At 40.5% G+C, this 68,040-nt stretch overlaps 2 protein-coding genes across 3 annotated transcripts; both read left to right on the forward strand.

Annotated features, from left to right (window-relative positions):
• Nucleotides 1-14,842: 14,842 nt before the first annotated feature.
• Nucleotides 14,843-22,603, forward strand: SRP9 (signal recognition particle 9). Its single transcript, XM_060754185.2, has 3 exons — nucleotides 14,843-15,010; nucleotides 17,609-17,677; nucleotides 21,971-22,603. Exons 1-3 carry the CDS (start codon nucleotides 14,939-14,941, stop codon nucleotides 22,088-22,090), a joined length of 261 nt encoding a protein of 86 aa, XP_060610168.1. The 5' UTR covers nucleotides 14,843-14,938; the 3' UTR covers nucleotides 22,091-22,603.
• A 4,901-nt stretch (nucleotides 22,604-27,504) lies between these two features.
• EPHX1 (epoxide hydrolase 1) lies at nucleotides 27,505-60,164 on the forward strand. Of its 2 annotated transcripts, none has more exons than XM_060754183.2 (10): nucleotides 27,505-27,688; nucleotides 40,715-40,805; nucleotides 41,996-42,186; nucleotides 44,937-45,117; nucleotides 45,754-45,981; nucleotides 47,549-47,678; nucleotides 47,857-48,071; nucleotides 51,453-51,561; nucleotides 56,431-56,556; nucleotides 58,189-60,164. In XM_060754183.2, the coding sequence occupies exons 3-10, from the start codon at nucleotides 42,001-42,003 to the stop codon at nucleotides 58,400-58,402; spliced, it is 1,389 nt and encodes a 462-aa protein (XP_060610166.2). In that variant the 5' UTR covers nucleotides 27,505-27,688; nucleotides 40,715-40,805; nucleotides 41,996-42,000; the 3' UTR covers nucleotides 58,403-60,164. The 2 variants fall into 2 exon arrangements, with proteins under 2 accessions (XP_060610166.2, XP_060610167.2); XM_060754184.2 differs by lacking the exon at nucleotides 27,505-27,688 and adding an exon at nucleotides 30,531-30,547.
• The last annotated feature ends 7,876 nt before the right edge of the window (nucleotides 60,165-68,040 follow it).

Here is a 68,040-nt window from a genome sequence, read left to right on the forward strand (position 1 = left end):
GTTCCTCTGCCTTTTCTAAACCCAGCTTGAACATCTGGCAACTCTCGCTCCATGTATTGCTGGAGTCTTCCTTGCAGGATCTTGAGCATTACCTTACTGGCATGAGAAATAAGGGCCACTGTACGGAAGTTTGAGCAGTCTTTCGCATTTCCCTTTTTTGGTATGGGGATATAAGTTGATTTTTTCCAGTCTGATGGCCATTCTTGTGTTTTTCATATTTGCTGGCAAATGGCATGCATCACCTTGACACCATCATCTTTTAAGATTTTAAACAGTTCAGCTGGGATCCCATCATCTCCTGCTGCCTTGTTGTTAGCAATGCTTCTTAAGGCCCATTCAACCTCACTCCTCAGGATGTCTGGTTCTAATTCATTCACCACACCGTCAAAGCTATCCTCGATATTGTTATCCTTCCTATACAGATCTTCTGTATAGTCTCGCCACCTTCTCTTGATCTCTTCAGCTTCTGTTAGGTCCCTGCCATCTTTGTTTCTTATCATACCAATTTTTGCCTGAAATTTACCTCCAATGTTTCTAATTTTCTGGAAGAGGTCTCTTGTCCTTCCTATTCTGTTGTCTTCTTCCACTTCCATGCATTGCTTATTTAAAAATAGTTCCTTATCTCTTCTGGCTAACCTCTGGAATTGCGCATTTAACTGGGCATATCTCCCCTTTTCACTGTTTCCTTTTGCTTTCCTCCTTTCTTGGGCTACTTCCAGTGTCTCAGCAGACAACCATTTTGCCTTCTTGGTTTTCTTTTTCTTTGGAACGTACTTTGTTGCCGCCTCCTGAACAATGTCGCGGACTTCTGTCCATAGTTCTTCTGGGACTCTGTTTACTAAATCTAGTCCTTCAAATCTGTTCTTCACTTCCACTGTATATTCGCTAGGAATGTTAGTGAGATCATATCTAACTGGTCTGTGTATTTTCCCTGATCTCTTTAGTTTTATTCTAAATTGGGCAATAAGAAGTTCGTGATCTGAGCTACAGTCAGCCCCAGGTCTTGTTTTCACCGACTGGATGGATGTCCGCCACCTTTGGCTGCAAAGGATGTAGTCAATTTGATTTCGGTGCTGACCATCTGGTGAGGTCCATGTATAAAGCCGTCTTTTAGGTTGTTGGAAGAGAGTATTCGTTATACACAGCGAGTTTTCCTGGCAGAATTCTATCAGCCTGCGTCCCGCTTCATTTTGTTCTCCCAGACCATGCTTGCCTGTGATCCCCGTTGTCATTTGACTTCCCACCTTGGCATTCCAGTCTCCTGTAATGAAAATAATGTCTCTTTTTGGTGTATTATCCAGTAGGTCCTGCAGATCCTCATAGAACTGATCTACTTCTGCTTCTTCAGCAGCTGTGGTTGGGGCGTATATTTGGATCACTGTGATGTTGAAAGGCTTTCCTTGCACTCGAATTGAGATCATTCTGTCATTTTTTGGGTTGTATCCAAGCACCGCTTTAGCGAATTTCTTATTAATTATGAAGGCTACTCCATTTCTTCGATGTTCCTCTTGCCCGCAGTAGTAGATCTGGTGGTCATCTGATGTGAAGTGGCCCATTCCAGTCCATTTCAGTTCGCTGACCCCCAGAATGTCTATCTTTAGTCTTGACATCTCACCAATAACAACATCCAATTTGCCCTGGCTCATAGATCTTACATTCCAGGTTCCTATGGTGTGTTGATCTTTAGAGCATCGGATTCGTCGTTCGCCTCCAGTACCGTCGGCCGCTAGCCTTCCTTTCGGCTTTGAGCTAGCTGCGTCATCACATCTGGGGCTAGTTGAACTTATCCTCTGCTCCTCCCCAGTAGCATTTTGGCCATCTTCCGACCTGGGAGTCCCATCTTCCAATGGCATACCGACATATCTCTGGTTGTACTGGTCCATTTAGTTTTCTTGGCAAGGATACTGGAGTGGTTTGCCATTGCCTTCCCCAGGGATCACGCTTGGTCTGACCTCTCTGCCACAACCGTCCCGTCTTGGGTGGCCCTTCACGGTTTCGCTCATGACATCATTGAGGTGCTCAAGCTCCAGCGCCCCGACAAGGCGGTGATCCTTTGCTGGAGAGACACAGATTAACTAACATGAAACAAAGAAACTTCAGTCTTCTACAATGAAATGAGGAGGAGAAATGCCTCTTCCACCTGATAACCAAAATGCTTTTGCATGATGGGCAATAATATCACACTGAGGGTTAGCTATAATCAGCAAATATATATTTATTTTATCAACCAATATAATAATAATAATAACAACTTTATTTTTTATCCCGCCTACATCCCCCTGAAGTGACTCGGGGTAGCTTACCTGGGACCAAACCTAATCAACAAAGTTAAAAACATAACATATTTAAAATACATAAATATGTATGATGTATTCATCCATCCTACATGTATTATTTAAGATTTATTCATTTGTGAAGACCTAAAGATTGAAGTGCATGCATTGGACTTTAAATTGGGCTACTTCTGTACCAAATTTGGAAACTCCAATTAGTTCAAAACACGGCAGCCAGACTAGTTACAGGAACATCCAGGAGTGTGTCTATTACACCCAAATTCACTCCACTTTTGCCAATTAGTTTCTGGGCAAAGTACAAAGCGTTGGGTTTAACCTTTAAAGCTTTACAGAGTTTGAGCCCAGGTTACCTACAGGATTGCTTTCTCCCGTACACCCCACCCTTTAGGACTCACAGGTTTCCTGGGGGACATCTATTCCAACCTGCCATAATCCCACTGGCAACCAGTGGGATTATGGCAGGGACCTTTTCATCAGCAGCCCCAAGAAGATTGTGAAATGACCTGCCAGAAGACAGCTCAACAAGCTGTCAGAATTCAAGACACATCTCTTCTGGCAGGCTACCCAGTCAATTTCAGCTTGTGAATTTTAACTTGCATTTTAAACTCTGAGTATTTATTTATTTATTTATTTATTTATTTCTTGCATTTATTGACCGCCCCTCTCAGCCCGAGGGCGACTCGGGGCGGTGAACAGCAACAAAGAAAGACAGTGTACAGTGAATCACAACAAAACAAACCAGACAAATACAACATAACATATACTTATACTAAAAATCCGCTTCGTCAAGTCCTGGGGTCATAGCCGAAATTCGTAGTCTTAAAAATATGGAACGCTTCACGAATTTGCGTGTCATTGTTATATGCATTTTAATAGAGTTTTATCTCTTTGTTTTAACTATGTTTGTTCTTATATACCTTTCTTTTCCTCCAGAGAACACAAAATAGTGTATTTCACAATCTTTCCCCCTATTTTATTCTCAAAAAGCTCTGATAGGTGAAACTGAAAGAGTATGACTGATCCAAGGTCTTCCTCAGATGAAGAGGTCAGAGACAGAGGAAGTTGGCAGCTGTGCCTTGGAGTCATGGGAGACTGGAAGCCCTACCTTGGGAACAGAGTTTAGGCCACCATACATTGTTCTTGGACCGCAAGAAGAATATATGCCATAGGCCTTCACACTGCAGTACTAATGTACCAGAGCTGGTACATGTGGTTGCTTCTGGGAACCATGATGTAAATTTGAATTAATAAAATGTGGCTAAAGATGCAATCCTAATAAGATCCACTACTGAGCTTAATTTTGAAGCAACGTGAGGAGGATTCACTTAGACCAGAGTTGGAAGTCCAGTTGTTTTGGACTTCAACTCTCAGAAATCCTAGCCAGCTTACAAGCTGTTAGGAATTGTGAGAGCTGAAGTCCAAAACACCTGAAGGACCAAAAGTTAGGGACCACTGACTTAGACTGAGTAGGTAGGAATGTGTTGTTAAAAAATAAAGGTGTCTACTGCTGCTTTCCCAAGCCACTTGCCCTCCAGGTATGTTTGTCTACAGTACCCAAGTGTATTGAGCACAGGTGGAATTTGTAGTCATGAGAGTTATCATTAGGTGAGGCACCAGCGTTCCTTGGCAAAGAAGGCTAAAGACAATCCCCACGTTACATAGCCTTGAGCTATGACAATTAAAGTGTTGTCAAAAGGCATTAATTCTACAGTGTAGGTACACCCAAATGCATCTTGAAGGCAAATTACATCACATATTCTCCAGGAATTTCAGTAATTGAAAGATAACCTTAAAAAGAGATCCAAACCTATTTTCATATTTCCATTTTACTGGTCCTTAAAAGATGTAATGGAAAGACTTAAACATGAAACAAAGCAATCTACATATGGATACCAGATGTAAAAATGTGGTGGCTATGGAACAGAAGCTACAATGACAGTGTATATATAAAGGCCAGTCAAATGGAGGATCATTATTCATACTCTCTGGCTAGTGGACAAAGGCTTGAGAGAAAACCACAAGACAGTCCAGCACCTCTCTCACTGGGAGCTTATACTATTCACTCAGGAAGTCTGGTGCCAAAGCAAAAAAAAAAAAAAAACCTAAAAGGGTGAGACAATTATTTTGGGGTTGCAGTGCAGAAATAAATGTAACTCTGGACACTTGGGGAAAGGGGCTGGCAAAAAAGGAAAGCTGAATGATGGGTCTGTTAAAACCATACTCATGGAGGGGAAATAACTGAGTTCCCACAATAGAAATATGTGAAATGAAGCCTTGGAAAGAACAGCTAGCATAATTACCAGCGTCATGTTATTTTTAGAGACTAACAAACCTCTTGGGTGGTGATGAACCCACCTTTCGAAAGAAACAATGGAAATGAATAGTCTGGGATTTGTTACTTCACTCTTCACGTAGCAGACAACAGCAGTGGGTTTTTAAAACATTTTAGAGGCATTTTGCTAGGAACTGGTTATTCAGGTTTTACGTCACTGTCTTATCAATCCTAAATATTGTTTAAGACTACAAAGAGAGGCCAAACAGCAACAAAGAAAACAACAAGTTAATGTTTAAATATTGTTAGTGGGAACAGATTACTTTTGAAACATTGAATAAAGGAGATAATAACTTTCAAAAAAGTAGCTCTTCAAACTCTGTCCAAACACTCCATTTTATGAGAAAACAAAATGAAGCATAAAGAATCTGAATCAAATGTCCAATAAGCACAATATCAAAATGAAAAATCCAGTCTTAAATGAACATGGAATTCAATCAGTTCGTATGCGTCTTTCTTGCAGATGGAGCCCTCTATCTCCATTGGCTTTGGAGCCATACTTACCGTATATACTCGAGTATAAGCAGAGTTTTTCAGCCCTTTTTTAAGACTGAAAAAGCCCCCCTCAGCTTATACTCGAGTTAAGGTTATTTATTATTTTACTCTGTTATTATTATATTATTATTATTACATTTATTATTTTACTCTATTTATTATTATTATTATTACATTTATTATTTTACTCTATTATTACTGTTATTGTTCCATTTCCATTATTTTACTTTATTATTATTTATATTTTATTGCCTCAATTAATGTGATTTTATTGGTATCTATTTTTATTTTAAAATTTACCAGTAGCTGCTGCATTTCCCACCCTTGGCTTAAACTCAATACATTTTCCCAGTTTTTTGTGGTAAAATTAGGTGCCTCACCTTATATTCGGGTTGGCTTATACTCAAGTATATACAGTATATGACATATTTTCCTCAAGAATCACATTAAAGTGTAGATGAGGCTCTTCTCCCAAACTTGAATCTCCAAACAACCCTCCCAGGGAGGACAGGCGGAAAGATGGCTTGCTTGTGGCTCTTATGAATTAGTGGGATTTGAACAAGAGTCTTTCCTAGAAGTGATGGAAAGAATATTCAAAAATATTTGGAAAAGGGAAGAAAAATATGTCAAGTGTTGAGAAACCCTAATGAGAAGAATCCTTGAATTATGAGGCTTTACACAGTTCAGGCTTTTGTGCCAATTTCATATATAATTGTTAGTGTAGAAGCGGAAAATGCTACTTTGTGTGCAAAACATGTGGTAATTAGGGATCTATTTTACACAAAATTTGCACTTGGTTAATTTACAAAGAAATAATCATTTTCTTTGAAGAAATTGATATTTCTACATTGAAATATCATTTTCCATAAAGAAAATAATGTTTTCTGCACAAAACAAGCACGTTTGTGTAGAACAATTCTTAATATTCCTCATTAGACATCATGACAAGAGCTGATGGGAGTTGTGATACAGTAACATCTGGAAGGCTGCAGTTTGTTCTGTGGGGTGTGAATTTAGATACAAGCCTTGCAGATAGGATGTCTGACCTTAAAATGTCCTTTAACCTTTCTCAACCTCAGAGCCGCAAGTTCTGCTGAACTGCAATTTCCATGATCCCCAATCTGCATGGTGGATAATCAAAAATGATGGGAATTGTCGCTCAATAACATCTGGGGATCCAAATTTGGTAAAAACTAAAGAACACTTGTTGTTGTTGTTTATTCGTTCAGTTGCTTCCGACTCTTCGTGACCTCATGGACCAGCCCACGCCAGAGCTCCCTGTTGGCTGTCATCACCCCCTGCTCCTTCTGGGTCAAGCCAGTCACTTCAAGGATACTATGCATCCATCTTACCTTTGGTTGGCCCTTCTTCCTTTTTCCTTCCATTTTCCCCAGTATCAATCTCCAAGCCTTCCTGTCTTCTCATGATGTGGCCAAAGTACTTCATCTTGGCCTCTACTATCCCTCCCTCCAAGGAGCAGTCAGGTTTTATTTCCTAAGTATGGACTGGTTGGATCTTCTTGCAGTCCAAGGCACTCTCAGAATTTTCTTCCAGAACCACAGTTCAAAAGCATCTATCTTCCTTCGCTCAGTCTTCCTTATGGTCCAGCTCCCACATTCATTGATTACTACAGGGAATACCATTGCTTTAACTATGCAGATCTTTGTTGCCAGTGTGATGTCTCTACTCTTCACTATTTTATCGAGATTGATCATTGCTCTCCTCCCAAGAAGTAAACGTCTTCTGAACACTTACCACTATATAAAAATATGGTTGACATTTTATATCCACAGATTCTCTATCCATGAATTAATATGGCCTTTTGAAAGCAAACATAAGACTAGTGTGGCCTAGGATGAAAATAAGTTTGACACCCCTGCTATACATTATCCCACACTGACTTGAAAGGTTTCAATGAGCTTCTGAACAATTCCCTCTAACATTTTCATGCTGACAACATTTTCAGCATGAAAATGTTTGTTTGATGTCTCCCTCAGGGGCTGTGTCTGCCAGTGCTTCCCTTCATACCCTGCTGCTCTTCGACATACAAAAAATCAACAATCCTTTTCTTGAGTTGCTGTGAGTTTTCCAGGCTGTGTGGCCATGTTCCAGAAGCATTCTCTCCTGATGTTTCACCCACATCTGTGTCAGGCATCCTCAGAGTTTATGAGGTCTGTTGGAAATGAGGCAAGTGAGGTTTATATATCTGTGGAAAGTCCAGGATTAGAGAAAGAACTCTATCTGTTTAATGTTGCCATTGGCCAGCTTGATTAGAACTGAATAACCTTGTAGCTTCAAAGCTTGGCTGCTTCCATATGGCCTCCACCACCATGGTCACCCCCTTTTGCAAAGCTCAGGATGTGGCCACTTCAGGTGTGACCACATTAAATGCCCTCCTCAACAATGCACGAACCATGTTGACTCTTCCTCTTGTGTTCTTTCCATCCCTCGGGTGGTGGACCCATGGCTCTAATATCTGCAAAGGCATGCCATTTCGCCAGCAGCCACCTCTCACACAGTAATTACTGATGCCTCCCAGTTGGGGTGTGGAGCGCATATAGGTGACCTGGCAATCCAGGGATGCCTGTTGCTGGAAGAGAGTCAGTGCCATCAATTACCTGGAGCTCCTTGCAATCCAGAAAGCACTCCAAGCATTCGAGGCCTCTCTAACGGGGCATGTCATCCAGGTGCTGATGGATAACACAACAGCCATTTTTAATATCAACAAGCAATGAGGCGCTCTCTCCCTCAGTTTACTGGATTTAGAAAAGTACTTTTTAAAGTATATCAAAAAGAAAGGGAGCAAAACCAAATCAGAAAGCTTGAGACGCTTGAGGAAGCATCCTAAACAGGGCATGGTTGGAGGACTGTAAAAGTGAAGAGACGTACTCCATGCTACAATACTTTGTTGCAGACACAATTTCTAACTCACTCCTTGCTTAAAATAATGGAAATTCAAGCTGTTACAGGTTTTCTTCTTTGCCATTCTCCAGTCATTTGCAGAAGTCTTATAAATATTTAAGAAAGGAAGATAGTGAAGAATTGATATTCAAGTGCATTCCCTCTTCCCACACTTGCTGTCTCAAGAAAGCCTCTCCCCTTACTTTCCTTTTCAATCATGCAATTAAGGTATATTCTTTTTTTAAAAAAAAAACTCTCTTGTAAAGGCGTGCAGACCCATTCTAGGCCATGAAGAGCATAAACAAGTAGGGAGAAGTTAAGTCTTCCACCACAAGTGGTTTTCATCTAAACGTTCAGGAGACCATGTGGGGGTCTGTGTACAAAAGGGGAGATTTTTTAAAAAGCAAAAAGAGTTGGGGAAAATATTTGACCCAACCTTCAACCACAGACAACGGTGGTAATTTGGACCACAAACTGTGGGTCTGATACCAAATGGAGTACTTTTAGCTCAATGCTGGGATCATGGAAAAATTGGAAACAGTTAAAGGTTTCAGAATGCCACCTAGCAACAATGTGCATTGTTTACACTGGACTCTGCAGAACATGCTTCAGCTGTACTTCATAAAAACAACAACAGCATGTTCATCAAACCTTGGAAATGCTGGTTTATTTCCAGTGAATCTATTTTATATACCTATATACCTGGGGTCATGTGAAAATTTCTCAGCTCAAAAGGGATTCCAAGTGAAAAACGTTTAAGATCCCTGATCTAATTGGTTCTTCCCTCTGACTAACATCATTGGAAAATATTGTGATATTTGGTAAAGTGGAAAGCCATAGGAAAAGAGGGAAAACCATACTATAGATGGCTTTACTCAATCAAAGAAGCCAGAAACCAGAGTTTGCAAGACCTGAGTGGCAGCAGATGTCTGAGGTCTTTCATTCATAGAGTCACCAGAAAATGACCTTGATAGTCAGTATTAGCAACAAACTGATTTGAAAGGTGATTGAAAAAACTTTAATGGTCTGATACATAGTTAATCTGGCCCTCCTACACTACACAATTATAGCACTATAATTCCACTACAACTATCCTGATTGAATTCCATAGAATATGGAGTTTGTAGTTTGGCGAAGCATTCAAGCTCTCCTTAAATTACACACCTCTCTTTATATTGCCAATCACACAATACCACAGAATGGAACAGTGGCAGTTACTTCACTGGGACCGGGCTGTGGCACAGTTGGCTAGGAGTCAGCTGCATTAAATCACCACTGACTGAAAGGTCATGAGTTTGAAGCCAGCCCAGGTCAGAGTAAGCTCCCGACCATTTATCTAGCTTGCTGTCGACCTTTGCAGCCCGAAAGACAGTTGCATCTGTCAAGTAGGAAAATTAGGTACCACTTATGTGGGGAGGCTAATTTAACTAATTTATAAAACTATAAAAAATCTTTAGCAGCGGGTGAAAGAATGAGGAAGTACTCCATCAAGAATTCGACAATACAAATATTATAATAATATCACAGTAAATAATGAACAATTGCTTTCCGTTCTGGGACAACCAAGGAAGCTCTAAAGGCTGGATCATTCTGCACAGTGGTGGGGCCAGTTTGGTCCCACAATTCCCTCTCCTTTAATCCACTTCCCTGACCTTTTGTGGCTGACAAAGCCATGGCTTGCACTTTCTTATTTGGCTGCTAGCAAGGGCCCGGAGCTGCTGCTCTGCATAATTCAAGTTCTCATTTGCTGAGCTGTTCTGTGGGTCGCTGTGCTGCTTGTTTACTTGGCCATACACCACCAAGCCTTGTTCATTTCAGCCAATGGAAAACAGCAGCTTCTATTGTGATTCAGATCAAGAACTTGTGGGTTTTAAGTGCATTCCCCTAAGGCTGATAATAGAAGGCTACTATTTTTGCTTGCTACATGATGGCAATTATATAAAGTTATCCTAATGGGCAGAAATAAAGATGGCTACATTGGTAATTATGGGACAACATCTCTCATGCATCAACATATCTACATTTTGGTTCAGTCTGAAAAAGTTAAATATGTTCCCCTGCTGTTTCTCCAAGTGAATTTTAACCAGCTTTAACTGATTTTGGGAAATGCAGGATCTCTATAATTGTTTGACCTCCAGCCTCTTGCTGAAACAAGCAGCTTTCATTTAAGCTTTAGACTAAGCCACAGTGTCTCCTCAGAGTCAAGCCTTTGAAATAGCTGTGGCTGTATTTGGAACATCTCTGAGTAGCAGGGGGGAAATATCTGCGGTTGTTAAAAAATGTAGGTTTTTTAAAAAGGAAAAAAGTACTGCTTCTCTGCAGAGTGTCATGTTCTCGCTTAATAAGAGGTTTTTCAAACTTTGAAATCGTGAAGCACACTGAATAGAAAATTATTTCTTTTTCAAAAACCAACATTATTATTATTATTATTATTATTGTGTTTGCTAGTTTTAGTAAGCTGAATTAAAATAAAGTACCTTCCCATCAGAAGGTGAATATTTTTCGGCTTCTTTTAACTTGACTGTGGCAGAGTTATTTTTTGGATCACAATTCCCAAAATCATGCAGCCAGCATGATTACTGTTAAGGGAGTATGGGCTTTGTAGCCACCAAAGTAAGCTTTGCAAATTGTGTCTCTGCCTGTGGTCAGGTTTTCCTCTCTTTGATGTGCATCTTGGAAGTTAACCACTTCTTTAAATCTAAATTCACCTGCCAATTCTCTGTCTTGTCAGTGTATAAATGACAGGCATTGAATGTTTGTCGTATATGTGTGTTCTGTGATCTGCCCTTAGTCTCCTCCGGGGTGAGAAGGGCGGAATATAAATACTGTAAATAAATAAATAAAGTTTGATATCTTGCTAGCCAATACAGGGACTTCTCAATGACTTAATAATTCTGCTATAGTTCTTTAAACCGCCCCCCTTCTACTTGTAATTCCTTTTCAAAAACTGAAACATTATATCGAGCTACCTTAGGCAAGCTTTGCTTGAAAAGGTTTTATAAATGAATTTACATACATGCATATGTGCGTGCATAATAGAATTGCATTTCCAATTTAAAATATATATATTTTAGGGCTTTTGTGTTGATTTAATTACAGAATTTTGAGCTGAAAGACACCTCATGGGCCATGCAGTCCAACCCCCTGCACTGCAGGAATATGAATATGTGAAGGTCCTAAACAAGATACTGAAAAGTCAAGACAAAACATTGAATTCTAATGTTCATGCCTTTGCATTTATTTATTTATGGTATTTCTAGCCCGCCTTTCTCAGCACTAAGGCAACTCAAGGAGGGTTACAAATTGGTAATAATTCAATGCCACACATTCATAAAATATACAATTAAAAACATTCAGCATAACATTATAAAAACCATATAAAAGCCATTAAAAACATATAATCATCAGAGTTGCCCTGTTAAACTCATTATCCAGTAGCATCGTCTAGCCATTCCATGTTCATTCTTCATAGTTTCATGTTTATCTATTATGCTGCATTTCCAAAAGCTTGTTCAAATAGCCAAGTTTTTACTTTTCTTCGGAAAGTCAGCAGAGAGGGGGTCGATCTAATATTCCTAGGGAGGGAGTTCCACAGCTGAGGGGCCAACACTGAAAAGGCCCTGTTTCTCGTTCCCGCCAGACACATCTGTGAGGAAGGCGGGATCGAGAGCAGGGCCTCCCCAGATCAGGTCTGTAGCCAGGATTTCGATTTGGGGGGGGGGGTCTGAGTTTTTTTTCGGGGGGGGGGGTTCAGGGGCTGAGTTTCGAGGGGGGGGCTGAGTCTGAGTGAAAGAGGGTCTACCCTAGCAAACCTTTTGTATCATTACCCCAATACCCCCATGCATATGGGATATATTGAGTATGGTGATCAGATCATGATATGAATAAACATAACAGTTTAAATAATGCACCAGTAAGGCCTTTTCGCGAACCACCATGAGATTTTCGGGGGGGCGGGGTTGAAACCCCTCAAGCCCCCCCCCCCCCCAGCTACATGCTTGCCCCAGATGATCTTAAGTTCCTAGAAGATTCATAAGGAGAGATACATTTGGACAAGTAAGCTGGTCAAGAACCATTTAGGGCTTTATAGACTAAAGCCAGCATTTCTATGTATGATTGTGGAAGGCAGATAGTGAAGAAAGCTGATAAGAAGAAAATAAATTCATTTTAAGTGTGGTGCTGAAAAAGAGTTCTGTAGGTACAACGGACTAATCTAATTCAGTACTGAACTACCTAGAATTTAAGGTCAGCCCTGGAAACTGCTTGTGGGACCCCAACATGTGTGTCAGGGGTTTTTGGTTGTTTATATATATATAGTTACATGTCATTTATGGAAATAGCAAGTGGGAATATGAACTGGGGGGCTGACTTGCTTCAGTTACATAGATAGATCATAAACTTTAACTGGCTGGATTGGTGTGAACTATGTCAGATGATTAAGATGAAGAAGCATTTCTATGCACACTGGAAGACATCTCAAGCATGAGATTGAGAAACTGAGCAAGCAGCTGCTTCTGCATGTAGATGGGCTGGGCTTTAGCACAGCAGGTTGATCACCAAGCTGCAATTAATCTTGCCAACCAAAAGGCTGATAGTTCGAAACCTGGGTCAGGGTGAGCACCTGACCTTTAGCCCAGCTTCTGCCTTCCTAGCAGTTTGAAGATAGATATGAGTAGATAAATAGGAACCGCATTAAGCAGAGAGGTATTTTAGGAATGGCATTTTGATCAGAAAAAAGGAGGAAGTTTATGAACAAAGAAAGCTCTTCAGCAAGGAGATGGAGCGACAGCACCCCCCTGTGGCCAGAACCGAACACAGCCTCCAAAGATGCCAAAAGATGGCAAAACCTATATAAATACATTTCTATCTGTTGTCTGTCCTGTCATTGCATAATTTACATTGAATGTTTGCCATATATGTGTTCAGTGATCCTCCCAGAGTCCCCTTCGGGGTGAGAAGGGCAAAATAAAAACACAGTAAATAAATAAAAAAAAATAAAACAATGAGTACAAACTATGCCTATATAGGCCCCAACTACATTTTAATATGTGTATTTATATAACTTTTGCAGTATTTGTGTATTTTGACTGTGACACATCTTGAACTATGAGGAAAGATGGGAAAGAAATAAAATTATTGTTGTTGTTATTGTTATTATCTACACTGCCATATGGCACAGTTGAATTGCATTATATGGCATTATATTGAGTTAAACTGCATTCTGGAACTGTATTATATAGTAATGAAGATGGGGCCTACATAGGTGGGTAGGAGATGGGATTCCAGGCAAGATAAACTAATGATAGACGAAACCAAACAACACTTTTCTATGTTTTTCAGTCACTTGATACCAAGTACGCCAGTAATGTTAATAACAAGCAATTTTGAACCGCAGTATCTGCAAAGTCATGAATAACCAGTTAGTAGAAAGTAAAATTCCAAGCTGTTTAAAAATCTGTTTGTATACCTTTGAGATCGATAAGCAAGTCTTTGGTGCTTGCAAAGCCTTCTGCCTGGGGTGATAGTATGATAGCTGGGTCCGGAAGCTCCGAGCTTCCGCACATTCCGCAACGGCAATTGTGAATAAGGGAAGGGGAGAGTGGCACACTGAGGAGGGCAGGAATATACTTAAATTTGGTGGAAGAATAGAAAGGAGGGGAGGGTTGGAATAAAGTTTAGGGTAAGGTTTAGGGTTTGGGGTAGGGTAAGGGTTAGGATTAGGGTTAGAATTAGGATTATGGGTAAGGTTTAGGGTTTGGGTTAGGATTAGGGTTTGGGTTAGGATTAGGGTTAAGGGTTAGGCTTAGGGTAAGGCTAACCCTTAGGGTTTTACCATTAAAGAATTCTTACATTCTTTCTATAATATCTGTGTTCCGTTCTGCATTACGCAAACAGTGCTCCTGAAGGAGCGAAGCAGAAACACGTAATGCTCAGAGCATCCGGGCCCAGCTTTCATACTATTACTTCTTCTGGTGCCTCACCAAACTACAACTCCTATTATTCCCTAGCATTGAGCCCTGTCAGGCTGCATTCATAGAATCATAGAGTTGGAAGAGACCTTGTGTGCCATCCAGTCAAACCCCCTGCCAAGAAGCAGGAAAATCATATTCAAAGCACCCCTGACAGATGACCATCCAGCCTATGTTTAAAAGCCTCCAAAGAAGAAGCCTCCACCACACTCCAGGGCAGAGAGTTCCACTGCTGAACACCTCTCACAGTCAGGAAGTTCTTCCTAATGTTCAGATGGAATCTCCTTTCTTGTAGTTTGAAGCCATTGTTCCACATCCTAGTCTCTAGGGCAGGAGAAAGCAAGCTTGTCCCTTCCTCTCCATTACTTCCTCTCACATATTTATAATGGGCATGTTTAGTCTTCTATTTTGTAGGCTAAACATGCCCAACTCTTTAAGCCGCTCCTCATAGGGCTTATTCTCCAGACCCTTGATCATTTTAGTCACCCTCCTCTGGACACATTCCAGCTTGTCAACATCTCCCTTCAATTGTGGTGCCCAGAATTGGACACAGTATTCCAGATGTGGTCTAACCAAGGCAGAATAGAGGGGTAGCATGACTTCCCTGGATCTAGAATTCATTCTAAAATCTTCTTTTTCTTCTACTGCCCTTTCCACTTTGGGTTCCTTCTAAACCATGGCGCCAATGCAGTTCCTCTTGGCCATTAGGGGGCGCTGTGTGTTTCCCTCCACTCTCCTCCTGGGCCCCGGAAGCCGGAAGAGAAGAGGCGGGGTTAGGGATAGGCGGAGCGGCTCGAGAAGAGCGCGCGTCGGGATTGGTCGGAATCTTTTCTCTTATCCAATGGCAGGGCTCGCTGACCACGCCGTGCCCCGCCTCCGCCCGCCATCTTGGTTCTGCCGGGGAGGAAGAGCGCTGAGGTGTCCTTTTCCAGGCAAGCGAGGCAGCCATGCCGCACTTTCAGAACTGGGATGAGTTCAGCCGCGCCGCCGAGAAGCTCTACATGTCGGACCCCCTGAAGGTAGAGTTTATGAGGATCGGGAGGGAAGAGAAGCAGAGCCCGCGAAGAGCCGGCCAAGCTTTGCTTCAGGGCCTTCAGGAGGAGGAGGGGAGAAATGGCATTCACTCCCCCTGTCTAAGGGTTTTTATCCACAGCAAGGATGCGTCTGCACTGTAGAATTAATGCAGTTTGGTTTCACTTTAACTCTCTAGCTCAGGCATGGGCCAATTTGGGCCTTCCCTCCAGGTGTTTTGGACTCCCACCATTCCTAACAGCCTCAGGCCCCTTCCTTTTCCCCCTCAGCCGCTTAAGCGGCTGAGGGGGAAAAGGAAGGGACCTGAGACTGTTAGGAATGGTGGAAGTCCAAAACACCTGGAGGGAAGGCCCAAATTGGCTCATGCCTGGTGTAGCTCAATGCTATGGGATTATGGGGATTTCATAAGGCATTTATCCTTCAATGTCAAAGAGTGCTGCTGCCTCAGCAAACTACAAATCCCTTGATTCCATGGCGTTGTGTCTCAGGGCCCGTAAAGTGGTGTCAAACTGCATTAATTCTGCAGTGTAGATGCATCCTGGCAGAACCAATTTGTAGCACAAGCCTTTATAGGCTCTAAATTTCCTTCCCTGGGTTCTTGAAATGGGCTCCCTTGTTGTGGATGAAATGGATGAAAAGGCAGGCAGTACAAGACTTAAATGGCTACACAGAGAAATAATAATAATAACTTAATAATAAAACTTTATTTATACCCCGCCACCATCTCCCCAAGGGACTCGGAGCGGCTTACAAGAAAGGAGATTCCATCTGAACATGAGGAAGAACTTCCTGACTGTGAGAGCCGTTCAGCAGTGGAACTCTCTGCCCCGGAGTGTGGTGGAGGCTCCTTCTTTGGAAGCTTTTAAACAGAGGCTGGATGGCCATCTGTCAGGGGTGATTTGAATGCAATATTCCTGCTTCTTGGCAGGGGGTTGGACTGGATGGCCCATGAGGTCTCTTCCAACTCTTTGATTCTATGATTCTACATGAGGCCAAGTCCAACAACACATCGATAAAACAACAAAAAATAGTAAAAACAATAAGCAAAATACAATTAGTATAACTCAGACATGGACAATAACAATTTTTATACCCCGCCAGCCGTCTCCCCTAGGGGACTTGGAGCGGCTTACAAGGGACAAGCCCAAAAATTACAATTAAAGCACACAAGTAAAACACTTTAATCAATTAAAACCATCAGATAAAAACAATGCAACACAATTATAAACAACATAAGAACAATATGGCTGAGAAAAAGTACATAGCTGAGGGACAGATTCAATGAGTGCTATACATTTTACAGGAGTGGAAGAAAAGTGCAATAATCCAGTAGAAATAGAGTCCATTTGTTTTATTTACTTACCATATTTGTACCCCTCCCTTCTCAACCCCGAGGGGGACTCAGAACAGCCTCACATATCATCAACAATTCAATGACATAAACATTTACATTGATAAACATTTACATGAAAAAACAGAATTAAAACATCTAAAACAATTTTATTTATTTCATACATTTCTACCCCCGTCCTTCTCAGGGCGGCTTCACAACAAGCACTCGTTATGTAATTAAAATCACATAATCCAAAATGATAATCCAGAGCCATTCCAATTGTCATTGCACAGATTCTACATTCATTTGTTGCACTGCAGGTTATTCTCCAAAATCTTGGTCCTATAGCCATGTTTCTATATCTGATGATAAAACAGAATCTGGCCAAATTACATGTTGCTCAGTTTGGTTTTCATTAAAACCAGTGGTCTTGTGTGTGGCGTGATTCCTTTAGAGGTTATGTGTGACTCATCAGTTGAAAAAATAATAAAAGTGAAAATACTCCATCTACATGGGTTTCATCCTGAAGCAAGCTTTGTGAAAGCCTTCTTCTTTTGTAGCAATAGTGATAGGATAAATAACCCAATGGGGGATTATATCTAATTATGCGTCTTGCAAAGTGTGCCACCTCTTTTATCTATTATAGGGTTTAAGGCCAGTTATATAGCATTTCCCATGCTATATACATTACAATTTTTTCATTAATGCCATTGAATAAGACTACTCTCACTTATTTAAGTAAAAGGAAGTCCTGCATGCTGCTTTCTTTTAATTGAGTTCAGAAAGACTTGTCGATAGTTCTTTGCCTAAATGCATGTAGCAGATACCAGCCAGTGAAGTATTACTATATTCTTTTATTGTGTAGCTGACCAAGGGTGCAGCTACACTGTAGAATTAATATACTTTTATCTGCCATGTTTCAAGGCTATGGAATCATAGGAGTTGTAGTTCAGTGAGGTACTTGCACTCTTTGGCAAAGAAGCCTAAACATTCTGTTAAATTACACCTCCTAGGATACCATAGCATTGACCAATGGCAGTTGAAGGAGTCAAGCTTTATTAATTCTGTTGTGTAGATGTATTCTAAGTTATGCATGCTAGGGCAAGTTGGTTATTAAAAAGGAGGAAGCGGGATGTTAAGTACTGTAGAACTATTTCCAAGGGTGGATTACAGAATTCACTTGTCCCTTTTTGTAGTATTTGGTTGGAAACAGTAATTGCAAATTTGTAAAACGATGCTTATGTTATTTCAGGTACGTGTGGTACTCAAATATCGGCACTGTGATGGAAATCTGTGCATCAAAGTAACAGATGATGTTGTTGTAAGTAAAATGTTTGTGGGGAGATTTTAGCAACATGATCCTTTGAATCCCATTTGCCAATTGTCTTTTGAAAATATTTGATTTTAGCTATAAAGTAACACTTAAGTTGATTCCCACAGTGAAATGGCACATGTGTGCACCTAACAGGGTCCCCTCTTTTTCTGTTCTCAAACGCACACCATGTGCCAGCTTTCTTTTCCACTTTTAGAGGAAGATGTCAGGAGCTTCACAAGTTTACTGTGTATGTGAGGGGGAAGTAAAGATTGCTTATGAAGACTGGCATTTTGTTGGTTAGTCCCAACTAGAGTACACCTCACATTGTAGTCATGACTTAACAACAGAATTTAGGTCAAAGTGTGGTTAAGTGAGGCAATACAGTCATCCCTCCACATTTGTGGTTATGCCTTTTTCAGATTTGGTTATCCACTGATTTGATTACAATATTATTTCTAGGAATCTCTTAAGTTTTCTGTGTCAGTTTACTCTGGTCATGCTGGATGACTTAGATATTTCTAGAGAGAACACCTCTCTAGAAATCTTTAGCTCCTCCAGTACAATACTTTGGACAGCTTCCAGTGGAATTCAAACATAGAGTCATGCTGGAAGACTTAACACAGTGGTTCTCAACCTGGGGTCCCCAGATGTTTTTAGCCTACAACTCCCAGAAATCCCAACTAGTTTACCAGCTGTTAGGATTTCTGGGAGTTGAAGGCCAAAAACATCTGGGGACCCCAGGTTGAGAACCACTGACTTAGAATTTCTTAGAGAGGTGTTCTCTCGGGTAAAAATGTTTACAGCAATGTCTTTATTTGTGGTTTTTCACTTTCACGGGGATCCTGTTCTAATGTGGAGGGCTGACTATAGGAGTGAAAAAGCAGATCAACCAATCTGCTTGCCCCTTCAGTCTTTACTGGTTTTGTACTGAAACTGGAAGCTGCCTTGCACTACTGTGCTATATTCCCAGTGTAGATACGTTTTCCATGTTTAGTTTGAAATAGCCATGTATGCAGAACCTGCTGATACCATCAAATGGCTTTCCTTGGATTCTTCCATGCTGTAACAGGAAGAGAAGATACTGTAACAGGAAGAGAAGAAAGGCTTCAGAAATCGTTCTATGCCTTGAAATTTAGAGTGCAAAACAGAGTTAACTTGTAAATTCTGAGAATACTTAGGTTCAACACAAAGTTTGAAATAATGTCATCATCTGAAGCAGGTAGAATTCTTAGGTATTTCATATATACACTTGTTTGTATAAACTCTTAAAATGTTTTAAGAGTTCATATGATTGCTATGTCTATTTACAGATTAGCATGTAAAAACAGCTCCTCTATGTACGGGGTGTAATTCTTTTTAGTCCAGATTTAATTTCCAATAGTGGCCAGTCAGATGTATTTGGAAACTTGCAAAATAGGGCATGAAGTGTGTGATTATATTACTCATTTAATATATGGAGGCAATTACCCCCAAACATGGTGCGTCTCTTGTTGTAGAATGGCTAATGCTCTTACCTGTAAAATTATTTATTATTTCCTATTGTCACTTGCAAGAAACAAGATGTTAGACAATCTAAATGAAATAGGGAAACTACTTTGGTTTAGCATTTTTTAATTGAATGATTAGATTAACTGTAATTTGAGAAAACATTCTCTGATTTTTTTTTCTTGTAGCAGTTCAGAATCAAGTTCTACAATATGATTGTAGAAGAAAGGAAAATGTTATTTCGTCTGTTATCCTTGAAAAGAAAACAATGTGTAGGAAACCTCATATAAAATTCCTTCTTCTATAGACATCTCATTCTTTCATTTTTAAAAACAAAAATAAACTTTCTACTAGTGTACTTTCTGGTTGTACTGGTCCATTTAGTTTTCTGGGGTGAAAATTGCTGGAAGAAACATTAACAACCTCAGATATGCAGATGACACCACTCTGATGGCCGAAAGCGAGGAGGAGCTGAGGAGCCTTCTAATCAAGGTGAAAGAAGAAAGCGCAAAAGCCGGGTTGCAGCTAAACGTCAAAAAACCAAGATTATGGCAACAAGAATGATTGACAACTGGAAAATAGAGGGAGAAACCGTGGAGGCCGTGACAGACTTTGTATTTCTAGGTGCAAAGATTACTGCAGATGCAGACTGTGGCCAGGAAATCAGAAGACGCTTACTTCTTGGGAGGAGAGCAATGTCCAGTCTCGATAAAATAGTGAAGAGTAGAGACATCAGACTGGCAACAAAGATCTGCCTAGTCAAAGCCATGGTATTCCCTGTAGTAACCTACGGATGTGAGAGCTGGACCTTAGGGAAGGCTGAGCGAAGCAAGATCGATGCTTTTGAGATGTGGTGTTGGAGGAAAGTGCTGAGAGTGCCTTGGACTGCGAGAAGATCCAACCAGTCCATCCTCCAGGAAATAAAGCCCGACTGCTCACTGGAGGGAAAGATACTAGAGACAAAGTTGAAGTACTTTGGCCACATCATGAGGAGACAGGAAAGCCTAGAGAAGACAATTATGCTGGGGAAAGTGGAAGGCAAAAGGAAGAGGGGCCGACCAAGGGCAAGATGGATGGATGGCATCCTTGAAGTGACTGGACTGACCTTGAGGGAGCTGGGGGTGGTAACGGCCGACAGGGAGCTCTGGCGTAGGCTGGTCCATGAGGTCACGAAGAGTCGGAGACGACTGAACGAATGAACAACAACAACAACAGTGTACTTTCTAAAATTTTGGAAAGCTGCTTTCCCCAATAATATTTGTATCTTTTGATCTTCAGTTCTAAATATACTTATTAGGAAAGTCCAATGAACACAGTAAGGCTCTTAAATAAAAATAAAGAGGATAATCTCCTTGCTTTGAAGCCACCAGTTATCATTTTGTGACTGCAGTGTGCTAAACCAGTTGAGTCACACTTTTAGAACAAGGATAGGAGATGCATTTTGCCACAGTGGCCAGTTTCCAATTTTGAAAGGATCTCAGGTGCAGTGAACAGAGGTAAGGCTATAAGGTGGGGGCTAAAGGTGGGCCTAAGCAAAGTGCTCATGGTCAAGTGTAAATTTTACTTGTTTGCTCCAGTGCAACAATTTTATTACATGTAAAGGCTCCACAGTCTTCAAATTAGAGTTTCAATACTGGAGTCACAGCCTTCTGAAATTTAGAATGTGGTCTTTTGTGGGAATGTCTTGATTGAGGAAGAAATTGCAAGATATTCTTCTGCCAATAGTTTGTATCTCTTGTTCTTAGGAATATCTCTTAAATATGTTCTTGCTTGAACAGAACCAATTTGGTCTTAGTCCGGGAAGACTTGTAAAAAAGAAAATTAGACTGTGGCACTGTATGCAGCTGTGAGTTTAATCCACTGAATTCAGTAGGGGATTTTTGAATGTAGACTTGTATTGGATTGCACTGCTGAAGGGATTTTCATTAATGAGATGAATCTACACGTTTTTTCTCACTTAAAGGAACTAAGCATGTTTGAGGTTGACAACATCATACAGAAATCATGATGGCTAAGACATATTAAAATTTTCTTTCCCGGAAAGCACTGCAAGGGGGAAGAAGTTTGCAGTTAGCTAATAATTATCCTCTGAAGGTCAACAACATGAGTTCATAACACATTATAGAAGCCATTTTGATGGAGTTTTTTAGGTGTCCTCTCCTTAATCCATTATTTTAATAATTAAGACTGTCCTGAGTTCCAGTTTTGAGTAAAAGGTACATTATACATAAAGGTGATGATAATCAGCTATGTGAGCAAACTGATGAAATTTCTGGATAAATATATATTTTGTTAGATTTTTCTTATGTGTTTCCCAATACTGGAATTACTATTTGATTGTTTTGCTAGAACAGAGATTAAGAATATCTAGCCCTTCAAATGCTTTTGGACTACAACTGCCATTACCCCTAATCAGTATCGCTGATTATATTATTGAAGCTGCAGTTCAGCGATGTCTGCAAGGTTCCAGGTTGCCCATCCTAGTCCTGAAAAATAGGTTTATCCTTGAAAGCATGAGTGCACAGTCTTTGAGAGAAAATAAGATGTAACCTGCCTTGTAACCCCAGATAGGATGGCAGAAAAAAACTGTTTCCTTTATTTATTTATGACATTTATATGCTGCCCTTCTCACCCCGAAGGGGACTTTAAAATAGAAGAGCAGAAAATAAATGGCATCCTGTAAACACAGCACTGTATCTTGTTTCTAGAGCAATATTCTCAATGCTGTATCTTGGTGTATTTCATGTAAATTAATATTTGTTTCAGAAAATTGAAATAAAACCCGGATAAATCTAAACCTTCTCTTTCTTCCAGTGCCTACTGTATAGGACAGATCAGGCTCAAGACGTAAAGAAGATTGAGAAATTCCACAGTCAACTAATGCGACTCATGGTAGCCAAAGAATCCCGGAGTGTTGTCATGGAAACAGACTGAATATCCTGGAAGAATATGAGTGTTCTAGTTACGTTTCACAAGCGGAAAGTATTGCTTGGATTTGGGTAGATTTTGGAACCGAAGTACAGTGGCATCAAGTGGATTATTAAAATCTAAAGTGGGTTTCTAAGAACTTTCAGGCTCCACTTCAAAGCGGCTTCGGTGACTGTATGCTTTCGTTTGAAAGCCTCTATTTATTTCTTTTTTAAATTTCAGCAAGCAGGGATGCATGGCCTTTGCTGGGTATACTAAAGGTTAAAATGTAATTGCCCAGATTTTTACACTTTTGTCAATCACCAATTCTGTGCCCAAAAAAAGAGGAAGCAAGCATTTTCCTCTGAGAAGTGTCAGCATGCTATTGTATAGCGGGGTTTCTTTTCTTGTTGAATTCTATGTTGTTGTATTTGTTAAAATAAAATGGAAAATTAGCTTAATAACTGGATGTAATAAACCTTTAAATATGTATATATACCATTGAAATGACCAATATATGACAAAAAGTTTAACTGGCAACATAGCTACCCTGTGTGTAATTTTTGTGACTCTGTCCTGCTTTGTTCAAAACAGATTTTGGCCTCAATATTAACATTCTTTTGAACATTCAACAGTCATAAAACCGGATAAAGAATAAAGCAATATCGGAAATAGTCAAATATTCATACCATTACAATACATATTTTAATTGAGCTTACTGTTGAATCAGTGGACTTTGGGCCATAAGATAGAGCTAAGACATAAGACTTCATGCATAACTTCTTGCTCAGCGTGTCCCCAGTGTTATTTGATGTAATTAAGTCATCTGCACAACGTATCTATGTGGCTAAAACTAAGGTTAACCTCAGATTGCCCTCCACCATTAGCTATATAGCCATCATCTTTTAAGCTATTCTTCATTATGAAACTATGGAGCGCCCCCCCCCCCCCCGGGGGGGCGCAGTGGGTTAAACTCTTGTGCTGACAGGACCGAAGACTGACCGGTTGGAGGTTCAAATCTTAGGAGAGTGGGCTGAGCTCCCTGTGTCAGCTCCAGCTCCCCATGCAGGGACATGAGAGAAGCCTCCCACAAGGATGATAAAACATCAGGGTGTCCCCTGGGCCATGTCCTTACAGACATCCAATTCTCTCACACCAGACGCAACTTGCAGTTTCTCAAGTTGCTCCTGACACGGAAAAAAAAATATGAAACTCATAAATCTGAGTGGAACTGTGTACTATTAAATACAACAGTTTAAAAACAAAATTCCAGATACAGCCATTTTCCCCATACACAGTTGATGTAATATAAAATCCTGTGAAATTTTCCAGCAGAGTAACATTCTGGACATTTTAAACATTTTCTGTCCTTGTGCATCACAGACCCTTGATCATTGTAGTTGCCCTCCTCTGGACACATTCCAGCTTGTCAACATCTCCCTTAAATTGTGGTGCCTAGAATTGGACACTATTTCCCTGGATCTAGATACGATACTCCTATTTATGCAAGCCAAAATCCCATTGGCTTTTTTAGCTGCTGCATCATATTGTTGGCTTATGTTTAATTTGTTGGCCACAAGGACTCCAAAGTCTATTTCGCACGTACTGCTGTTGAGCCAGGCGTCATCCCCTATTCTGTATCTGCATTTAATTTTTTCTGCCTAAGTGAAGTATCTTGCATTTGTCCCTGTTGAACTTCATTTTGTTAGTTTTGGCCCATCTCTCTGATCTATTAAGATAATTTTTAATTCTGCTCCTGTCTTCCGGAGTATTAGCTATTAGAATACTGTTTTTGCTTTATGCTAGCATAGCTGAGTGTTACGCTGAGATGTTGTGTAAGGAGGCAGAAGTGATTTGCTTTGGAATGAAATGGCTGCTGGATGGCACCATTCTAACTGAAAGAACCACTGAGCAGATGTGAAGGTCTGCCAGGAAGGTTTCTGTGCAACTGCTGGTGGACCGACTACCCGTGTCTTCCCTTCCTGGCAGCCTTGGTGGCAGAACTTTACCATCTGTTTTATACAGGATCACAGCCTAGATATATTATTTGATGTAAAATTGTGTGGCCCACCATTCATTTATCACATACATGACCTGATTACAGTACAGGATGTGTACAGGATTTATGTAATTAGATGGAACTAAATTGCAAAGAGTCCAAACCTCATTATCATAACAGCAATCATGAAGAGCACAGTAGCTTGGTAGTAACATTTTAATTCCCTCTGTTTCTAATTATTATATCACCTATACAAGGAAGCATGTCCCAGCAGTTAGCCAATTGAGGATAATAATGTGATAGAGCTGATGAAATAGACGGTTTATTTCGTAAACACTTATAAATGTGTTGGTTCTTTTCAGAGACGGGTTAGCTCCTGGAAACAATATTCATATTCTGGTATTAGAACTTTCTTGCTTTGAATTGTGTGGCTTTAATAAGAAACCAGTGAATGCTGGGTCTATGTACCAGAATGTAACTGCCTTGAACAGACTTGTACGTTTAGTGCAGAAACAATACCGAAGAAGTAAGATCATTCCTTACCAACCCAGACACAGCAGCAAGGTATCAAGTTAGCATGTCTACATGGGCAATTTAAGTCTTGAAGTAATTAATATTAACTTTAATATGAGTAGCTTGAGAATATACTCTAGCTTTGAACATGGAAAAGACTTTTAATAAGACTAGGGAATACTATATTTAGTTAGTGTGATCTATTTTAAATGTATTTTCAAATAATGAAAAGATAACAATTTATAATAATTCCATACATTGGAAAGACTTGAAAGCACACAACAATGCAACACCTCGCTCTCACTCACTCTATATGTTCTTGTAAAAGAAAGGGATCTGGAGCTGATCAAAACAAACAATAATTGGAGAATAATTGTTTTTGAATGGTATCTAATTGTGTATACATTTAAATTAATGCCTAGATTGACAGTTGCTACTATTGTAGAAACCCAGACACAGATTATACACATTGAAGGAAGGGGTTGGAGTCAAGAAACAAATTGTTGTTTATTATTGGTTCCTCACTAAAAGAGGGGTAGAGGCAAAGTGTATTTAGTTCTGTGCGATATATTCCTCGTGATTTCCTTCCAAATAAGGGGTGAGGCACCTCTCTGCTGCCCCTTGTTCAGCTTGTTTTCTTCCTCGTTCTTTTGGCCTTTGCTGTTGCTGCAATTCCTGCCTCTCCTGCCATTTCTCTCCATTACTGCCTACTTCGCTTTCTCAGCTGCTGCTCTCAGCTGCTCCTTTTCCACAGCAGAATGAGGCTACGGCCAGTCAAAGAAGTTGGATATTCCCCACTTGGAACATGGAGAGAACTTCCCTGTGATGGTATGCCGCACCATCATGATTTCTGCAAGCCACCCGCACCTCCCACCTGCAGAGGTGCAAATGAGGAATGCGACTGTAAATGGGGACCCTGCTGCTTAAGCATGAGAGCCAAGGAAACTAATTGCTTCCTTTACAGTGAGAGAAAATGAAGGTCTCTGTAATGCTTTTGAGAAGTTGTGTTTATCTGCTCACCAGAAACATTTTACAACAACATTCCTAAGCAACTCATTAAATAGAACAGCGGTTTCTGAATGGCTGACTGTAGGAATGTAGGTGTCAGTTGTTGGCCAGGCATTGACACATTTTATGAGCCAGTGTGGTGTGATGAGAACCAATAAGCCATGAACTGTTTCAAGCATCTCTAGATTGAGACACATATCTTTGAAAGGATAAAGCGGGGCACATAGTTTAGTCTGAGCTGCCATGTCGTTGAAAGAATTGCCTACAGGTTAATGCGTATTCTCTAATTTCTTTGACTTCGGTTAAGCCTTTTGGATTAATTGATGGCAAAGTGAATCAACAGCAGCTATTAAATTATTAAATAGAAAGGTTATGTGAAGCATGTAGTACCAAGATCACCCCAGCCACAAATTGATTGATGTGGGTGCCTTCCAGGTATTACTTAAGATAGAAAAATCATTTTTTTTTCTTTCTGCTTTACTTCTATCTGGAAATTTATAGGAAAATTATGAGGCAGTATACAGGCAAAATCAATATTTACAGCCCAAAAGTCTACAAATAATGTGAATAGATGAAATGATATTAATTGTGACATTATTTGCCACCTCCCTGCCAGTGGTGTCCTTAGAGTTGGTATCACTAAGTGCAATAATGCATATTGCCACCCTCCAATTACACACCACCATATTCCACAGCTCCAATAAAAATACAGGGAACAAAATCAACCTCTATACATGGCATTCATTAACCTTTTGACACAGTGAATCGCAGTGTTCTCTGGACCATCCTCCTAAAAATCGGGTGCCCTGACAAATTCATGAACATCCAGTGGCTCCTCCATGATGAAATGATGGCAGCAGTCTTGGACAGCAATGGCTCCCAAAGTGACCCATTTAAGGTGGAATTGGGTGTCAAACAGGGATGTGTTATTGCCCCAACCTTATTTTCCCTTTTCATTGCTATACCACAGTACCTTGTTGATGGGAAGCTTCCTACTGGTGTGAAAATCGCCTATTGGACAGATGGCAAGCTATTTAACCTCAGCAGACTGAAAGCCAAAATCAAGGTCACAACATCTGTTACAGAACTCCAATATGCTGATGATAATGTAATCTGTGCTCATTCAAAAGACCTACAAGCCACTCTTAACACATTTGCAGAAGAATATGAAAAGCTTGGTCTCTCATTGAACATCGAGAACACTACAGTGGTCTTCAGCAGGCACCAGCCAATCCCTCTGCAATACCAGAAATAAAGCTTAATGGTGTAACATTAGAAAATGTTGCCCATTTCCACTACTTTGGTAGCAACTTCTCCACAAAAGTCAACATTGACACTGAAGCACAACATTGTCTGAGCTCTGTGAGTGCAGCATTTTCTCATGGCTGGAATCACTGGGTTGTTGTAGGTTTTTTTGAGCTATATGGCCATGTTCTAGAGGCATTTTCTCCTGACGTTTTGCCTGCATCTATGGCAAGCATCCTCAGACCTCACAACCTCTTGCCATAGATGTAGGCGAAACGTCAGGAGAGAATGCCTCTAGAACATGGCCATATAGCCCGAAAAATCCTACAACAACCCAAAAATGTAATGGTTTATAGATGTATATAAAATAAATTTATTTCGATGGATTAGATGGATACCATTGCAATAAAAAAATTAAAAAAGACTTTCTTTGTGTGTAGCTCTTTGGAGCAGATTCCTGGGCTCTTCCTTCACACACAGCCACCTTCATTGCAAGTAACCGTGTTACCTGGCAGTCGCTCCATCGTGTTGCCTTTTCCGCCCAGGTTCAGAGGGAGGACCCCACAGTCCATGAATTCCGCTGGAAACTACACCTCCCAGGATCCTTTGTCCCAAGTCCATCCCCACTCAGGCCCGGTCCTCGCTTGAATGGACATCATGACCGCTCGGGGCGGTGTTCTCTCGGGTCCGCCCCTCCTGGAGAGGAGGGCCAATGGGGCCTCTGTCCACGTCTCCTTCTACCATGGATGCATAATGCCCGGCTGGGAAAACCTTTCCCTTTACCTATACTCTTCCGAGCCCGGCATTGGGAAGCACGGCGAGGCGCACCCGACAAAGGGCTCCCGGGGGCGCCTGGACATGTGAGACCTCTTTCTTGGGCTTAGGGTGCACATGCCAGCCTTGCAGAGGAGTGCCAAGAGCCACTGGGGGCATCTGGGATTGGTAGCACTCTTGGCCAGGGAAGGCTCAAGGCCACTACAGCTCCCATTATTCTATTGCACGAGCTAGAATTGAAGTACTTCCAAACTGCATTCATTCTGCGGTACAGATGCACCCATTCTCTCTCCCTCATCACAAGTTAGACTTGGAAAAACATATGGCATTTGCTCAGAAAAATAAGGGCGAGATCTCAGTGTGTCCTCACTGCACCGGCACTGCCATATAATGCAATTTGAACGGTATTATAGGCTCAGCATAGAGCAGGCTTGGGCAAGCTTAGGCCCTCCAGGTGTTTTGGACTTCAACTCCCACCATTCGTAGGGAAGTGGTTTCCAACCTGTGGTCCACAAGAACTAAAATAAGGTCCTCAGCCTCACCGTTACTACACCATTGCAACAAGAGTGACAGGTGTCACAAAACCTTATAGTGCAGAGGCTTATTAAATACTAGCTGTACCTGCCATATGTTGCTGTGGCCAACCTTCCCTCCCTCTTTCTCTTCATTCTTTCGCTCCTTCCTTCTTTCCCTCCCTCTTTCCTTCCTTCCCTTCTTTCTTTCTTTCTTTCCTTCCTTTTCTTCTTCTTCCCTTCCTTCCCCCCCCCCCCACCTTTTCCTTCCCTTCCTCTTTCTCCTCTTTCTTCCTTCTCTACCTATTCTTGGATTACAACTCCCAGCAGTCCTCCTGATCTATCTATCTATCTCTATCTAATCTATCTCGAGGATTGCTGGGAGTTGCAGTCCAGGAATAGGAAATTGGACATATGCAGGGGTTGGGATGCTCTCAAAGAAATCCAAGGAGAAGAAAGCTTGCATCTTGGAAACAGTACATTTGGATCATCCTCCTCTCCTAAAGGGACTGGTCTAGAGCATGCTGGGAGCTGTAGTCTGGAAGAGAGTGTGGATATGCTATTGTGTGTTTGGTTTGCCAGGGGTGTCGTTTTTGCGTATGCAGTGTAGCGTCTTTTTGCTTTTTTGGCTTTTTAAGTCCCTTTTGCTGTGTTTTTCAGTGTTTTTATGAGTGATGGTCATTTGTTGGCCTGATATGTGTATTGTGTCCAAATTTGGTGTCACTTCGTCCCATGGTTTTTTAGGTTTATTTTATTCCCACAAACTAACATTACATTTTTATTTTTATAGATTTTGTTTGTGGGTGAGCAGATGGCAACTAGTGGATGATATATGTTCTGTATCAGAAACTAGAGCTGATGCAATCCAATGCAATTTTCTGAATCAGCACTCCAAACAACCAAACTGAATCTAAAGTTGCCCAAAAACTGATTCATTACCCTTTTGGTACTGATGTTGGAGAGTGGTCCATGGTCAAAGTGGTCCCTGGTCAAAAAAGGTTGGGAACCACTGTGGTAGGTTGTTAGGAATTGTGGGAGTTGAAGTCCAAAACGCCTGGAGAGCCCAAGTTTGCCCATGCCTGCAATAGTCCAATCTGCTACGCTGTTGACTCAAACTTATACTTTTTTGCAATGTATGTGTTAAAGATTCGTGCTTCCAATTCCACCTCTTATGCAAGGAAATTAGTAACTCATTAACATCAGCAGAAGCCCTAGAACAGACTTTGTCTGTGGAGAGCTTCTGATTGTAACACTCTCTGCAATCACTGGAAGTGAAAACCAACTTATTGTGAAATAATGGGGCAGCTTTCCTGTTCTCCAGATCTTTTGATCATTTCTGGGTGACAAGCACACCACAAATTGTGTTGATTGGTGTCTTCAGCTACTGGGGATAGTCCCAGGTGCAGTATATGAAAGCCATCACCTGGAGTGCATCTATCTACACTGTAGAAAGAATGCAATTTGGTATCACTTTAATTGCCCTGGCTCAATGCTATGGAATTCTGGGTTCTGAGCTTTGATGACACCCCAGCATTATTTGGCAGGGAAGGCTGCAGATCTAGTCAAATCACAACTCCCAGAATTCCATGCTATTGAACCATGGCAGCTAAAATGATGTCATACTGTGTTAATGCTACAGTTAATGCTTAAGTGGCTGAGGGGAAAAAGGAAGGGGCCTGAGGCTGTTAGGAATTGTGGGAGTTGAAGTCCAAAACATCTGGAGGGCCAAAGTGTGCCCAGGCCTGGTGTAGATGCACTCCTGGTAGAGCCTAATTTAAATGTCTGTCACCTCCCATCATCATAAGTCTTTCACTGAATGCCTCAACATCAGCCCCTCCCAACCCCACTTGTTTGTGTTGTTTACAACCCAACATGATTGTTGTTGTTATTGTTGTTGTTATATTTATTTATAGCCCACTTTTCTCTCTTGATCAAGACCAAAAGCATCTCAGAACATTTAAAAAATAGGCATGTTAACTCATTCAAACAATGCAGTTTATAGGTCCTAGTTTCCAACAGACCTCACAACCTCTGAGGTTGCATGCCATAGATGCAGGCGAAACGTCAGGAAATAATGCTTCTGGAACATGTCCATACAGCCCGAAAAACACACAACAACCCAGTGATTCTGGCTATGAAAGCCTTCTACAATACAATGTAGTTTATGTCATGCCTGGGTTTTACTGAGATGGTTGAAGTGCTTTTGTGGTTATTTTTAAAAATCACAACACAGAGAAAATTGTCATATAAGCTGATTTTCCCCAGATCAGAAACTCAGCAAGTCATTGGTTTGTGCAAGTAGCTCTGTTGCTATTTTATGAAGTCGAGAACTGTACTTTGTGCTCCACAAGGCCAGCAGCCGATAAAATAATTTGTGTTGCTTCTCTCTCCTGCCTGTCTGCCCGGGACTCGACTAGGACAGTTAAAGAGAAGGTAATCCAAGCTGTAACCATTTTCTTTTAGAACTTTCTGGCAATTGCTGGACTGTAGTCAGAAATCAAGTGAAAGAGGGAGCTTCAAAGAGAGTGTTCATTCTGTTGAGATAATCCCATGCCTTTCTGTATTGTGTGTAGATTAAGTTACAATCAAGGCTCCAGAGTTGCTGTTGTTGGAAGTCTGCCATCGGCATCATGAGTTGCTGCACCAGCCTCTTCTTAACTGTGGACATTATTCAGGAAGTTTAGGAAAAAGTGCCTTGCTGTGCTTCTGTTTTATCATTGTAAAGGCGTGAAAAAGGAATGGAATTCCAGGAATCTTTTGCGTCCTAGGCAGAAATAGATGCACTGGGGTGGAAATAGGAGCATACTCCATCTTGGTATTGGCAGAAATTTCCAGATATCCTGTTAGTAAGCTAATGTACTTTGGTGATTGCAATAATATGACTTTTTTAAAGGAAAAAAATGTCCTGCATCAGAATGCTAACGTTTTTATGGAGGCTGTCCATAAATTGGACAATCATAGAATTGTAGAATGATAGAGAGGACCCTTGGATTATTCAATCCAATGTAATGGGTCACCATACCTAGCACTTTGAAAATTTAGGGCAAATAATGATTTGAACCTTTCTGGATCCTGTTGCATTCTGTTCCACTCCCACAACTATATAAATAGGCTTTACAGCAGTGGTTCCCAACCGACAGGTTGCAGGCTCGAATCCAGGGAGAGTGTGGATGAGCTCCCCTATCAGCTCCAGCTCCCCATTGCGAGGACATGAGAGAAGCCTCCCACAAGGATGGTAAAACAGCAAAACATCCAGGCGTCCCCTGGGCAGTGTCCTTGCAGATGGTTGATTCTCTCACATCAGAAGCAACTTGCAGTTTCTCAAGTTGCTTCTGACACAACAAAAAAGTGGTTCCCAAACTTTTTTTGACCAGGGACCACTTTAACCAGTGACCACTCTCCAACATTAATACCAGCAAGCATAAGAATCAGGTTTTGGTCAACTTCAGATTTGGTTTGGTTATTTGTGGTGCTGATTCAGAAAATTGCATTGGATAGACCACATCAGCTCTAGTTTCTGATACAGAACATATGCCATCCAGTAGTCACCATCTGCTTGCTCACAGAAAACCATATTTAATCATCTAGAGCTGATGCAGTTTTCTGAATCAGCACCCCAAATAACCCTAGGAACAGGCCTGAAAACATAGACACCAAGGCCCCCCGCTTCCAGACACCACATGGAATGGCTCCGCTCAGGGGAAGGGAGGAGGAGGAGAAGCAGCAGTCAGGAGGCTTGTTGTTGCCCCTTTCGTGGGTAGTCAGCCTCTTGCCTCCTGACATCCCCATTGCTTCGGCACTATAAGAGGGTTTAATGAGACCAGTCGCTCTTATTGCAACAATGTGGTAACGGTGAGACTGCGGACCATATTTTAGATCTTGCGGACCAGTGGTGGTCCATTAACCACAGGTTGGGAACCACTGCTTTACTGGCTGAGGCTTTCATACCAGTTTGTACTGCATCTGATGAAGTGGGCACATATCCATGCTAAATTAAAGAACACTTAGTCCTAGAGGTGTTGCCAAATTCATTTTATCCCCCCTCCCTCCATTTATTTATTTATTTATTATTAATTGCACTTTTATACCACTTTTCTCATCCCTGGGAGGACTCAAAGCAGTTTAAAAAATAATACATGGCAAAATTCAATACCTCACATATGTATATAAATATATCACATATCTAAATCAATAACATATAACTGTAGATGAAAACCATTAAAACTATAAAACATCAAACTGACATAACATAAGCATGAAACATTTAGACATTGCACCAATGCAGATATTGTCCTTTAATTCAATATTGCTATCACTAACCGAATGCTTGCTTAAATAGTCAAGTTTTAAGTTATTTTTTGAATGCTAGGAGGGAGGGAGCTGATCTAATCTCACTGGGGAGGGAGTTCCACAGATGAGAAGCCACCACTGAGAAGGCCCTGTCTCTCATTCCCACCAATCACACTTGCGAGGGCAGCGGGGCCGAGAGCAGGACCTCCTCAGCCCATCTTAGTGCTCTAACTGGCTCATAAAGGGAGATGCATTGGACAGGTAAACTGGACTGGCATCGTTTAGGGATGTATAGGCTAAAACCAGCACTTTGAATTGTGCTCGGTAGCAGACTGGCAGCAAATGGAGCTGACACAACAGGGGGGTGATATGCTCCCTGTACTTCTCTCCAGTAAGATTCTTGAAGCTTCCAAACATTCTTCAAAGGTAACCCACGTAGAGCATGTTGCAGTAGTCTATACAAAATGTAACGAGAGTGTAGATCAATGTGGCCAGGCCTAGCTTCCCAAGGTATGAGTTCAGCTGGCGCACAAGTTTTAATTGTGCAAAAGCTCCCCTGGCCACCACCGAAACCTGAGGTTCCAAGCTCAGCGATGATTCCAGGAGAACTTCCAAGCTGCGAACCTATCTTTTTCGTAACTTGGGGACTGTCTGTAGAGGAAAAAAGAGGACAGGATAGAATAATATACAATAGAAACATGAAAAAGTCAATAGCAGAAGAGAATTGAAGAGAGTTAAAATGCATGCGGTTTTAACCTAGCTGAGATCATTCTGATTTTTCAAAATGTTTTATTGCAAACCCACAAAAAAAAATCCTGCCCTTTTTGATGGTATTGTCTAGTTGGAAAGAGACTTAACCCTCTGTGCTATATTTACAACTTTGTTTGCTACCCTTAATCCCTTGTTACCACTTGGCTCCATTCTCCCCTCTTTGTTCTCTGCTGGTCCATTAGGATCAGATCTAATGGTTGGAAGTTACAGAAGGGCAGATTTCGATTGAACTTCTTGACAGTGAGAGCAGTTTGTCAATAGAAACAATTGCCTTGAGAGGCTGTATGATCTCCTCCTCTGCAAAGAATATGGGCAGCTGCCTGCTGGAGATGCTTTAGCTGAGGTTCCTGCATTGAAAAGGGAACCCCCGGTGGCGCAGTGGGTTAATCCGCTGAGCTGCTGAACTTTGCTAATCAAAAGGTCGCAGGTTTGAATCCGGGTAGCAGCGTGAGCTCCCGCTGTTAGCCCCAGCTTCTGCCAACCTAGTAGTTCAAAAACATGCAAATGTGAGTAGATCAATAGGTACCACTCTGGCGGGAAGGTAACGGCAATTCATGCAGTCCTGCCGGCCACATGACCTTGGAGGTGTCTACGGACAACGCCAGCTTTTCAGCTTAGAAATGGAGATGAGCACCAACCCTCAGAGTCAGACACGACTAGACTTAACGTCAGGAGGTGAACTGATGGTCCAAGGGGCTCCTTTCAACTCAATGATTCTGTGATTATAGGTTATAAGAGACTGATCTTTCCAACTTATACATATGTTAGTCTGTGTAAATTGTTAGCAATATTGGCAATGCTATGTACACTTCATAATACTTTATAAGGGGCCCTTGTGCCGGCAGGACTGAAGACCAACAGGTGATAGGTTCGAATCAAGTGAGAGCATGGATGAGCTCCCTCTATCAGCTCCAGCTCCCCATGCGGGGACCTGAGAGAAGCCTCCCACAAGGATGGTAAAACATCAAAACATGTTGTCCCCTGGGCAACATCCTTGCAGATGGCCAATTCTCTCACACCAGAAGCGACTTGCAGTTTCTCAAGTCACTCCTGACATGAATAATAGTAATAATAGTTATTGTTATTATTTATCATTTAAAATATCATTGTTTACACTAATCCAAAGCAACACATTCTGACCCAGTATTTAGTATTTTTAACAATTACTATGTTCCTAAAAATAAGATCCAAGGTCTTCATGAGACAACGTTGGAAATTTTATTCCTCTAATAAATAAATTGTACAATAACAGGAATTTTGAGGAATTAATTGAATTTATAAGACTTGACCTTGGCACGATAATGAATGTTTCATTATAGTTCTTAGGATGCTTTGTGATCCAGTTGTTGCCGGGTTGATGAGAATGTGGTCCAGTCAGATTGCCAAGTTGGATGGGCTGAGATAAAGCTGTGGCAAATGGAAGGAATAATAACGCCCTTTGTTGCTCAGAGCAAAGGGTATATCTGGTTCAAAGGATTTCTTAGGGAATATGAGCCTGTGTCATGACCTGCTTGGACTGAGTGATATCCAAAACGTTTCTCTCAAGTCTGGCTTGAAATGGTAACATTCTCCGCTTTCATCAGTACTTAACAGTGATGAACACAGACCAAATTGCTAGCTCAAACCCCTCATTCAGGATTCATTGGCAACTTGTAATTCAAAGCATACAGTTGGAGAGTTGGATGGGACCTCAAGTCCCATCCAACTCTCTAGTCCAATCCTCTTTCAGTGTAGGAAACTCAAAGCATACCTGACACATGGACATCCAACCTCTGCTTAAAATTGTTCGGCGAATGTGAGCCCATCACTGTCTTGATGTGCTTTATGTGCTGGAAAGCTAGGAATTCCTCTTCTAGATCCCTGGTTTTAGTTAAATGTATGATGAGGACCATATATAAATATGTGAGAGGAAGTCACATGGAGGGGGGGAGCAGGCTTGTTTTCTGCTTCCCTGGAGACTGGGACGTAAAACAATGGCTTCAAATTGCAGGAAAGGAGATTCCACCTAAACATTAGGAAGAACTTCCTGACTGTGAGAGCCGTTCAGCAGGGGAACTCTCTACCCCAGAATGTCGTGGAAGTACCTTCTTTGGGGGCTTTAAAACAGAGGCTGGATGACTATCTGTCAGGGGTGCTTTGAATGTGATTTTCCTGCTTCTTGGCAGGGGGTTGGACTGGATGGCCCATGAGATTTCTTCCAACTCTTATGATTCTATGACTTTAAGAGTCTAAAGCAGGAACTCTATGCTACAGAGCAAGGAGACTTCTGAAGGCAGTTTGCAATTTGGAACAGGGTCTGGTTTTTTTTTTTTTTTTGAAGAAGAAGAAGAAGAAGAAAAGGGGAAAGGCATTTCCAAACGTGTCCTGTTAATAAACCAGTGTTGCCATTTTTTAAAATAAAAAATCAAATGTTTACTCCTTGTTTTTGTATTTTGCCTTCTGAATATTTGCCCATAACTGTGCAATACTGAGAAATATGTAGATAAGAACTTATTCTTTTGGCTGGAAACATTTGTCATTGTAATCCAAATGGCAAATAAGTTTTTAAAGTACAACAGGCCCTCCACATTTGCAAAAGTGGGAAAAATGAGTACTCTGGGTCAGCGGTTCCAAACTTTTGATCCTCCAGTTATTATAGTCTTCAACTTCCAAAATCCCCAACCAGCTTGCCAGCCGTTTGGAATTATGGGAGCTGAAGTCCAAAGCACCTGAAGGATCAAATGTTGGGAACAACCGACCTAGGTATTTCTAGGTTCCCTAGGACAGCTGGATCATTTTCCAATGGAAGTTGTTCATACAGTCTCACTAGAGGACCGGAGATTCCTAGAGAGATCATATTAATAAAATCTGTGAATAATCAAATCCACAATAGTTATACCCACAAATGTATTTTTCTGTATTTTCCCCTTCCTTACTTACTTTCATTTCATTTCATTCCTTCCTTTCAATTTCAGATCAGTTGTTTTGTTATGAGCATAGATAAAGATTTAGAAATTCTCCCTCTAAATACCAGCAATGGATGTGCTGTGACTGTTACTGTCAGGACCCAAATACTTCTGTTGCATGTTTTCCTTGTTGCATTCCATTATGGTTAGAGATTAGGTGTTGTTTCCCTTGCTGTCATATTCATAATGATAGGCATTCTTCTTTTGATTCAGGAAAGTTTTCCATTATCTCATCATCCATCCATCTATCTGACACATGTTAAGACCACAATCCAACCAGGGTTAAGTACTTTGCAGTTTCATTAATTTTAAAATGCTTAATTTTTGTCTGGCTGGTATCCCAGACGTTTTCTGTTGCCTTGGCTTCTCCTTGGCCACATTTGCTGGTGTCTCTGCTGCTCTGTGGCTGCCTGCCACAAGGAAGGGGGTGTGTGGGGCAACAACATACAAGAGGAGGAGGTCTTTTAGATATCCTGGCCTAGAGCCATGTTACATCTTCCACCTCAATGCAAACAGCTGCATTTCATGGGAACAATGATTTCTCCTTTACTGTTCATACCTCTAAGCTTGCAACTTCAAACAGTTCCCTTTGTGGTTAATATAATGTAAGTCTGCTGGGTCCAAAGTAAATATTTGACTTCACATTCTTTTCTTTCAGTGCCCTATCAGTCATTTTCTCCTTAAAAGTTGTTTCATTGTGGACCTTGATTAAGATGGAACGTATTTTAGACCAGATTCCTTTTTGTTGATGTATAATTCATAATAGTTGCTTCAAACTGGGTCAGAGGAACCCAAAGGAGATGGAAACCTTGTGTTTGAAAACTCCCTCCGATACCCTTTCCTGCCGTGAACAGCAGTGGAAGCTGAACCTCCTTGAAGCTCTGTTTTAATTAGCCTCTCGGTTTGTGCTCTCGGGCAAGGAAAAGGGAACTGACCTCTTCTAATGTGGCCGAGGTGCGAGTTCACTGTAAGCCAGAACATTTTATGTCCTGTACCCTTTTGTGTGTAATGCCCTTAAAACACAGCAAAAACTGCCGCCTCTTTTATTTTTCAGTGAAAATCGTATTTACCCCAAAGGAGTATCAAAGCATTGAATTCACTCTGTGAAACAACACCAAGAAAGGCTTTGGTCTCTAGCCCAAGAGAGTCTGTGCCGCAGATTGTTGTAAACAATGCGCCCCCTGAAGAATTATCTTTTGAATAATTATTTATTCCCAAGCTGGTGGAGGTCTTTGAAATTAACATATAACTCCAGCTCTACTCATCACATTTTAAAAGTTTATCAAGATTTATTTATTGTGTCAGAAGCTAATTAAAAATACAGTTATAGTGTATTAAAAACCACAAACAAAGTTAAAAACTTGGCATTATATTAAATTTCCTTTGATCAGAAGCTAGTCACTTTGAGTGCCTCAGGTGTCGCTGTAAGAAGGTCATCCGTTGTGCATATGGCAGGGCTCAGACTGCATTGTAGTAAGTGGCCTGTGGTTTGCTCTTTTCCACACTCACATGTTGTGGTTTCCACTTTATAGCCCCATTTCTTAAGATTAGCTCTGCATCTCGGGGTACCAGAGCGCAGCCTGTTCAGTGCCTTCCAAGTTGCCCAGTCTTCTGATGAGGAGTTTCTCATCAGTATCAGCCACTGATTGAAGTTCCGGGTTTTAGCCTGCCACTTTTGGGCTCTTGCTTGCTGATGTGTTCCTACGTATTTCTCTGTAGATCTTAGAAAGCTATTTCTTGATTTAAGATGTTGGCATGCTGGCTGATATCCAAACAGAGGATGAGTTGGGGATGTCAATGCTATGGTCCTTTCATTATGGGCTGCTACTTCTCAGTAGATGTCAGGTGGTGCAATACTGGCTAAACAGTATAATTTCTCCAGCAGTGTAGGGCATAGACATCCTGTGATAATGTGGCATATCTCATTAAGGGCCACATCCACTGTTTCAACATGGTGAGATGTATTCCACACTGGGCACATGTATTCAGACTATCAAAGCATAAGGGCAGATGTCTTCACTCTATCTGGTTGTATTCCTCAGGTTGTGCCAGTCATCTTTCATATGGTATTATTTCTAGCACCCACTTTTTGCTTGATAATCAAGTAATGCTTCTTGTAAATCAGAGCACGGTCCAGGTTAACTCTCAAGTATTTTGGTGTGCTGCAATGCTCCAGTGGGATTCCTTCCCAGGTAATCCCAAGAGCTTGAGATGCCTGTCTGTTCTTAAGATGAAAACCACATGTCTGCATTTTAAATGAATTAGGGATCAGCTGGTTTTACCTGTAATAGGCACTAAGAGCACCTGAAACTTCGAAGAGCTTCTGTTCAATCATTTCAAAGCTCTCTGCTTAAATAGTGATGGCATGATTGTTAGCATAGATCAAATTATCCTTACCTGCTGGCAGTGGCTGATCATTTTGTGTAAATGTTGAAAATTGATGGAGCAAACATGCTCCCCTGAGGCAGGTCGTTCCTCTGTTTCCACCATCTGCTTCTCTGGCCCTGGAATTCAACAAAAAGCTCCTGTTTTGTAGCAGATTTCTTATGAAGCAAGTGAGGTGGTAATCCTTTGTGACACTGTACATTTTTCTCAGGAGGAGGTGATGATTTCCAGTATCATAAGCTGCTGACAGGTCTGTGAAGACAGCTTCTGTAATCTGCTCCCTTTCAAAACCATCTTCTATGTGCTGAGTCAGGTTCAACAGATCCAATCTGTTGTGCAGATTTTCCCTTTCCTGAAATCAGCTTGCTATGAAATCATAAATGGGATTTTTCCATATTTCAATGCGGGATAAGTCTCTGCAGAACTTTATAGAGATGGCACAAGAAGGAGATTCGTCTATAGCTTTTTGGATCATTTCGGTCTTTGCCTGGTTTCAAAATGGCTATAACTCTTGCTTTCCTCTAAAGTTTAGGGATCTGACAGGATGCAATACAGTTGTTCATCAGCTTCAGCATCCAACACCTTGCTTTAGACCCAAAGTTCTTAATTTGTTCCGTATTAAGGAAATTAATTATTTTGTGTGTATATTAAGAGGAGTTATGCCACAATTTAAAGATGAATCCAACTGAATGATTTAATATATATTTTTGTTTAATGGTCATTGAAATAGAGGTGAACATAGCTAGAATTATTATGTTAAATTTTGGATCCCATTGTATTAAAATATTAGAAGCTATATAAATTTCATGTGGTTCTGGCTGCTTCTCTGGAAAAGTGATATGTAAGAGACTCCATAACATTCAGTAGAAATCTCCAGCCCTGTTTCTGCAGGTGGAAGATAATAATATTAGAGGGACAAGCAGAACCTGTGGAACATGATGGAACACAGTCTAAGATGTACCATATATATTTGTATAAAAGCCAACCTCATGTATAAGTCGAGAGAAGGTTTGGGGGCCAAAATTATGAGTTTTCATGTGACATGTAAATAAGTTAAGGGTCATTCAGTGGGAAGGGGAAGGAGCCAGAACTGTCTTCGGAGGTCAGCTACTTCTGGCCACCTCATTGTCCCAGCCAGACATCCAAAGAGGCTTGAAGTGGCACCATCATGTAGAGAGTCGAAGAGCTTGTGCTTCTTTTAAGGTTCTCTTCAGAAGATTTTGCCTTTTGCCACCCTACTTAGAGAAAGGAATGATTCCTTTTTTTTTTTTGACAAGAGTTAACACATAGCAATTGCATTGACTCAGCAATAAACCAAGTTGGGTTTTGTGTCAATGTTTTGACTAAATTTTCTAGACTTATATAAGAGTATATACAATAAATTATGAATTTATGTTCCTTTCTATTCTTTATCAGGGCTGAGCAGGAGGTAGAATGGCAACATCTCTCAATGGAAGGATTTATATGGGAGTTCCAGCATTGTGCTGTTGTTGTTGTTGTTGTTGTTGTTGTTGTTGTTGTTGTTATGTGCATTCAAATCAATTTCTGAAATCTTTCTTGTGTAATTTTCTTGGCAAGATTTATTCAGAGGAGATTTGCCACCATCTTTGTTTAAAACTGGAGGAATGTGATTTGTCTGTCCAATTCATCCCAGGGGTTTTCATAGGCGAGCAAGGAATTGAACCCTGCTTTCCTGAGTTCTGTCTAAAACCCAAACCACTACATAACACTGGCTCTAATGGAGAAAATCAATTCCTAGCCTGACAGTGCGGCAAGGACAATACAGGTGGTCAGCAACGTGTGTTCCTGGAAGAAATGTCTATTAGTGTTATTTGATTTGGATATGATTTGGCATTTTGATTTATGTGCAATTCAAAATGACTTTCATTTAATACCCCAACCTACATCGTATTTCAAATAAATTGGCACAAATAGGCAAACAACATCTCTTAGGGATGAGAACCAAAGAATTTTTAAAGTGAATCTGCATTTATTGCTTGGGATCCTCTTCAAGAACAACACTAATGTAAAAATAGGTCTCTTATTGCATAAATATGGTCTAGTTGATTATTTTGCAGGCATGCGCTACAAAAGGTTCCATGACACTTAAACATTTTTATAGCTTTCATTACTATTATAAATGGCAGAAGGCAGTAAATGAAGATGAGTTGCGTTATCGGCTGAATGTTTGTTTGTCCCACTTCTGCAGACAGTATATAAGCCTTAACCACGGGTGAGAAGCCATTAAACAGGAACTGTTCATTTACAAGAAAGGCAGAATTCCTTGAGCTACTTAAGAAGTAAGTGTGTATTAATTTTAAGTCATAATTGTAAGATATAAATGTTGGCTATATGAGGCTCTCAACTGGTTGAAGGTATGAGCTCTTGACATTTTCAGCCTGGGGCAAGTAGCCAACAGTGGAAACAAACAGTCTGTGATTCATTATGGCTTTGAATAGTTATAAAAACTTTCAGAAGCTAGTTTATTTTATTATAGTTTATAATATTTGTTTTACAATATTATTTCCGGTATATCTTTCTTACAATGAGGCACATCATAACCCTATTGATGCAGCCTAGGATCACATTGGCTTTTTGAGTTTTCACACCACACTGTTGACTCAAGTTAGCTCTACTAAGGCCCCTTCTACACTGTCTTTATATCCTAGGATTTAATCCTAGAATATGTGCTTATCCCAGATTATATGACAGTGGAGACTCATATAATCCAGTTCAAAACAAATAACCTGGGATGAGATTCTGGGATATAAGGACAGTGTAGAAGGGGGGCAAAGACTCCTAGATCCCTTCCATTTGTACAGTTTTCAAGCCAGGCATCAACCATTCTATAGCAGTACATTTTAATTTTTTTCTACCTAAGTGTAGTAACTTAAATTTTTTCCCTGTTGAAATTAATTTTGTTAGTTTTAACTCAACTGTCTAATCTGTTAATGTCTTTTTGGATTCTGACCCTGTCTTCTGGGGTATTACCTACCTCATCTAATTTGGTGTCATCTGCAAATTTGATACGCTTGTCTTCTGTTCCATCATCCAAGCCATTAGAGCCCCCGGTAGTGCAATGGGTTAAACCCTTGTGCCAGCAAGACTGCTCACCAACAGGTCAGCTGCTCGAATCTTGGGAGAGCTGGCTGAGCTTCCTCTGTCAGCTCCAGCTCCCTGTGCGCAGACATGAGAGAAGCCTCCCATAAAGTTAGCAAAACATCAAACATCCGGTGTTTTGGCCTACAACTCCCAGAAATCCCAGCCAGTTTACCAGCTGTTAGGATTTCTGGGAGTTGAAGGCCAAATCATCTGGAGACCTACAGGTTGAGAACCACGGTGCTACAGGGATCCTTCCTATCTCAGCAGTGTTATTGATGTCTGCATGCCAACTTAATATTATCACAGTTTTTCGTCATGTCTTCATTTGTGAAAATCTTTCTGGTCAAAATGATGTTTTAATGTATTGGATATAATCCTTCTTTTGCAGTCAGTATGTTGCTTGAAATACTGTTGGCTGTGGTCTTGGGGGCCATTATTTATCTGACGCTGATTAAGAAGAATGAGGAAACCCCAGCTGAGATGGAAGATGGATGGTGGGGCGAGGGATTGAAACCTGATTCGGAAGAAGATACCGCTATACATCCTTTCAAGGTGGAAACTTCAGAAGCTGATATCAATGTAAGGAGCTCTCGTCTTTGTAAATGCAGAAAGAGCAGGAATACCAGTAGAAGCACAACCCTAACTATGCTCTTAAAATAAATATTTGAGTTGCACTTATAACTAAGATTTAGAACTGCAACCTATGTAATTCTAAATACATAAATAAATATATTTCAATTTACACTTCTAACCAGACATATGACATTCTCATTTTAAAGATGGTTTAATTTGATACGTAAAATATGCTTAAAACAAATCATGAAAGGCATATAAATCTAATCTGTAGTGATACCTGGGGCTCTTATGCAAATTCCAGGTATTTCCTTTCTAGCAATCCTTGCTACAAGCAAATTTATCCAGAAGCACTGCTATATCATATTAATGTGATGTGCCTCTACGGTTTTTCAGAGAAGTGTTTCAGCAGAGGACAATATAATAATGTGCTGTAGTTGCCTGAGTATGTTTTTCACTAACTAGAATCCAGTTTTACCCGTCCTTAACATCTGCCGCTCTGTTGACCCTGTGCTCAGTTTTCAAGGGAAAGCCTTTGATTTTAAAGTCTATGGCACTGACTTCATCTATCTCAAGCAAATGGAACCAGCTTGTCCTAAACCGGTTGCCATGTGATCAGCCAGACAAATTTCTCTCCCTCCCTCTCATTGTGCAATAGTCACATAGGCACACTTATGGCTATTGCACCACCAAGAGGGATTGCTGGGAGTGTGCTGTTAGCATCCTGGAAATGAAAAAAGTGTATAGAAGAAATTAGATTTGAGACCATCCTGAGTCCCTTTGAGGAGATAGGGCAGAATATAAATAAATTATTATTATTATTATTATTATTATTATTATTATTATTATTATTATCCTCTTAGCAGAAGAATATTCCTGCAATTCCAAGGCATGGAGAGCATATGTAGCTTCCATTAAATCAATTATAGCATCATAAAGTTGAAAGAGAGTAGAGTGGTCATCCAGACTAACCCCATTCTGCCATGCAGGATTACACAACCAAGGAGTTCCCAACAGATGGCCATTCAGCTTCTGTTTGAAAAACCTCCAGAGGAAGTTGCTCCACTGCACTCCAAGGCAACATATTCCACTGTCAAAAAACATTTACTCTTAGGAATTTTTCCCTAATGTTTAGGTGGAATCTCTTTTCCTGTTTTTTAAATCCATTGTTCCATGTCTTAGTCTCTGGAGCAGCAGAAAACAAGCTTACTCTCTTTTTAATATTGCATCCTTTCAAAGATTTTACATATTTCATTAGTAACCAGAGCTTGGAAGAAAAAATCTACAAGAAACTCAATTAGTTGTAAAAGGTTATTTGTAAGTGAGTTGATGAGGGCACAAGGCTGCATTTTAATAGCAAGGTAGTACATCAACAAAATTACTTCATTCGTTTTCTATTTACTTTTAAAAGCTAGTTTTTCAGGACATCTGAATGTACTGTGTCCCTTGCCTTGCACCTGCTACTGCTGGTTATCTCATGTTCCCTGTCCATGATATGCATGGCTTATCCAGGTCCTGAGTGTTAGAAGTAGGAATGGAGTTCCTTGGGTCAGAATACCAGTGCAACAAGTGGCAACGTCTTTAAAGACTTTTTCACATTACACAGTTATAGTAACACGGTTTATTTATTTATTTATTTGCAGTATTTATATTCCACCTTTCTCACCCCAAAAGGATCACAGAACACATATACAATAAACGTTCAATGCTGTTATACAGTGACAAAAAAGATAGATGTATATATATAGGCTTTCCCATCTTTTGGCCTCTTTGGAGGCTGTGCTTGGTTCCGGCCACAGGAGGGTGCTGTCGCTCCATCTCCTTGCCAAAGAGCTTTCTTTGTTCGTAAATTGCCTCCTTTTTCTGATCAAAACACTGGGCCTAAATACCTCCCCACTTTAATGCCGGCCCTATTCCACTTCAATTGAAATCACAGCATTATAAGTGTATAGCCTGAGAGGTTGCTCAAGACCTCTTCCAATGTAAAGATGGTAGTGCTGGTAGGAACTCAGAAAGGCAGTGGTGTAGTAATCATCATCATCATTATCATCTTCTATTTGTATACCCCTCTATCTCCCCGAAGGGACTCAGGGTGGTTTCCAGCACAGGTAAAGCGTTGCAATTACCTATTAAAACATACAGAAAATCATTATAAAAACATAATATAATACATATTTAAAATTAAAAGCTAGTTCAGTACTAAACTTTATTTATATCCTGTCACCATCTCCTGAAAGGGACTTGAGGTGGCTTACAAGGCACTCCAAGTGCAGTGGTGAATATGGGGAGATATCAGTGTTTCAATTTTATTGCATTTCCTAGTCTGCCACCTAAGGGTGAGTGCTGTCTTGATAAAGAAGCAAAAATGTTCTTGGTAGTCTTAGGGAAAAGGGTGCTCTTAACGACAATGTGAGATTAACTACTCCTACTTTCAACATATACACTGAGAGAATGCAAAGGAGTAACAGAACTTGACTTTACAACCAAGACATTTTCAAGATTTATTTTTTAAAAACTGGATCACAAAGAACCATGTTGTTGAAGGATCGATTCTGTAACAGCTGGGGACCATTTAAAAGGGCAAAAGGTACACACCAAATAGAGGATGTTCTTCCTTATGAAGATATCATAGATTTTGTTGGCATTACTGAAAGAGAAAATTATATCTGTTTTTATATGTGATTCACTTACATCGGTAACTGTAACTTTTTTTTATCTCACCTTCTTTTCCTTTGCACACCTTTGTTGTGTTCTAGTACTTACACAGAAGACTTGAAGAAGTGAGATACACTGAGTCGTTAGAGGACAGCTGTTTTCATTATGGGTTTAATGTGACTTATCTGAAGAAGGTTGTCTCTTATTGGAGAAATCAGTTCGACTGGAAAAAGCAAGTGGAAGTTCTTAACAAATTCCCACAATTCAAAATGAAGATTGAAGGTTTGTTGCTCATACCATATTTTCTTTAAACCTTGAATCTTGCTTTGTATTTTCAGCAGAAACATTGTGTTACTCAGTGTATTCCATTTGTTTATGAGAGTTTCCATTAGTGTTTTGGAATATGTGATTAACTGATCTGACTTGGAATACTTTTGGTAATTTGGAGACTAGGATTCTTAGTTTTCAGTTAAAAATTGGAATAAAAATTGGAGAACAATGTTCTCAACAGGAAAAACTATAGCAATGACTTCTCGAATCAGAGTTGGAAGGGGTCTCATGGCCATCAAATCCAATTCTTTGCTCAATGCAGGATCTCCAGCTAGAACAGTTGGTTCTGTTACTGAATCACTCTTACTGTCAAGATGATCCTCCTATCATTCAATCAAAATCTGATGTCCTGTATTTAGTATTTAGACTTGTGACCCATCTCTAAGATGTCTTGTTCCATTAATATATGCAAATACCAGTATTCCAAAATAAACAAAAACTTAAAAATCCTAAACAATTCAATAAGGGATGTTCGCCTTTACCAAACCAGCACTCTACCCATTGTACTACATGAATTTTCTAACTAACTGTTAAATCTTCCATGCCTAATCTTTTGAACTTTTATCTGTACTTTTTTTCTTTTTATAGGAATTGATGTCCATTTTCTTCACATAAAACCTTCACAACTGGGTGAAGGCCAGTCTGCAAAACCATTGCTGTTGGTTCATGGTTGGCCTGGGTCCGTCTATGAGTTTTACAAAATCATCCCACTCTTGACAGATCCTGTGAGACATGGCCTGAATGGCAATCATATTTTTGAAGTAATTTGCCCTTCCATCCCTGGTTATGGTTTTTCAGAGGCACCTCACAAAAAAGGTACAATTTTGAAGGACCTAATGGTCCATCTAGTCCAGCACTTTGCTTATGGGAAGGTTATGGGTAGGACATGAGCTGCTCTACTACCTTCCTGATGCATTTCCCTGCATATAATACTCTGAGGCCCCGGTGGCGCAGTGCGTTAAAGCACTGTGCCGGCAGGACTGAAGGCCGACAGGTCACAGGTTCGAATCTATTAGGTCCAGCTTCTCATGCGGGGACATGAGAGAAGCCTCCCACAAGGATGATAAAACATCAAAAATCATCCAGGCGTCCCCTGGGCAACGTCCTTGCAGACGGCCAATTCTCTCACAACAGGAGTGGTTGCTCCTGACACAACAAAAAAAATACTCTGAGGCATTTAAAAAGAATGATCTAAAAGCAGTGAGCAAATGTAGCTCTACAATATCTGATAGGATGCTGATTTTGCTGTATTTAAATTTTCTATTCACATAATGCATATGCATACATATGTAAAATAATGAGACCCATTGAGTTCTGGGTCAGTCGATTTGGGAGGCACACTTCCAATAGAGTAAGGCCACTTTGTGGGTCTCTACATCTAAGTAGACTATGCATTATAAACCATATAAGCTGATGAGCTTTATTTAGCACAAGCCATTGTGAACTGCAGCATCATGCTTCATGTGCCAGTGGAAAGCTTATGCCAAATAAAAGGAGTGCATGCCCTGGTAGGGCTTCACTCTTTGAATTTCTGGTATGAAGAGGGGCAAACTATCAGGTGAAGAAATGAAGTACCCACCATCTCTGATCATTAATCAGAAATAACAATGGGGGTTGCTTATGGAAAATGTACTTTTATCTGTGATCAGCGATCAGTGAAAGCAACAACAACAACAAAAATTCTTCATTTATATCTGGCTTTTCTCCCTGAATGGGACCCAAAGCAGCTCACAACATTTTAAAAACAGTACAGACAACAAACACATATAACAATAAACCATCTATAAGAATGACATAAATAAATATTCTAAACTTCCCCAACTTTATGGAGTGGGACTTGGGAAGACATATTATTTTATTTATGGTCTTCCTTTCTCCCTAAACAGGATCCAGGCAGGTCATAAACATTTTGAAAACAAGCAGCAGTTTAAAAAAAATACTCATACAAACATTAAAAAAACAATTAAACGATAGTTCAGTTAAAGAACACAAGGTTAAATCAATGCAATCTATAATTAAAAATGACGAAAAGGATAAAAACAGACCCAGTGAGCAGGAGATATCTCTTGTTGTAAGAAGTTACATTCAGCTTCAGTTATGAGCTGTCAATCCGATGTTCAGATTACTCTCCCTGCCTAGACTTTAAGAAATACATACTAAGATGGTAAAGAAAAATATGTTTTAAAAGAAGACCATCAACCTGTAAAATAATACAAGTGGCAATCTTGTAAATGTTACCTAATAAGGTGAAGGTTGACATAACTGGAGGACAGAATTACTGTCTGTCAATGTCAAGAAATAGGTAATAGGTAAATATTGCATGAAATGTGGGTTACGACTTTGGGGAAAAGTGATCTTTCTTGATTGTTTTTCCTTTTTTCAGGCTTTAATTCTGTGTGTGCTGCCCATGTTTTCTCTAAGCTGATGCTCAGACTAGGTTTCCATGAGTACTATATTCAAGGAGGGGACTGGGGCTCAGCAATATGTACCAATTTGGCTCAGATCGCGCCTAGGTGAGTGTTTGTCTTTTTGATAGGCTACAGCTTGTAAAAATCTCTCCCTTTTGCTTACAGTGAACTCCCAAAAGGCTGGCCACAGTTGCCGCACCATTTGGGGAGTTGTAGTCCAAAAAAGTGAAATGTCCAAGCTCTGTGAATAATCAATTCAATTTATTTTTACAAACTGCTTTAGTCACGTGAAAGGCCTTCACATAAACATGCCATTTGTGAATTCCATGGGAATTAAGGAACTTCTGTCCATTCTGCTGGGACCATATTTCCCAGGACTGTTTGGTTTCCAGGCTGAGGATGTCCGTGGGATGTTTCCTTTCAAGACAAAAATATTAAAAACACTTCTGATGGAGAGTGGCTATTTCCACCTACAATCTACAAAGCCTGACACTGCTGGTAAGAAGTGTTTGTTCTTATACTAACCTCTCACCCACTTGTCCTTTCTAATATTAGTATTTGCAGAAGTATTCTAGTTATCAGCTTATAATTTTTGCAATGGTGCTGTTCCATATTGCCAACTTCGTAAAGCAGTCAGATATTGCAGCATTCTTGAGCTATTCCAGGATTTTTCTAACTTTTGGTGAAGACATATTAGATTGATATATTTACATATCTACAGGCAGAACATGGATGGAAGCAAGCAACACAAACATTTATAACAAGCAAGGGCTTCTTGGCTTCATAGGTCCCTACACCAGCACTGTCATCTTCAAGTCCTTTGGTTCACATTCTCGGCCTTTCCCTACAAGAATTGACAGTTCTTTATACACAGAGACAGTAAGACCCATCCTTTTTAGGAAGGTTGGGAAATATGTGGTGTTAGACCACCTCTACCCATCACAGCTTTACCTTGGCCATTCTAGTTTGGGCTAACGGGAGTTATAACTCAACAGCATCTAGAGGTCGCTAGGTTCTTCAGTCCTGATTTTCTGGGTGGTGCTCATGGAGAGTTGTTGTCCTTAGGTGGCTCACGCATTCTACCAATGATTCAGATACCATCCTCTGTAGGAGGGCAGGCATGTTCAGAAGTCGAGGCACCATTTTTTCAGCAATATGACTTTATAATGCAGTGTTTCTCAACCTTCCTAATGACTCCTTAATACAGTTCTTCATGTCGTGGTGACCCCCAAAAATAAAATTATTTTCATTACTACTTCATAACTGTAATTTTACAACTGTTATGAATTGTAATATAAATATATGATATGCAGGATGTATTTTCATTCACTGGATCAAATTTGGCACAAATGCCTGTTACTCCCAAATTTGAATACTGATGGAGTTGGAGGGTTGATTATGTCATTTGGGAATTGTTGTTGCTGGGATGTATAGTTAACTTACAATCAAAGAGCATTCAGAACACCACCAACAATGGAATTGAACCACACTTGGCACGCAGAACTCTCATGACTAACAGAAAATACTGGAAGGGTTTGGTGGGCATTAACCTTAAGTGGGTTGCTGTAAGTTTTTCGGGCTGTATAGCCATGTTCCAGAAGCATATTCTCCTGAAGTTTCATCTGCATCTATGGCAGGCATCCTCAGAAGTTGTGAGGTCACAACCTGAGACCTCACGATCTCTGAGAATGCCTACCATAGATGCAGGCAAAACGTCAGGAGAAAATGATTCTGGCCATGAAAGCCTTCAACAATACATTAATCTTGAATTTTGGAGTTTTCATGGACCATAAAATTAACTTCCATGCACTATGTGATTCCCACAAACTGTGTGATTTCCATCCACTCACTAATGATTGGTTCCCTGTAAAGCCAGTCCATGAGCAACCTAGACCATTAATATGGAATTTCTCTTAACTAGGTGGCATGTCATGCTTATGATTCTAGCCTGCTATTTGATAACTCACATTTACACAAGCATATCTAATATCTGGGTCCATAGTGTTAACCATAGCGAGCATCAGTATGAGCCTGACTTTCTCTGTTGTCAGACAAATATGCTAGCCTTGTAACTGTGTGCCTTCTTTCACCCCTTTCTCTGAAAGAAAAGTCTTTCAGTACAGAGTTCATCAGATACTGAACTGACACTCTTATCTTGCTAAGCCACTTGCTAACATCAGATCTTCATCAGATGTTAGGCAGATTAAATCTATTTGTGTTCTGAACCACTATGTTTTCTCAACCACATCGCTGCCACATACTTCTGTCCTACTGGAACATTTAGAGCAAGAAGGCTTTGCTTTAGACTTGTAGGATTTACTTTTGAAAGCCCTAGAGCCTTAAGACCCACATATTGTAGTCTGCAGCAAAACACATGCAGTACATATATAGCAATGGTATAATATAGGGAAAGGGGGAGACATTTTGTGGCTGCTCCAGTTTAACAATTGGATGTCAGAAACTTTTCTGCTCTCCCGTAAACCACCCAGAGATCTACCCAAAGATCTATATCTTCCCTCTTCCAATAGGTATATTGCCAGTTGTCTCTTTATCTGAATATCTGGCCATTGGGATTTAACAGGAGCATAATGTTTCTTGTACGAATAATGTAATAACTGATAAAATTATATATATATATATATATATATATATATATATATATATATATATAAAAAACGAGCAAGTAATGTTTGTGTATATCAGTGGTTCCCAACCTTTTTTTTTGACCAGGGACTGCTTTGACCAAGGACCGCTTTGACCAGGGGCCACTCTCCAACATTAGTACCAAAAGGGTTACAAACATTAGTACCAAAAGGGTTACAAATCAATTTTTGGTCAACTTTAGATTTGGTTTGGTTATTTGGGGTGCTGTTGCATTGGATAGACCACATCAGCTCTAGTTTCTGATACAGAACATATGTCATCCTGTAGTCACCATCTGCTTGCCCACAGGAAACCATATTTAATAATCTAGAGGTGATGTGGTCAATCCAATGCAATTTTCTGAACCCGCACACCAAATAACCCCAGGAACAGACCTAAAAGTGCATGTCTCATGGACCTTATTTTAGGTTTCCCGGCCCACCATGGGTTGGGAACCACTGGTGTATATGAATATGGTTTCAAGTGGGATCACCATAGGTCCTAAGATCAACCAAGTTTACATATCTGTGTGTCTTCAAGTTGTTTGTTAACTGATGGCAACATCATGAATTTTGTGGGGTTTTCTTAGGCAGACTGTACTCAGAGATAGTTTTACCAGTTCCTTCCTTTGAAATACGGCCTATGGAATCTGGTACCCCTTAGCAAGCCCCCATATAGGCACTAACCAGGCATGTTCATGCTTAGCTTCCAAGACCAGACAAAATCTGGAACCTCTTCCAGCTGTTTTTCTCCCTATATTTATTAACCCCTACTTGTGGAGACTTTAAAAAAAACTCAACTAATGCCAATTGATTTCCCTTCCCATTTTTAGTCTCCATGTAGAATAGTGAATGAGTGAGTGTAAGGGAGGGAAATGGTTGTTCTTCATCCAGAAAGTAAGACAGGGAAGTTCTATATCTTTCAATATTGTATCCTCTAAATGGGCTTCTGTAATTGCAGTCTTAAGCCTCTGTTTTTCTCTCTTGTTACCTAAAAGCAAATCCTCAAGAGTGCTTCAGCAGTGTTTATTTACTTTGGGCTATAGAAGCTGTTAACATTGTTGATATATTTGGGGGTGGGGGTGTTGATGCCTTCTTCTTACAAAGATGTCTTGCCACAGCTCTTTGGTTAGCAAGTTTTAAGTGGTAGCTGTTAAGTAACCCCTTTGATGTGAGTTTGTGTTTGAGACAGAATGGATGAGTTAGAAGTGAACCTCTGATTTTCTTTCCTGGTTAGGCTGTGCCTTGAATGACTCTCCAGTAGGACTGGCTGCTTACATCTTGGAGAAGTTTTCTACATGGACTGATATCAGCTTTCAGCATCTGGAAGATGGAGGACTAGAAAAGTAGGTACCATTCATCCCAGCCTAGATGTTCAGATACATATTGACTTTTCCTTGCTTGAGTTCAGCCACTCCAAGTATTGATAGATCAAGTCTAATGCACCATCAAATCTAACGCACACCTTAATTTTCAAAATTCTGAAATCAAAAAAAGGATTTGCTGGTGAATGTAATGTGCAGCGGCAAAAAGTGCACTATTTGTAATTTGGCCAAAAAGGTGGCTGCATGCTTATAATTCCTTCTTTAAAAACAAAAGTGCTAGAACACCAAAGCTTCTGGCAATTGAAGGCGCAGGTTCGCAGCTTGGGTGTGATCCTGGACTTATCACTGAGCCTGGAGCCCCAGGTTTCAGTGGTGACCAGGGGAGCATTTGCACAGTTAAAAATTGTGCACAAACTGTGCCATACCTTGAGAAGTCTGCTTTGGCCATGCTAGTCCACTCTCTGGTTACATCCTGTATAGACTACTGCAACACACTCTACGTGGGGTTGCCTTTGAAGACTGTTCGGAAGCTCCAAATGGTCCAACGGGCGGCAGCCAGGTTGCTAACAGGATTGGTGCTCAGGGAGCATACAACTCCTCTGCTGCATCAGATCCACTGGCTGCCAGTCTGCTACCAGGCACAATTCAAAGTACTGGCTTTAGCCTATAAAACCCTAAATGGTTCCGGCCCAGCTTACCAGTCTGAATGAATCTCCCATTATGAACCATCTAGAACCCTAAGATCTTCTGGGGAGGCCCTGCTCTCAGTCCCATGTCCATCTCAGATGCATTTGGCGGGAACGAGAGACAGGGCCTTCTCAGTGGTGACCCCTCAGCTATGGAACACTCTTCCTGGGGATATTAGATTGTCCCCTTAACATTTCGCAAAAAGGTTAAAACCTGGCTTTTTGAACAGGCATTTGCAAATGCAATGTAATCAGGCAATGACAGACCACAGAACAACTGACGATGCAATGGAATAGTGATTCCAGTAAGGAGACGCTAAGGATTTATGTTGTTATTGATTTTTTATGAACTCATATTTTATATGCTAATGTTTTAAATTGTATTTTAAATGTTGGGGGCATCGAATTGTGCCAAATGTAAACCGCTTTGAGTCGCCTTCGGGCTGAGAAAGGCGGTATATAAATATACTAAACAAACAAACAAATAAATAAATAGAAAAGAAAACATTGGGGTGCATCTGTGCTGCAGAATGAATCCACTTTAACTGCTTTTGTTCAGTGCTGTGGAGTCATGAAGTTTTGCAGGGTCTTGAACTTGCTCATCAAACTACAAATCCCAAGATTGCATAGCATTGACCATGGCCATTAAATTAGAGATGGCATTCCCCAAATAGGAGCTCCAGGTGCTCCTGAAGTAGATTCTCTTTTTGCTATGGCTCAGAACTAAAATTACCGTATTACGCGAATGTAATGCACACCCTAATTTTGGAAAAGGTAATTTAGCCAAAAAAAAAAAAAGCGAGCATTGGATTTGAGTAAATACAGTATTTATTTTAAGCTTTTAAGTTCCACCTTTCCTAAAGTCTTAGAGTTGGAAGGGACCATAAGGACCATCTAGTCCAGTGGTTCTCAACCTGTGGATCCCCAGGTGTTTTGACCTACGACTCCCAGAAATCCCACAATTTACCAGCTGCTAGGATTTATGGGAGTTGAAGGCCAAAACATCTGGGGACCCACAAGTTAAGAACTACTCATCTAGCCCAACTTTTCTGTTAGTGTGGAATATACAACCAAGGCATTCCTAAGACATAGCCATCCTCAAGGTACCCTCTGATGCAGTCTGTTACACCGTCAAACAGTAAAGAAGTTCTTCCTGATGGTTTAATTGAATCTCTTTTCTTATCACTTGAATCCATTGGTCTAGTCTCTGGAGCAACAGGAAAAAGTCTCTATCTTTTCATGACACTCTTTCAAACATTTAAAAATTGCGATTACTGCACTTCTCCCTTTTCTGTTCTCCAAGCTAAGCATTCCCAGCTCCCTAAGGCATGCCTCATAGGACTCAGTTTCCAGACGTTTTATAAACTTGGTTGCCCCCTGGATATGTGCCAGCTTATTAATGCCTGTTTCGAATGTGCATATTCTAAGCAGCTTAACAAAAACATACTCTGTCTGTGGTTAAGAGGACTAAACGTGCAGCGAGAGTTGTCCCTGTAGTGCTGACTCATTGAATTAAGAATGGAAGGAAGACGGAAAAGAACTCTGATTCACAGCCTCTTTATAGAAGGAGTGGGCAACATAACCCTGCCTGTTTTATACATACACATGCATGCAGGATTGCTGCCAGATTTGGTGGCAGAACTGCTTTTTGCTTAGGTGCACCACTGTGCATGCATTGTTTTAAAGGAAATAATTTTGAAAGCCTCCAAAATGAAATAAGTTAAATACATTCAAAGGGGAAAGATGGTCCTAAGTGAAACCAAGGTTGTAACGACAGTACTGGATTTGTATTCAGAAATCCAAGGAGTCTATAGTTAATGTGTGACACTACTTAAGGAGCGGCTTAAAGAGCTTGGCATGTTTAGCCTGCAGAAGAGAAGGATGAGAGGAAACATGATGGCCATGTATAAATATGTGAGGGGAAGTCATAGGGAGGAGGGAGCAAGCTTGTTTTCTGCTGCCCTGGAGACTAGGCTGCAGTGGAACAATGGCTTCAAACTACAGGAAAAGAGTTTCCAACTGAACATTAGGAAGAACTTCCTAACTGTGGGAGCTGTTCAGCAGTGGAACTCTTTGCCCCATAGTGTGGTGGAGGCTCCTTCTTTGGAAACTTTTAAATAGAGGCCGGATGGCCATCTGTCAGGGGTGCTTTGAATGCAATTGTCCTGCTTCTTGGCAGGGGGTTGGACTGGATGGCCCATAAGGTCTCTTCCGACTCCATGATTCTTTGATTCTATATTCAGTAATGTTTGGGAATATAAAAATAACTCTGAAACTATTAAAATTAGTGTAGGGTTTATCCAGATAAGTGTAGTGCCACCAATATTTTTGTCAAACTTTCTTACAGTATTATTCTTCCAGATGGGGCAAATGTATCAGGAAGTTGTACTGTTTGTTGCTGTTGTTCTGTGTTTGTTGTTGTTTTTAATACCCAAAGTCCTGGCATCAGTTGCAATTATTTGACCTCTTTGAGTTATTTTCTCTTGAAATCCAAGACATTAAATCCAAAAAGCCTTGTTTTATTCTCCTATTTTCATTAGAGTTATAGCACTATAGAGCATCAGTGAAATGGCTCTTCAGCACTGCAGCAGCATAACTCTAATTACCCAGATAGTTGCTCTGTACTTACTGGCCTTATCCATTCTTTAAAAAAACAACCTACTAGTTGTATCCATTCTATTTAAATAAAAACATGGAGTGGGAAGACCTCAGTCAGCTGTACTACTTCTTCCACTCTTTTCCATTGCTGCAAAGATCAGACAGATATTTCTCCCAAGCACTGGAGGTAGACAGCATGAGGCCCATGGGTCCTAGGTTTTTGTTTGTTTGTTTTTGTCGTGTTGGGAGCGACTTGAGAAAATGCAAGTTGCTTCTGGTGTGAGAGAATTGGCTGTCTGCAAGGACGGTGCCCAGGGGACGCCCGGATGATTTGATGTTTTTATCATCCTTGTGGAAGGCTTCTCTCATGTCCCCACATGAGGAGCTGGAGCTGACAGAGGGAGCTCATCCACCTCTCCCCGGATTTGAACCTGCAACCTGTCGGTCTTCAGTCCTGCTGGCACAGTCCTTCAGTCCCACTGTGCCACAGGGGGGCTCCTGGTTATAATAAACCCCTTGTCCACCCCTTGTCAAATTTACTGTTGTGCTGAAGAATATCACAGCATATCTTTAATATAAGATGCATACCATGTGTATATTGGAATTTTTAAGTGAATCACCCTCCCAAAACCCTCCTGAAAGCACTCTTTAAGGAGGTGGTACAATGGGTTAAACCGCTGAGCTACTGAACTTTCTGCCCGAAAGGTTGGCAGTTCGAATCCGGGGAGCGAGGTGAGCTCTCACTGCTAGCCCCAGCTTCTGTCATCCTAGTAGTTTGAAAACATGCAAATGTGAGTAGATCAATAGCTACTGCTTCTGCGGGAAGGTAACGGCACTCCATGCAGTCATGCTGTCCACATGACCTTGGAGGTGTCTACGTCTCTTTAGCTTGAAATGGAGATGAGCACCACCTCCCAGTTGGACATGACTAGACTTAACATCAGGGGAAACCTTTACCTTTTTACTAGTGACACAGCAGCAGATTCAGCAGTACAGGGAGGCAGTGCTGGTAGATTCACAATGGTGACTGCCTGCACCCCAAACAATATCATCTACTCTGTCCTAAAGCAAATACATTATACCCTTATTTTTCATTACAGGTACACAAGGGGCACATCTCTACTGACTCCTTAGTTCAGTTTGGAACTGGTTTGGAAGGAACCGGTTTCACTGTGTGTGTGATTAGATTGACAGGTCTAGAACTGGCTTGAGGCCAGGAAGGTGATTACATTAATCATGGAACCTAGTCTTTCTAGTGACTTTCTTCTATGTGCTGTCATGCATTTAATCCATGCTGCAATGTGTATTGGTAGTGTGTGTTTTGCCACTGTTACAGTTTCAAGTTGTCTTGAAACTGCATCAAATTGCTATTGTAGATGGGGACCCATGTCAAGAAATTTAGAAGTGGAGAGAAGTATTGACTGCTTTCAAAGTCCAGTTATATATGTGACTAAAATGGTTAAGGATGAAAAATAGTGTGAAAAAGATATTTCCCTTCATTTCCTGCAACACACACCAGCCATTGACTGAAAAAAATCAATAATAAACTGCTATATTTAAAAGCTCACTGAGGTTTAATATATCTTCTTCTGAAATATCTTTTTAGGAAGTTTACTCTGGATGACCTTCTCACAAATGTCATGATCTACTGGGTTTCTGGATGTATGGTTTCTTCAATGCGCTTTTACAAAGAGAATGTGGGGATGCTCTTCACTAAAGATAAACATGCAGCGTAAGAAGCTCCTTTTTCCTCATTTTAGTGCTCCTTCATGGATCCTCTGTCTTGATGCATTTTTTCAGGTCTATTCTTGTATAGGAGGGAAATGTAAAGGTATTATTGATTACTCTTTGTAAGATCTGGGTTTCTAGAGCCTTCTGAGCCATACAGTGAGCATCAGTAATGGTAAAAAATGTTCTCACATTAATGAAAGCTGCAAGGATTGGGGGGGGGGGGTGTTAGTACATCTTCGCAAACATCCCAGTAAACATGAGCAGTGTCCATGCTGATTTAAAAGATTCTGGGATTGTAATCCAAAAATAGTAGTGTGACAAAGTTCTAGTTTATAGCAATGCCAAAAATGTCCAAGATGATGTTACTTAGGTAGAAACATTTAATTATTTAAGGGAAATTATTTTCATACACTCATTGCAGCAATTTTGAAAGCAGTCTCACAATATAAGAGTGTTACTACAATGATCGGTTTCTAATTGAAAAAAATCAAGTTTATGGCTTAGCCAAGGCTAAACTGAAAAATAATGTATAGTAAAATTATTACTGGTTTGTTTGGGGTTTTTTGTCTATTTTTTCATGTCAGGATTGACTTGAGAAACTGCAAGTCACTTCTGGTGTGAGAGAATTGGCTGTCTGCAAGGACGTTGTCCAGGGGACACTCAGTTATTCGATATTTTACCATCCTTGTGGGAGGCTTCTCTCATTTCCCGCATGGGGAGCTGGAGCTGACAGAAGGAGTTCAACCCACTCTCCCTGGATTCGAACCGCCGACCTGTCGGTCAGCAGTCCGACAGGTCTGCACAAGGATTTAACTCATTGTGCCACCAGGGACTCCAATTTTTACTGTGAACCCATGGGATGTAGTGATTTGAGTACTGGGCTGTGTTTCTGGAATTTGAATTCCCACTGAACTATGGAAACTTATTGGGTGACCTAAGGCAGGTCACACTTTGTTTCCAAGGAAAATAAATCAGAAACAATTTGAAGGTGCTCAACAACAAACCACCACCACCACTACTACTACTACTACATTTGTCTCCATTGCCAAGGGGATACCTGAATGTTTGATTGTTTTACCTTCCTTGTGGGAGGCTTCTCTCATGTCCCCGCATGGGGAGCTGGCTCTGACAGAGGGAGCTCAACCCACTCTCCCCAAATTCAAACCACTGACCTCTTGGTCAGCAGTCCTGCCAGCATAAGGGTTTAACCCATTGTGCCACCTGAGGCTCCTTCTCTATCTGTGATCTTTAGCCATAACACTTAGATCAAAGACTGCATGTCTTCTAATGCCAGCTTTTGTGAGAATAATAGTAAAGAAATCTATTGTGCTTTTCAGAATAATGTATTTTTTACGAATTCTAAGCTGCATGTTATATTTTTGATTGCCTTTCTTGGTTTTGCTTATGCATCAGTTGGAACATAACTTGGTGCTCTTTGGATCTGTTGGGATGCAACTTCTGTCATCCCACAGGAAACCTGACCATGTACCACACTATTTGAGGATGACGGGAAGGTGTAACCAACAAACACAAAGCCACCATCTTGGGAAAAACTGTATTTTGAGGAAGGCTGTTGGGCAAGGCAAAGTGGGGACATACAGATTATGACATTTCTTTTTTGTTTAACTTACAGGTTGCCTGTGAAAGTTCCTACAGGAATTGCTCTGTTTCCACATGAAGTCACATACTTTCCACGGTCTTGGGTTGAAAAGATGCATGTCAATATCGTTTCATTCAACCACATGCCCAGAGGTGGTCATTTTGCAGCTTTTGAAGAACCAGAGCTCCTTGCTGCAGACATTCAGCAATTTGTGGAGAAAGTAGAAAAGGGCAACACTTCCAAATGAAGAATAACTTGTTTAAATTGTAGGCTGTTGAAATACAAGCTTATATTCACTATTATAATTGAGATTAAAAATGAGAAAAACCTTTGGAGTGATTACCTCTATAGCCCTAGAGTAATATTTTTGTAGCTCTGTCTCTTATGCTGCAATGACAGAAGAAAAAATGAGTCAATCCTTTCAAGCTGACTTCACAATGATCTAGAATAGCACAATAGCTGAAACTAAATTGTGAATGAAGAAGTCCCTGCTTCTAGCTTTAATTATTTCACTATCAGCAAAGTACTTTGCAGAGATGGAGTGGGGAGTCTATGGCCCTCCAGATGCTGTTGAATTCTGCCTCCCAGAAGCCTCAACCACCAAGACCAGTGGCCAATGATGATGGGGACTGGGATTCAACATCATCAAGAGGGCCACCGGTTGTTCACTTGTCTTATAAAGAATGAGAAGGCAACTTTCTGCCATCATCAGTGGCATTACAAACTAGAAACAGATAGAAGAGACGGGAAGGGAAGGTAAATCTTCATCCTGGAACTCAGTAGGTCATTTCAAAGCAACTGCTTTTTCAGCCCCAGCTGAACTGTTTGAAGAATGCTCACTTGCCTAACGTGTATATAATGATTACTAAGCTTTTCTATAAAGAGCTTATTGGGTATATCTGGGCATGGAAGTAGTCATCTGAAAGAACTGTGATTTGCTTAGTCTTTTTCTCAGCTATGTTTCAGGTAATGGATATAAAGTATCAGTTTCTATGTCAGCTTTAATTGCCAGCTTCTTTCTGTTACTATTGTTTCATTTTTAAGGGGAAATGAGTTAAAATTGTAGAATCTCAAGAACCATAAAAATTGGGCCATCAAGTCTGATCCCTGCTATATGCAGGATCTCCAGCTGAAGCATCTCCAGCAGATAGCTGTCCAGGCTCTTTGAAGATGTCTTGAGAAAGAGGCCTCATCAGTGGTTTCCTTGTTGAATCTCTTACTGTCAGCCATGATCTATACAACACCATAAAATGGAAAGGATCTGCAAACAGGAGATATTTTGCTAGCAGTCTGAGGGCTACCAAATCACATAACAATAACAGCTCCTGAGCAGCCCTTTTGTGAAGAAGTTTAGGATTTTACTGTCAATGAAGAAATTGTGAAATATTTTCTCTTAAATCTGCTATGAAAATAAACTTTCTGCTTAATAACCCATAAGTCACATCATGCAGCTACCAGCTGACAAATTACAAATGTGAGTAGAACTTCCACATTTGTCGTTTTATTAAATGCATAGAATTCCTTTGTAAAACAATTTATGGGTAGCATTTCTAGGAACAAGTACTCATAGCCCACTCAGCCCCATCTCTGGGGCCTAAATTTAACTTTAAAAATCATAGTAAGCAACTTGTAAGGAATATATCAATCCATGACTTTGCTTTAAAAGGAAATACCTGTTCTTAGAAACATTCATTGTTTTGATGGTTATGAAATTTATTGTAGTTTTCACAATGGAAAGGTCATGAAACAACACTTCTCTGGAGAAAACCGGGTCTTGTATGACGTCTGCATGGCACTCCAAAAGTATCTAAAATCCAGCTCCTTTGTGAGTAGGGTATCCTCTTTTTGACATTTCTGAGAAGGGAGCCAAATCTTTTCTATTAAGGCAGTTTTCGGGTGGCCTGGATTACCTGGGAAGTGTATTTGTTTTTACTAACCCACCTTTTGGAATGTACAGATCTGTATATTTTAGAATTCTAAATGAAATAAATTCTACATTCAAAGACAAATATACTAATGTGTGCCAGATTATTCTAGTGGTTGGGTTCAAATGATATATAATGACATAGCTTTACTGATTCATTGAGTTCTGAAACAACCTTTTCAGCACGGCTCGTGAAATTTATTTCATGTGTGTGTGTGTTTCTACTGCAGCAATTCATGTTAGATTCATGTTCAAGTCTTCAACTAATACCTTTCAGCTTCCACTTTCTTCAGTTGCTCTGATGTGAACCAGAAGTTTCTGTAGCCGAAGGGACAGTTTTAGAAGAGATTCTGGCAGTCGCTGAGTGATTCATCTCAGCATCCCTCCAGCCTGAGGTCATGCAGTGTAAAGCCTATATTTTCCATCCTCAGTGTTCTACAGCTGGGATCTTGTGATTCAAAGGCGACTGTAGCCATCAGAACAGATAAAGGAGGCAGAAACCAAACTTTTTCCAAAGCTAGAAAATGTTACTTTTTATTATTAAAATCCACCAATCCAGAATTTGCCATGCTGGCTGAGGGTTTCAGAGAATTAAAGTCCAAAATAAATTTCAAGTTTGTGCATTTGTTGTAAGATTCTAAGGTATCTACAATATCCTTGGTAAACATCCTGTTCATGACTTAATATCAGATAGGATTCTATACTGGCCTTTTGCAATGATCCAAGATTACTATTCCTCAATGCAGTTTTTATCTGTTGCACCTGTCATCCCTCTGTCTCCCAACATTTCCATTTAGAGTCTTGGCAAGATGCGCAGTAATGATGATGCTCTCCAGAGAATTCCTGGGAAGTTCCAGAGGTTGTCTTGTTTCTGTAGCTTAACCTATAAACCTAGCCAGATACTTTTCTACCCCTCACACCCATACCTGCTCTCCAGTAGCTGGGATATGGACAAGTTGGGGGAATTGGGTGTTTAGGGTAGGTGGGAGAGGCGATATGAACAACATGTATTATTGATTATTAAAAGCATTATTCCAGAATCCAAGAACAGAGTAAACTCTGGAGTGTTGTTTGATTCATTCTTATATCTACCCACCCACCCACCCCCACACACACCATTTTTCTCTCTGAGAACTCTCCTAGACATCTCTCTTGGTTATATATACATTGAGAGCCAGGATGTGATGGTTTGAGCACTGAACTATAACTTTGGATACTAGCCATGGAAACCCATTAGATAACATTGGACAAGTTGCACACTCTCACTCTCAGAGGAAGGGAAAGGCAAATGAACTCTAAACAAGTCTTGCCAAGAAACCTTGTAATAGGTTCATCTTAGTTCTGTGATAAGTCAGAAATTACCTGAAGGCACACAACCAATACCACCAACACCGACTCAACAGATTCTGAAGTTATTGTGCCCCTTTGCCTTTATGAGTTTACCCAGACATTTCCTGGCTCTTCTAGTGACTAATCGGCTCTTCTTTTGTTCCATCTCTCACATGTGCTCTTCTATTTCAGGTATGAATGTTCCACAGTGTACACACCAACATCTGTTGAAGCCAAGGACCATAGCTACATAGTAATTTAAATTAATGTTCCCCAGTAGACTGATCTGTCATAACACAGACAAAATAAGTGGAAACGAAGTTAAGTGATATTTGCCAGAACTGTTTTCCAGTATAAGTGTGTGCTGAGGGGTGGGGAGGGAAGAGTCTGCTCCTGCAAGAAGAGGCCAATCACAGGAAACAGGGAAACCTACCACACATTCTGTTGCATTTTTATGTTAACGTGCCTTAACCATCTTTTATTGAGTGAGGTTTGGGAAGTGGGGACAAATACATCAGCTAGCTTAAAAGAAAGCTTCCTTTTAATGTAAACCCTTTTGATTGCTTGGCAGCAGTTATGATGTGTAAGTGGAGATGGTAAAGGGGTAAAACATATAATGATCAACATAAGGAAGGGAAATGTTACAGTTATATTTGTCAAGTTCTGTCCTTCCAGCAAGCAAAGGATTTTCTAGATTTAACCTGAATTTACATATCATTTTTTCCCCTTTTAAACATGAGCTGACTTCTTGGATAGTGACTGACTGCTGTAAGTCTCAACTAATTTTTTCAAACTTTGCATAGGTCAGAATTCATAGAATCATAGAGTTGGAAGAGACCTCGTGGGCCATCCAGACCAATCCCCTGCCAAGAAGCAGGAAAATCGCATTCACATTCTCTTGTGACCATACAACTACCAAAAGCTTCCTCCAAGTCCACCTTATAAACCACACTGCCCCTGACTTTGAACACAGTCATTCCAGGTTATCAGAAAGCAGATCAGCAAAAATAACTCCAGGCGGATGCAGTGCAACAATGTCATCTTTAGGCACATCCCAAAGAACACCAGAGGTTCCTGCAGGGGCCTATTGTAGGGTGTCCAGCTAAAAGAAAGCTGGACATGTTGCTACTGGTCCCACTGCTTTCAAAGCATCTGGAAATGTCTATGTGACTCATAAGCGGCATTTTGGGATGGCAGCATCAGGAGACCAAACTTTATAAGACAATCACATCTCAATGTGGAATCTCTGTCATCATTTTAGAGCCCTCATACTTGGCATTACAAGCATTAAAGACCTACCAAATTATGTCAGTGTGTGTACTTGAATATATGTAATGTATAATTATGGAAAACGCTCTTCTGAAAACTGGTATTCTCATATGTAATCTTAGGTCAACCAATTGAAAAAACTGTTTATTCATGGTGTCTAGAATAATCTGTCCTCCAGAGTTGTCATTGCTATTTGCCATCAGGCCTGCTTTGATTTATAACAACTGCTTTGATTTATGACCTCCAAAAGCCCTGATCATCAACAGCTCTATTCAGTCTTGCAAACATAGGTGTTGTGTCTTCCTTGAGTCAATCCATCAATTAAGAGGTCTTCCTACTCAAAGAATCACAGAGAGTTGGAAGAGACTTTGTGGGCCATCCAGTCCAACCCCCTTCCAAGAAGCAGGAAAATCACATTCAAAGCAGTGGCCATCCAGCCTCTGCTTAAAAGCCTCCAAAGGAGCCCCCATCACACTCCAGGGCAGAGAGTTCCACTGCTGAACAGCTCTAACAATCAGGAAATTCTTCCTAATATTCAGGTGGAATCTCCTTTCCTGTAGTTTGAAGCCATTGTTCCACATCCTAGTCTCCAGGGCAGCAGAAAACAGGCATGCTCCCTCCTCCCAATGACTTCCCCTCACAAGGCCATCATGTCTCCTATCCTCGATCTGTTCAATTTTGCTGGATGATTGCATTTTAGTATAATGATAAAAGTAAAAAAACATATCCCTATCCCCTTTCTCCACATTCACCAGGGGGTAGGAAAAGGAGACTTATAGGCTTAAAGCAGCCCCCAGGACTGTTTTTGCAGGTCCCAGAGTCTCCTATTACTTCCCCGTGTAAGTGTTTTTGTTCCAGGGGAGGGCTTTGTAAGAACTGAAATTTAATAGACAACACTAACAACAACTACCACTCCTGGTACTTATATTGAACTACTTAGATCCTACCAAGCAGCAATTTACTTCAATTGATGTAAACCCAGTCTTCCAAAAAAGATGATTCCATTTAAGGAACACAACCTGATGAGCAACCTTTTATTGAGCCAAGATTTTGAAACCTCTCAACTGTGAATTTCTGAATGTTCTCTCCTTTTAAGGCAGTGCCTTAGACATAATCCAAAATGGAGACATGGAAAAAAATGTAAAAAGAACTCTTCTCCTGTTCTCTTCTATTACGCAGTGAGGTTTTTTTCTCCTAACCTTTTTCATACTAATTAGCTCCAACTGCTCCTCACCATTGGAGAACTACACTAATTAGTCTCTATGCTTAGGCTTTGCTGCCAGCTTCTCATTAACATTCCAGCTTCATTCAAAGGGTTGCTCTGTCAAAAGAGGTCACTGAGAGACTACTCGTTTTAGAATACTGACCTTCCATTTTAAACCCTCCCCTTACTGCAAGGACACTATGTACCTTTCCCATTCACAGAGTCACAAACCTGTGCTTGTTGTTAGCCATCTGAGACGTTGGGACAAGGATTATATTAACAAGTAGCACAATTACAAAGGGAAAAAAGCTATCAGTTTTCACTTTACTTTTCTCTTTCTTTACCCAAGAACCTGTGGGTTGTTATCCTTTAGGTAACAACAGCCCTTTATACTTTCAGAAAAGGAAAGGGTCAGTGACTAGTTCTTTGCCTCATAACACCATGCAGCATCTTGTTCTTATGTGCTGTCAGGTTGACCTTAACTTAAATTAGAGCTCTCCAATAGACCTTCTTGTATTAGGAGTCCTGCTCAGCTCCTGCAAACTCAGGGCTTTGGCTTCAAACTTCCTCATTTCCTGCAGCCTTTGACTATGAGCATAACCTTTTCCAGTGAATCAGGTGATCTCATAGTATGTCCAAAGTGTGACAGCCTCTGTTTACTCATTTTGGCTTCAAGTGAGAGTTTTATCTTGATTTGTCCACCAATCAATTTAATGGGTTTTTAAATTTTATCATTTATTTATTTATTTATTTATTTATTTAAAGCATTTACATTCTGCCCTTCTCACCTCAAAGGGGACTCAGGACAGAGCACAACATAAAAACAGCAAACATTCAATGCTGGGACATAAATAAATCATACACATACATAAGCATTAAAATCATTCATCTCGACATCAAAATTCACTGTATAAAACCATCTCGATCACTGCAGCTACTTGGTACTTTTTTGGCAGTGCCAAGTAGCCGTAGAACTCTCCAAAACCACATTTCAGATTTATTTTCATCCGCTTTCTTCACTAATCAGTTTTCTCATCTATATATAGAAATCAGAAATACTTATGGCATGGACGACCTGGACTAGATCTGTAGCACCTTAAAGTGACTGAGTCTTGCATTTATGTATAGATTGTAGACTCTAGCCTTATTTTCATAATTTTCCTCACTCCTTCCATGCTGTTTTATTGATCTCCTGTTGGAGAATTTGGGAGAACTCAAACGCTTGCACACTCAATTAACTTTCTGATTGATTCTTAAAGGTTGGCATTGGCCAACTACAGATGAAGGGAATGGAGGGAATGAACTGCACTACATAACTGCCATGGAATTCTTTCATGTGTTAAGTTTCATTCCATTGTAAATGAGGCATAGAGGTCAAGAGTTGAAGCCTTAAGCATCTGAGGTTAGCATTTGGATTATGCTCTCTAGCTGAGTCCAGTTACATTTCCCTTCTGAGGCAAGCATCCTTTGGCAGTTGTCTTATACATAAACAATATTAACTTCCTGTGTACAGATAGAGAGGGTTTGGCGAATAGAGTGGTCCATTCAGTCCCCTAAATGGATGCAACAAGATAACATGTAAGTGGGGCCATTCTGGTTTCCTTGGGCAGACTGTTCCAGAGTCAGGGGGCAGCCACTGAGAAGGCCCGCTCTCTCATACCCACCAACCAATCTTGCAATGGATCTGGGATTGAGAGAATAGCTTCTCCTGAGGATCCCAGGCAAGTTTGTACAGAGAGATGCCCTCAGACAAATAGTCTGGACTTTGAATGTTACCCGGAAACAAACAGGCAGCCAGTGGAGCTGCTGCAACAGAAGCCAGCCCCGGTTAGCAATCTTAGTGCATGTTGAGTTCTATTAGAAATCCCAAACCTTTCTCGCATAACTCATGTTGTTAGGAGTTATCTAGGGAGGAAAAAAAACTTGAAAAATAATTTCAGGCCTTTGCTGGACAGAATATGAGAGAGGGAGAAATCAACTAGATTAAGGATGTCCAAGTACATTAGTTTAACTTGGACAGAGTATGGGAGAAAAACATACACTTAAATATATTGTCGAAGGCTTTCATGGCTGGAATCACTGGGTTGTTGTGAGTTTTCCAGGCTGTATGGCCATGTTCCAGAAGCATTCTCTTCTGACGTTCTACCTGCATATATGGCAGGCATCCTCAGAGGTTGTGAGGTCCTCACAAACTTATACACTTTTTTGGAAAAAAAATGGTGATTTGAGTATCTATAGTCTAGGAGTAACTTTTTAAAGCTCTAGGAAAAGGTGATTTGTGGAGATGAGCTCAATAAGTAATTTTGACTCATTTGTAACAACTTACCCCACCCTACCACACTTTTTCACAAATGATTTCAACATTAAAACTTTCATGCTCAGAGTAGCAAGACAGCTGAGTCAAGTCCATGTGTTCCCAAAGGGCAACTGCTTGCCAGCTGAAAGGAGAAGGATGTCCAAATATGTCACAACACCAGCAGTAGAAGAACAGGAATGCTGCATTTGCTCTAGGTGCCATCTTTGGGTTTTACATATTATGCAGACCGGTGGCAGTTTAATATTCTTCAATAGCTGGATAGCATATTTCAAATAAGTGGGAATAATGCACAAGGGTAAGCACTTTCATTTGTTGATGTTAGAGAACAGAGTTTTGGGGAGTGCAGATGCCTTTAAGTTTATGGACTGTCAGTTTCACAGAACAGCTGCGTTTAGTTCAAATCCTTCCCTTGCATATCTACCACAAAATATGCAGAGCAGCTCCTTGCAGCTGTTACAAATACACAACAAAAGTAGGCTGCTGGTGGTGGTAAATAATTTTCAAGTCTGCTAGACTGAGAAATGAAATTGAGAATTCTTTAAAAAATATCTTTAAGACACATAAAAAAACCAGTATGTTTGAATGTTAAGCCATTCATCATCATAAAAGGAAAAAAGGTAGTAACGCAGAAATATGTAAATATGTTCTCAACTAAATAAAAGGATAGGAAAATTACTAACACAACAAGGAAATTATCAACAAGGACAATAGACAAGATCCAAGTCAGTGAAGGAAGATTCCATAGACTAGAACCAAAAAAACTTAAATGCTATCAAACTGATAGACCTATATAGTACAGATATTTGGATAAACTCGATTAAAAAAGCCATAACACTGAATCTGTAAAATGAGAGCAGGATTGTTAGGAATAAGTTGACTTTGGAGTCTCTCATTCATGGAATCTCATACATACGTAGAAGTCAACAAATAAAAAATACCTGTTCCGTGTTGAAGCAAGTGCTAAAATAGGAACCATATTAAAGAAGCATGAATTCAAATGCAAAGCACAGATTAAATTAACAAAGATTGAACTGAGAATCATAGAGTTGAAAAGAACCCTGAAGTTAATGTAGTCCATATCTCTGCCTATATATGAGTGCACTGCTAAATCATTTCTGTAAGTAAGCCATCAAAAAGGAAGGCATCAAACTGCCAACGAAATTCACCACCTTCCATAGTAAACTATTCTAATGCCGAAGAAGTTTTTCCTAAAGTTCAGCTGGTATCTCCCTTCTTGTAATTTGAATCTATTACTTTGAATACTACTCATCTTCTCAATGACAGCCCTTCAGATATTTGAAGATTAAAAGCAAACGTATGTCTTTAAGACTGCATAGGAAGGGCCATAACTCAATGTCAGGAAATGTATTTTGCATGCATCTGGTTTGTGATTCAACTTCTAGCATTTTGGATAAGATTATAAAAGGCTTCTGATTGAAACATTGAAGAGCCACTGCCATTTCATATAGATTATATTAAACTACCGTAGACACACCAGTGGCCTGATCTGGTAAGAGCCAGCTTATCTTACATAGATAGATTGGATCAGAGGCCATTTATCTATTTCTGAGTTTTAAAGTTGAATCAGGATGGCAGTCAATAGTGAAGTGTTCAGTATTCACTGCCATAGCTAGTAATGGTAGAATATATTAGAAGATAGTAGAATATGACTTATAAAAAGGTAATTGTTTCCCCTTGACATTAAATTTAGTAGTTTCTGACTCTGGGGTGTGGTGGGGAGGGGGGGGGGGTGCTCATCTCCATTTCTAGCTGAACAGCCAGTGTTATCCATTGACACCTCCTAGGTCATGGCCAGCATGACTGCATGGGGCACCGTTACCT

Source organism: Anolis sagrei, chromosome 1 (genome assembly GCF_037176765.1).
Source record: "Anolis sagrei isolate rAnoSag1 chromosome 1, rAnoSag1.mat, whole genome shotgun sequence".
Lineage (NCBI taxonomy): Eukaryota > Metazoa > Chordata > Lepidosauria > Squamata > Dactyloidae > Anolis > Anolis sagrei.

Bases quoted from the DNA above. Each gene is read 5' to 3' on its own strand.
- EPHX1 (XM_060754183.2), top strand. From the start codon at position 42,001: ATGTTGCTTGAAATACTGTTGGCTGTGGTCTTGGGGGCCATTATTTAT. The intron at 45,118-45,753 runs GTTTGTTGCTCA...TTCTTTTTATAG, and splicing joins ATTCAAAATGAAGATTGAAG to GAATTGATGTCCATTTTCTT. The intron at 51,562-56,430 runs GTAGGTACCATT...ATATCTTTTTAG, and splicing joins GAAGATGGAGGACTAGAAAA to GAAGTTTACTCTGGATGACC.
- SRP9 (XM_060754185.2), top strand. From the start codon at position 14,939: ATGCCGCACTTTCAGAACTGGGATGAGTTCAGCCGCGCCGCCGAGAAG. The intron at 15,011-17,608 runs GTAGAGTTTATG...ATGTTATTTCAG, and splicing joins ACATGTCGGACCCCCTGAAG to GTACGTGTGGTACTCAAATA. The intron at 17,678-21,970 runs GTAAGTAAAATG...TCTTTCTTCCAG, and splicing joins AAGTAACAGATGATGTTGTT to TGCCTACTGTATAGGACAGA.